The 61,342-nt window shown below is 45.4% G+C and overlaps 3 protein-coding genes and 1 long non-coding RNA gene across 6 annotated transcripts in view; 2 read left to right on the forward strand and 2 right to left on the reverse strand.

Moving 5' to 3' along the window:
* Positions 1–1,023: 1,023 nt before the first annotated feature.
* Positions 1,024–21,237, forward strand: SERINC3 (serine incorporator 3). 2 transcript variants are annotated; one of them, XM_023756253.1, is made up of 11 exons: positions 1,024–1,206; positions 3,426–3,587; positions 4,151–4,344; positions 5,982–6,061; positions 6,689–6,826; positions 10,242–10,411; positions 11,607–11,697; positions 13,184–13,364; positions 16,676–16,903; positions 17,548–17,716; positions 21,008–21,237. In XM_023756253.1, exons 1-10 carry the CDS (start codon positions 1,168–1,170, stop codon positions 17,684–17,686), a joined length of 1,422 nt encoding a protein of 473 aa, XP_023612021.1. In that variant the 5' UTR covers positions 1,024–1,167; the 3' UTR covers positions 17,687–17,716; positions 21,008–21,237. The 2 variants fall into 2 exon arrangements, with proteins under 2 accessions (XP_023612021.1, XP_006091481.1); XM_006091419.3 differs by having other exon boundaries at positions 17,548–21,209.
* Positions 21,238–25,968: 4,731 nt separating this feature from the next.
* Positions 25,969–36,979, reverse strand: TTPAL (alpha tocopherol transfer protein like). 2 transcript variants are annotated; one of them, XM_006091420.3, is made up of 5 exons: positions 36,888–36,979; positions 32,256–32,715; positions 31,129–31,322; positions 29,650–29,760; positions 25,969–27,168 (listed from the first exon to the last, which is right to left on the reverse strand). In XM_006091420.3, exons 2-5 carry the CDS (start codon positions 32,698–32,700, stop codon positions 26,890–26,892), a joined length of 1,029 nt encoding a protein of 342 aa, XP_006091482.1. In that variant the 5' UTR covers positions 32,701–32,715; positions 36,888–36,979; the 3' UTR covers positions 25,969–26,889. The 2 variants fall into 2 exon arrangements, with proteins under 2 accessions (XP_006091482.1, XP_023612022.1); XM_023756254.1 differs by lacking the exon at positions 36,888–36,979 and adding an exon at positions 33,459–33,478.
* LOC106697661 lies at positions 27,004–31,171 on the forward strand. Its single transcript, XR_001348802.2, has 3 exons — positions 27,004–27,126; positions 28,044–28,113; positions 30,255–31,171. It is a non-coding gene; the product is annotated as an uncharacterized LOC106697661 (long non-coding RNA).
* Positions 36,980–60,293: 23,314 nt separating the features above from the next.
* Positions 60,294–61,342, reverse strand: part of HNF4A (hepatocyte nuclear factor 4 alpha) — a 24,432-nt gene continuing 23,383 nt past the window's right edge. The window contains exon 8 of the mRNA XM_023756268.1: positions 60,294–60,680. Within this exon, the coding sequence (XP_023612036.1) occupies positions 60,538–60,680 (143 nt within the window). The 3' untranslated portion in view covers positions 60,294–60,537. The remainder of the gene's footprint in view (positions 60,681–61,342) is intronic.

The raw sequence follows: 61,342 nt of genomic DNA on the forward strand, positions 1-61,342 counted from the left end.
AGCAGAGACAGGGTTGAATCATATATTGTTGTGGACCAACATTCTCGAGAATAAGACCACCAACTCCAATTAGGTCTTAAACAGCAAGCAAGGATTTATTGAACTGGCCAGTGACTGCCACAGGCTTTCCCCTGTAACAGCCTGGAGCTTTGGGTTCCTCGAGCTTTTATCCCCAGAAAACACAAACGTCCTTGATTTACAGTTACAAGGGTCTAATCAGGACCTCGATGCCGATGTCTGGGAGTGGGAGACTTGGAGTTATGCCTGGTTACCTATCCTTGACCCCATCCTTGTTAAAATTTTTTACTGACATTCAATTCATCACAGTATGAGCGTTTATTCCAATAATGCCAGCAGTATGGGAGAGCAGTAGGTCAGCCACAAAAATCTGCTCTGCACCCCACCATAAGGCAACTGCTTATATTGGGTAGAAGGACAAGATTACGTGGAGAATTAGGAATTACAGATATGGGAAAATGAGCATGGGACAATCATTACAGGTTACAAGTCATGTAGGGGTGGGGGGGTGGGGGGGGGCGTGCAGAGTTACGGAAAGCGGCGCCAGCCAGATTACAGGCAGTAGGGGCGGGGGGGTTGTAAAGAGCAGGTGCCTCCAGGACTAGGTGCCACGAGGTTGTAAATCTTTCCATAATGATAGGCAGTTCTCCGAAGGAGGACAGACTGCATTCCGATGTTAGCTCCCATGTCCCAGGGCGTACAATTCTCAGCGAGGTTAGACTGTGCTTTGTCTAATCAGAAAAGAACAATCACGGTTAACAGAGCATGATTAATATTTCTTATAATTATAGTCAATTTCTAATATTCTATTTCTGCCCCTAACAACTTCAGTATCCCAGATGTTGACACATAATGGGCTCCCAGTGAATACAAATGAGGTGAAGAAATCAAGCCTCCACAATCCTAAAGCGCTGGCAGGCTTAGCCCCGCCTCCTCCCTCAGTTGGTGAGGATTTAGCCCCGCCTTCTTTCTCTACCAATGACAGGTGCCTTCTGAGCCGCGGCCGAGGGCGGTGGGCGGGGCCACGCAATGACGCTGGCCGCGCGTTTCCGGCTTGAGAAACCTTGGTGTTTCTGAGGAGACACCTCAACTGGCAGTAACCCCGCGCGAGAAGCCTCCGGATCCGCCGCTTCCATCGCCGGCGTCACCATGGGAGCTGTGCTGGGCGTCTGCTCCCTGGCCAGCTGGGTGAGTTCCTGGGCTAGTGTCTCGGTCTGACCTGTGGTTTGGACGAGGGGGGGCGTTAGTGAGCCCCGAGAGCAGACCCGAACGGGCCTCGGCTGCAGACGCCTGGGAATTGGAGGGACCGGCCCTGAGCTGCGGAGAGTATCCAAGAGTCCAGGCCAAAATCCGCGATCGGGAGCAGACGGCTCACTTTCCGCGTTTGATGAGCGTAGGAGACCAGGCCGCCATTGTTTACAATTTCCGTTGCCCCGCCCCCAGGAGCCTTCCGGCCTCCGGGTTCACCAGCCGCTGGAATAGGACCGAGGAATGAGCTCCCAATGCGGGAGCTCTCGGGTTCATTTCGAAGCACCTTCTTAAGGTGGCGCCATTTAATTTGCGTGGTTTGAAGACTCTTTTTATCCTGTAGCGCGGGATTTGCCAAAGCTACAGAGTATGTGGCAGAGCTGTGGGTTTAACCGAGGCCTGTGCAGTTCTGGTGCAAGGGGAAGAAGGCCTTGTAATTATTATTCAAAATTGGAAGCCACCGTCTGAACTTTGGTACCTTGTATCGTAAGACGAGGATAATAACGCCAGCATCCCTCGCCTGGAAAGCTGTTGTGGGATAATACAGTTGAATTGTAGATTGTAAACTCCATATTTTAAAAAGGGGATTTTAGGACCTGTAGAATAGAATATGCGGAGTTCCCTCGTATACTCACTTCAGAGGACTGTCTGGGCTCATTCCACTACCATTTCTTAGGGCCACCTCCGTGCCCTCTCCCTCCCGTCCCCATGTTGAGTGTGGACCTATGAACCAGGAGATCACGGTTTGATACCGGATTGCGGGTTCGATCCCCAGGAGGCAGTGATGATTCTCTCTCATCATTGATGTTTCTATCTCTCACTCCCTCCCCCTTCCTCTCTGAAATAAATAAAAATATATTTTTAAAAAGATTGTGGATCTTAAAAAGGGTAGGTTCCTTGTGAGAGCAGTGGCTTTCCAATTTTTTTTTTATTTTGACCCAAAGTAAATAAATTTTACATAGTTGAGTTAATACATCCATGTAGACACAAGTTTCATGAAATCTTACCTTTACCATCTGCTGTACAATTTTTCTATCACATTAAAAAAATTCTGGTCAGTTGATTTTTATAATCCACACGTGGGTTAAACTCACTATTTATAAAATAGGGGAGTAAAAACTTTTCTTCCACCCTTGGTTGGTAGGTAGGGACCTGTGACAAAAAAACAGATTAGCAAGAGAAAGAAAGAGTTTATCTATGCCTGCAAAACAAACATTCACACACAGTTGCTCAGTGATGAACTCAAATTATTGCGTCTTATGGTAATTCTATGTTTAACTTTTTGAGGAATCTCCAGGTTACTATTTATTTATGTATTTAATTATTTTTATTGATTTTAGAGAGAGGAAGGGAGGGAGAGAGAGAAAAAAAACATCGATATGAGAGAGAAACATCTATCAGTTGCCTCCCATATGCAAACTGACTGGGAATTGAACCCACTAACTCTTGGTGTTCTGGAGGACACTCCAACCAACTGAGCCACACTGACCAGGGCTCCAGGTTACTCTTGAATAGAGCATAATGACTCTTGCTATCATCTATAATAATAAAAGCGTAATATGCTAATTTGACTGGATGTCCTTCCCTACGAAGTCAGGCTGTCAGGCTGCGAGGGAAGCCCGGGTCCCGGGTGCCAGAGGGAAGCCGATGCGGACAGGCGGGGGAAGGAAGGCCTACTCTTGCATGAATTTCGTGCATTGGGCCTCTAGTTATTCATAAGGGTTTCCATATAATGTTGCTTGTAATATCAAATTTGGTAACGAGGGTTCTTGGTAAATAGCAAGTGCAGTTAGGTTTATATTTTTCTCATTAAGATATGTTGTTTTTAAAGATAATATGATACCTGTGTGAATATAAATAAAATTTATTGGGCTCTTACTATGTTTTAGGTACTGTGTTGAGTGCTTATTTAATACAGTAATGTCTGAGGGAGGAAGATTCTGTTAGAGTCTATGTTACAGATGGAGAAAAAGGTTTGCTGAGATAAAGTGGCAGAAATAACATTGACTTCAGAGCCCACGCTTTTAACCACTTCCTCCCAGTTGTAATTCTCTGTTAGAACTGTCAAAGTCTGGCTTGCTTCGTTTTCTATTCTGCGATACCTATGTCAGGAAGGAGTCCACTGAAAACTCTCAGACGGCCATATGTGCTTATTACAGGTTCCATGCCTTTGTGGTGGTGCATCGTGTTTGCTATGCGGTTGCTGTCCCAACAGTAAGAATTCCACTGTGACTCGCCTCATTTATGCTTCTATTCTCATCCTGGGCACGATTGTATCCTGCATCATGCAAACGGAAGGGGTAAAAAATCAGCTGAAGAAGGTTAGTAGAAGTAACAGAACCCTTAATGTACTGATTATTTTTATATTCTGCAAAATTTTAGTTGACATTAATATTCTTATTTCTTCACTTACGAAAGTCAATCAAATTCATTGTAATTTGGGATATAGTAAAGATACAGAATATGAAGGGATTAGTCCTTTCCCAGAAATAAAGGAAGTTTAAGTGAACATCTTCAGGTTCTAGTCTAACAACCGAGAGAGGCAACAGATATTAAAAGGGTGGCCCTAAAACTTAAACATTTAAACTGATCCAGGCCTTTGAAAGGAGTGAGTTGTAGCATGAAAATTCCTGGGATAATGGGAAATAACCTCATCAGCAGAGAAGCGCAAAGAAGAGAGCACTGCACTTTTATTTCCAAAATGCAAGTTGTTTATACTCTGGTGACAAGATGATAAATGATTGGAAGACATAGAGAATAATCCCACAGGATGGTCTTGCAGTTGTTGAAGTAGTCAGTTTCGTAAATTCAGGCTTTCCTATGGTGGGGTGGAATCTCTGTTTAAATGTGGGTGTTCCCATAACATTGACATTATTTTTTCCAGATTCCTGGATTCTGTGAAGGGGGATTTAAAATCAAGGTGGCCGATATAAAGGCTGATACAGATTGTAATGTGCAGGTCGGTTTCAAAGCTGTATATCGGATCAGCTTTGCCTTGGCCATCTTTTTCTTTGCCTTTTATCTACTCATGTTAAAAGTAAAAACAAGTAAAGATCCCAGAGCAGCAATACACAATGGGTATGTAAGATTTATTTATTATTACTTTGTTATATTATGGTGTGGACCTTCGCATTCAGCAGTTAATGTTGCCATTCTGATGGGAGCAGTAGAGTATGTAAATCAGTGGCCCAGATGTATGTCTGACCTATTGTACATGTGAAATTGTTTCAGTGTCATTTTCAGTTGGAGACCTGTAGCATTGGAGGAGGTAGAGGGGATGAGGAGAGTCTTATCTTTTTTTTTAAAATATGTTTTTATTGATTTCAGATATGGGAAGGGAGAGAGGGAGAGAGAAACAACAACGATGAGAGAGAATCATTGATGAGAGAGAATCATTGATCGGCTGCCTTTCTGCAGGCCCCTGAGAATTGAACCTGCAAGCCCAGCATGTGCCCTGACCAGGAATCAAACTGTGACCTCCTGGTTCATGGGTTGGTACTCAACCATTGAGCCACACCAGCTGGCTTATCTTTTTTTTTTTTTTAATTAAATCTTTATTGTTGAAGTATTTATATGTGTCCCCCTTCCCCCCCCATTGATTGACTCCTTCTGTCCCACCTCTGTCCCCCGCCCCAGGCCTATTGTTTCAAGTTTCTAGATTTTATTGAACACTTGTGAAATAGTTCAAGCACTGTGCTAGGTACCACATAAACAAAGGTATTTATTTATTTTCCTTTCTATTGTTAAAAGATAAGATGTGCATGTTATATTTAAACTAGAGGCCCAGTGCACAGAATTCGTGCACTAGTAGGGTCCCTAGTGGCTGCTGGCCAGGTACTCCCTCCCTTCCCCCCGGCCGCCTGCCGCCACCGGCTGAGGCCTCCCTCCCTTCCCCTGGCTGGCCAGGCGCCCCCTGGTCAAACTCCCGGAAGAACTCTGGTCAGGGGACAATTTGCATACTATGCTTTTATTATATAGGATAGTATTCAGAAAGATAAACAGTGGATATATTTGAGCTACTGATTTACTTACTCTGTTTCTTTCTGTTCCTGGCCCCTAGTTCCCCTAATTCTCGTTTGAAGAGTAAAGGGAGTTTTGTAAACTTTATAAGTAAATTATCTCCTTTTTATAGATGCAATAACTAAATTTGAGAGAGGTTATATAAATTGCTTGAGATCTCAGCCAATGAGGGTTGGAGCTGAGATTGAAACTCAGGTCTGTCCAGCTCCAAAGTCTGATTTGTTTCACTCTGCCATACAAAGAGTCTTTAAAGATCATGGACTAAAAGCCAGGTTTGGTCTTGGCTTTGCCAGTGACGAGCTGTGTAATTGTGAGCAAGGCCCTTATATCCTATGTTGTAAAAGAAGGGTTGGGAAATAACTTTTCCCCACACCGAATAGTTAATTGCCCTATATTTAGCTAACATTGTTTATCTAGAACACTTCAGAATTCTAGAAAAAGTCCTATCTTTAAGTGCTCAAAGTAGGGAAACTAAGGATACATGTTCCTCTTAATGTGAATGATCTGTTCCCTGTGCTGTTTATTCTTAAATTGTGTGAAGTACTGAATGAAGTAGCCTCAGATCAAATGAAGATCTAAGTCAAGTCATGTTGGAAATGCTACTAAGGCTTTATTTTTGCATTTTAGAAATTCATTTTCTCACTATTAGGGTGAAAATTAGCATTTCATAAATGCGTTTTTAAATATTTTAATAGGTTTTGGTTCTTCAAAATTGCTGCCATTGTTGGTATCATGGTTGGATCTTTCTACATTCCTGGGGGTTATTTCACCACAGGTATGGCTCACTATTTAATTATAAGATATACAGACTCTATATGATTAAGTTAAAACTATGTTTTCAGTATTGATTTTGCAGAACTGACAAAGGAGGTAGTGTCCAATAATTTGACTTGGTACTAATATTAAGATATTAAGGCATTCAGGTCACTTCTCAGCTGTTCTGGAACCATATGTTAATTGTTTGTCAATATTTTAACGTCTATCTTCTTACTTGACAATACTCAGTTTATCAGAGAGCTTGTCACCATAAGGACTTATAACTCATGTGCTCTGCCACCCGTCTTAGCCTCCTTCCTTACTATGGCATTGAGTAACATGTGGATTTCCACTATGATTTTTTCCTCCCTGTAAAGGGAAAAGGCTTATAGTAGCATTTGGAATGTTAGATCCTAGGCTCCCTTTGGCACAAGATAAAACAAGTTTTAAAAGATCTGAAGCCCACAGAACACTTCTCAGACAATGCCTTTGATTTTGGAATTGGAGTAATCTTGCTGAACTGCTGGAGACAGAATATGTTTTTACCACTTATCTCTTACTTGAATTGAAATCTTTTTAGAATGTTAGCAACATTGTGAAATGTTACTTGTATGGTAAAGAATAACTTTGTTCTTTTGATTCGTAGTCTGGTTTGTTATTGGCATGCTTGGGGCCTCTATCTTCATTCTTATCCAGCTGGTGCTGTTGGTAGACATGGCTCACTCTGTGAATGAATCATGTGTAAATCGAATGGAAGAAGGAAACCCAAGGTGCTGGTATGCTGGTAAGTATCTAACTCAACTATGAGAGCCACACTGCATTATGCTACATGAAACAGGGCAAACAAGAAAAACATCCATTGATTTAAATGTACAAACTTTCAGGGTCGAGCTGACTTTTAAAAACTATACTTTCCCATTGAGTTAATTCTGAATTATATGCATTACTGGAAGGGAGTAGCACAGATAATATAAATCATTGGATTCCCCCAATTCATTTATTTTGAGATTTGTAATGTAACTACATGCATTTATATAAGGGGGGAAATTGTATTTACTGACATAGTTCTGGTTTGTATTTTCTTGTTTCCCTGGACAAGGGGACTCAGATTCATTCTGCATATGGGACATCTGCCAACATAGGCAGAAGAAAGTGAACAATACTTACTGCTTTATTCAGAGTATGACCCCATACCTCTTGTAAAATCCTTTTGGTGGAAAAAGGGTACTTAAAATTTTTAAGTTGGGAACATAATTTATAGCCTGTAATAATGGGGAGGGACTTTATAGCCCTTCACTTATTAGGAACAATGACCCAGCTGTATTTTAGTTTTAAAAATAATGGTTGAGATTGCTTGCCCTACTCCACCTCACCCCCCCCCCATTATAAAATAATAGATGCTGTGTGTCAAGAGCTTGAAAATCAAAAATCACAAAAAAGAAAATTACCCCAAATCTAAGTCCCCAGTAATTATTATTCACTGTTAACACATTAGTCTACATGTATATCTTCTATGTATAGGAAAAAGTCATTGAAAAATATGTGTCTTATTTATTTTTTAAATGTAATATATATTCAAATAGTTTATAGTTTGACCATTTTAAAAACTTAGAAATAAGCTTGTTGTGAATGACCCATGTCCCACGTGGTTCAGGGTTCGGGATCTGGAGAAGGGGCCGCACACAAATGAAAAAGACGAGATAAGAAATAATAATTTGGAAATTGGAGGGCCAGGTGAGAGCCCAATGCAAGAAGATGGACTCTGCCTCTGCTCAGGCCTCGCCATCCTTTTATTCAGTTTGGGACACACCTATAGCCCGTAGGCTGGCAAGTTCCAGTAACAGGCAGACAATCTTATCAGTAAGGATTTACAGACTATCTGGTGGGGAAGTTGCTTCAGCTACCATTGTCTCCACTAAACAGTGGGTGCATAGCTCTGACTTTTGCCAGGGCTCAAGGGTCATCAGCCTTCTGGGCTCCTTGTCCACACCTCTCAGCTAGAGAGGATAATAGGTGGTTTCCCACAGCTTGTGAATAAGTTTGGCTACAGTACAGCAGTAAATACCTAATAACATATTTCTGAGTACATTTCTGATTATTTCCTTAGAATAAATTCCCAGAAGTAGAAGAGTGAAAGGGTATGGATATTTTTAATATTTTTAGCACATGTTATCAAATTGTCTAGTTTTCTTTTCATCTTATATAGTTAGGATGCTTCTTTTTAAACTGAAAAATAAAAAAATAGTACCATTTTTACTATAAACACAAATGGTAGAGTTTTATAAAGAATAAAACATGCAACTCTACCAACTTGCAACAACCCACTTTCCTCTCCAGATGTAACCACCGGAAGGGAGTAGCACAGATAATATAAACAGCACCAACTGGATAAGAATGAATTCAGTTATGTTTAAATGTAAATAGGTTTATACTATATATTGTTCTATGACTTACTCTTTTCTTTTTTTTTAAATTTTGGTAACCTTTAATACAGAAAGTTTTTCTTTTTCTTTTTTATTTTTTTAAAATATATTTTATTGATTTTTCACAGAGAGGAAGGGAGAGAGACAGAGAGTCAGAAACATCGATGAGAGAGAAACATTGATCAGCTGCCTCCCGCACATCCCCCACTGGGGATGCGCCCACAACCCAGGCACATGCCCTTGACCGGAATCGAACCTGGGACCCTTCAGTCCACAGGCCGACGCTCTATCCACTGAGCCAAACCGGCCCCAGCTCTTTTTATTTTTTAAATATATTTATTGATTTCAGAGAGGAAGGGAGAGGGAGAGAGAGATAGAAACATCAATAATGAGAGAGAATCATTGATCGGCTGCCTCCTGCACATCCCCTACTGGGGACTGAGCCTGCAACCCAGGCATGTGCCCTTGGGCGGAATCGAACCGGGGACCTTTCAGTCCGCAGGCCGACGCTCTATCCACTGAACAAAACTGACTAGGGCTGCTCTTTTCACTTACTGTATGATGAATATTCTTTCCTATCAGTGAACATAGAGGTATGTCTTACTCATTTAACAGTTGCATGGTATTTCAATCCATACAATTCCTGATGTTCCATGGCATGGTATACCATAATTCATTTAACCATTGCCCTGTTATTGGTCACTTAAACTGTAATGTCTATTTAGTGCAGAAAAATATTTTTTTAAATTGTCTATCATTATGGATTGGGAATCCTGAAACTTTTCCTTCTTCCTAACTAATAAAATTTCTTTCTTTCTTTCTTTTTTTTTTTTTTACCTATTTACTTCTGTTTTGTATAATTCATTTTGGATCACTCCAACTATAGGAGAGTTTAATAATGAATTGTAGATTTGCCCTACTTTGGAGAAACTAAAAGTAGAGAAATCTTGTATGTTCAGATAGAAAAGCATTAAGAACTCTGCTAGTAACCTAATGTACATCATTATTTTATAGTAACACTAGAGGCCCAGTGTACGAAATTCATGCACTTGGGGATGGGGGGTGTCCCTCAGCCCGGCCTGTGCCCTCTCATAGTCCAGGAGCCCTGTAATCAATTGCCCCAAAGAGGTAGGCCCCACCCACCCAGCCAGGGCTCCGAGATGGATTGCCCCACAGAGGGAGGCCCCGCGCACCTGCCGCAGCCCACTGGTCGGTGGCCTGGGCCTCCCTCTGTGGGGCGATCATGGAGCCCCCCCGATTGATCGATCATCCCGCTGATGTGGTCATGTTGTGATAAACAGGTTTATGTAGCCAGCGGCTACAGAGGAAAAACTACCACAAAAGATGCCTGTCTGTTCTGTTTAGTGTTAACACCATCCCTGGCACTGAGCTTGCTGTGAACTGGGACATTTTGAAGGCTAAGAGATCTTTTTAGGTTCCTAAGAAAAGCTTATAATGAACAATATTTTGTATTTAGTTAGAATTTACTCTGGTTAGAATGATCAGATGTCTGGTTTTTCAACCTATGAACTCAAGTTAGGTAATCCAGGAAGTGAATTCAGTTGTTTGGTGGATTTTGTAATTTAACATTGAGCCAACTCGAACACAATCTAAAACTTCAACCTTAGGGCTTCTGTCAATTCACTGTAAATTAGTAACCATCATAAAAGTGAAATAATGTCTCTTTATTTTTATACGGAGAAGAAAATTGGTCTTCATTTATAAAAGTTTGTTAAGATTGGGGGTATTCATATGTTGTTGTTTTTTTCTTTTCAGTTTTACTATCTGCCACAAGCATCCTGTATATCTCTTCAATCCTCTTTGTCAGTTTGCTCTACATATACTACACCAAACCAGATGGCTGCACAGAGAACAAGTTCTTTATCAGTATTAATCTGATCCTTTGTGTTGTGGTTTCTATTATATCCATTCATCCAAAAATTCAGGTATGGTGGTTTTCTGCTTCTTCCTCCTGTGGGATTTTTAATTAATGCTAAACTTGAAACCTAGGTAACCTCCTATATGAATTTATGTCCAAGTTAAACATTTCTCCATATTATGATAAAGTCTTCATAATTATAACTTAGTAATTATAAAATGTGCCATTGAGTTGCCTGTAGTATAATTAAATGAATAATTTTCTTATCATTTAAGAAAACCTAAGCAACTTGAGAATTTATAATTTCATAAGATTGTTTACAACTTGAGAATGATTCTTATGAATCATTAGCCAAGATATTTTAGGGGGATTAAACTAGAAAAAAGAATTGATTTTTAATACTTAAAAACAAAACTCATGCGCCTAAGTTTTATCACTTAAATAACATACTTTTAAAAATTAATGGAGTTTTATATATGAAACTAGAGGCCTGGTGCACGACAGTCGTGCAGTGGCAGCAGGGGGGTGTCCCTAAGCCCAGCCTGCACCCTCTTATAGTCCGGGACCCTTCGGGGGATGTCCAACTGCTGGCTTAGGCCCACTCCCCACGCAGGAGCAGGCCTAAGCTGGCAGTAGGACATCCCCCAAGGTGTCCCTAGAGCTGCCATGGAGGTGGGAGAGGCTCCCGCCTCCGTCACTGCACTCGCACTCGCCAGCCGTGAACCCGGCTTCTGGCTGAGCAGCGCTCCCCCTATGGGAGCGTACTGACCACCAGGGGGCAGCTCCTACGTTGAGCGTCTGCACCCTGGTGGTCAGTGCTTGTCATAGCGACCGGTCGTTCCGCTGTTCGGTTGATTTGCATATTAGCTTTTTATTATATAGGATGTGAAAAGAACATCTAGACATCACCCCTCTTTTTAAAAATGAGGAAAGTGAAGTTCCAGAGAGATGATGGGTTACCCCGCTAGTTAGTGGCAAAGCTGAGTTTAGATTCCTCTACACTAAGAGACTAATAAATCGAAGCCTTTGTGTGATAAACAGGAATTTCCAGGATTATGAAATGCCTTGAGAACCAAGAATATATGCTTCCTCTTCCTGGGTTCTTTTTCAAGCTAGCTCAAACTGAAAGGTTACTTGTCATCTTTTCAACATCAGAAGGTTCTTAGTGAATAACAGTTCAGTGGATCCCAGAGAAGTACACCAAGTTTTAGAATGTCAGCCCTTGCAATCCCTGTGGCATTGTTTTCTTTTTGATTCTATAGGAACACCATCCTCGTTCTGGCCTCCTGCAGTCCTCCATCATCACACTCTACACCATATACCTTACATGGTCAGCCCTGACTAATGAGCCTGGTAAGAGAATGGCAATAACACATTCATTTGATGAAAGTAGGAAATTATTCCTTTGGTAGAGTAAAAAGTAAAGCTAGAGCAGATTCAAACAAATGAACAAACAGAAAACTGAAACTTCACTGGAAAGTATAATGTCACTGCAGATACTTGCCTTTCAAGTTTTATTCTCCATGTGTATTCATAGCTACTCCTAGCTGACAGTCTAAGGAACTGCAGTCCTTTATGTTAGTCTTGGTCGTCGATTTCCAACCTTTATTTTTTGCCGACCTGACAAAAAAAAAAATAGGTATAATTTTGATCGATTCTCACTGATGACTATAATGTTGGCTGTAGTCATTTTTTTTATTTGACAATCTAAGGGGGAAAAGATTAGTGCCCCTTACTAAATAGTCAGATTTTGTATGTTTTAAAAATTCTTGTGGTACACCAGTTGAAAATTGCTGTTCTAGGCTTTTCCCTGGACTAAGTCAAATTGGTTGAGAGCTAGAAAAGACAAGATTGTCTTGGCTCTTTGTAGAATTGTTTTAATTGTATTTTACTTTGGTGTTACGGGGGCTCTAGAGGAAACAGCTGTAGGAAATCTCTTGTAGTTATTATAGAGTTGTCTCTCTTTTTTAAAAAATATTTTTAAGTTGATTTCAGAGAGAAAGGGAGAGGGAAAGAGAGATAGAAACATCAATGATGAGAGAGAATCATTGATTGGCTGCCTCCTGCATGCCCCCAACTGGAGATCGAGCCTGCAACCCGGGCATGTGCCCTGACCCGGAAATCGAACCGTGACCTCCTGGTTCATAGGTCGGTGCTCAACCACTGAGCCACACCAGTTGGGCAGTTATAGGGTTGTTTCTCGATAGAGTATTCTGTGGGTAGCTTTGAAAGGAAAACAATTATTGCAGAATCTCTAATGTTGACTCAACTTTTTAAAAAAAATATTTTTATTGATTTTAGAGAGGAAGGGGGAGGGAGAGAGAGAGAGAAACATCAATGATGAGAGATAATCATTGATCGGCTGCCTCCTACACACCCCACACTGGGGATCAAGCCCACAACCCAGGCATGTGCCCTGACCAGGAATGGAACCATGACCTCCTGGTTCATAGGTTGACGCTCAACCACTGAGCCACACCAGCCAGGCTCAACTTACTTTTATTATATTCTTATGTCAGTATGTGACAACAAAATTAGGGATAAACTTATGCTCAAAGCCTTTGCATAATTGTAGAACCAAGAAGATTTATTAAATGTCAAAACCAGTAAAATCAAGATTGATGTTTGTGAAATTTGACAAATTGTTGTTTCTTTTTTTTCCAAAACAAAGTCACTAATTGCAACACAGATATGTTACTGACTGCTGAATTTCAAGTTCTTTTAAATATAGCATTCCCATGTTTTATGTCATGACTGCATGTGTAGCCATATCCTTCAAATCCTTTATAGGAACAGGATGGGTTGTAACTAAAGATAATAAAATATTTCCCATTTTCAGATCATTCCTGCAACCCAAGCCTATGGAGCATCATTACACACCTGACTGCACCAACCTTGGCTCCTGCAAATTCAACTGCTCTGGTCCCTACCTCTGCTCCACCAACGCAGAGTGGGCATCTTCTGGAGACTGGGAATTTTATTGGGCTGTTAACCTTAGTTTTATGCCTTGTGTATTCTAGGTAAGTTTAAAAATACTTAGAACAGGATTCTCATGAAGGTTAATATGGGTGAAGTAGCTTTTTTGCTTTCAAAAAGTAGTATGAGGAATTTTTTAGTAACAGCCTAACTCTTCTTTATTAAAAGTCCTCGACTTGCCTCAGTTACCCATTTCTTAAAACTCATTAAATCCTCTCATCAAATAATTCTTCCCAACGTTACAAAGAGATACCTTCTCATTTGTTTAGGAGGAGGAACAAATCAGCTAGAGCAGTGGCTCTGAAAATAGGTTGGCTTATCTTTAAAAACTTCACGTGCCCCAACCCAAGATCAAATCCATAACCTAGCTATGTGCCTTGACTGGGAATTGAACCTGCAACCTTTATGGTGTACAGCAGTGGTTCTCAACCTTCTGGCCCTTTAAATACAGTTTCTCATTTTGTGACCCAACCATAAAATTATTTTTGTTGCTACTTCATAACTGTAATGTTGCTACTGTTATGAATCGTAATGTAAATATCTGATATACAGGATAGTCTTAGGCGACCCCCGTGAAAGGGTTGTTCAACTGCCAAAGGGGTCTCGACCCACAGGTTGAGAACCGCTGGTGTACAGGATGATGCTCCAACCAACTGAGTCGCCTGGCTGGGGTATATTCACAATTGTATTTATATCACTTGAAATATAATTTTAAAAAATAAATTAGGGCCCTGACCAGTGTGGCTCCGTTGGTTGGGCGTCATCCATTGTACTGAAAGGTTGCTGGTTCAATTCCTGGTCAGGGCACATGGCCCAATTGCAGGCTTGATCTCCAGTGTGGGGGTATGAGGCAGCTGATTGATGTATTGCCCTCACATCAATGTTTTTCTCCCTCTCCTTTCTCTCTCTAAAAATCAATAAAAATCTTTAAAAATACATAAATAAGGTAAATAAATTAGGAACATGCCATATAAATACACTTACTATTCTAAAATACGAATTTGTCATTATAATCTGGACAGCTTTCTATAACATATGTAGATTTACCTGTTTTGTTTTGTTTTAATGATTGCTTAAAGTGGGGATTGGCAAACTGCAGCCCTAGGCTGCCTGCCTATTTTTGTTAGTAGTTTCTGTGAAACACAGCTATACTCATTTGTTTTCATATTTTTGTTTGTTTTTCTTTTGGCCTTTTCTTTTTTAAAGATAAAATTCACATACCACAAAATTCACCCTTTAAAGACGTACAGTTCGGTAGTTTTTCGTATATTCACAGAGTTGTGCAACCATCACCACAGTCAATTTTAACATTTTCCTTGCCTAGAGAGAAAACCCATGCTCCTTAGCAGTCACTCCCCATCCCCCCTACCCTCCTGGCCCGGCAGACAGGCATCTCTTTTCTATTTCTAGATTTGCTTTTCAGACGTTTCATATGCGTGGAATCATACACTATATGGTCTTGTTACTGGCTTCTTTCACTTAGTATGTGTTCAGGGTTCATCCATGTTGTAGTATATGTCAGTCTTTAATTCCTTTCTGTTGCTGCAAATAATATTCATTGTGTGATAACACTACATTTCATTTATCTATCCATTCATCAGTTGATGGATAGTTGGATGTTTTAAACCGGCTTATGTGTCTTTTTATTGTTTTTGTATATGGTTTGAGGTATGGGGTCCAACTTCACTCTGTTGTATGTGGATATCCAGTTGTCCCAGACCATTTGTTGAAAAGACTATTCTTTCCCCATTGACTTGTCCTGGCATCCTTGTCAAAAATCAGTTGACCATAAATGTAATGGTTTATTTCTTGACTCATAATTCTACTTCGTTGATATGTATGTCCATCCTTATGCCAATACCACTTTAATTACTGTTGCTTTGTAGTAAATTTTAAAATTGGGAAGTGTGAGTCATCCAAATTTTTTTTTCTTCAAGATTGTTTTGGCTATCCTGAGTCCCTTGCATTTCCATGTAAATTTTAGGTTCAGCCTGTCCATTTCTGCCAAAAAATAAAAAAGGTAATTGGGATTTTGAAAGGGATTGAGTTGAATCTGTACATGGACTTGGAGAGTATTATCATCTCAACAATATTAAGGCTTCTGGTCCATGAACATAGAATGTCTCATTTAGGTCTTTAATTTCTTTCAGTGGTTTATAGTTATTGGTGTACAAATCTTAAATTTATTATCATCTCAACAATATTAAGGCTTCTAGTCCATGAACATAGAATGTCTCATTTAGGTCTTTAATTTCTTTCAGTGGTTGTTCATCGCTAATATATAAGTATAATTTTTTTTTTAATTTTTATTTTTTGCTAAAAGTATTACAAAGGGTATTACATATTTTTTTCTTAATTTATCTTTGAGGTTGTTCATCGCTAATATATAGAAGTAGAATTAATTTTTGTATATTAATCTTGTATCCTGCAAGATTGTTTATTGATTCTAAGAGTGTGTATTCCTTACTACTTTCCATATACAAGGTCATATCATCTGCTAATAGAGATCATTTTATATCTTTTTTTCCAATCTGAATGCCTATTATCTTTTTCTTGCCTAATTGCTCTAGCTTGAATGAGAATATAGTATTTGTCTTGTTCCTGATCTTAGAAAAGCTTTTAGTCTTTCACTATTACAATTTTAGCACTGGGTTTTTCATAAACGCCCTTTATTATTTTGAGAAAATTTCCTCTATTCCTAGTTGGAGTGCTTTTGTCATATTAAAAAGGATTTTGTCAAATGCATTATTTTATGTCTCTTGAGGTGATCATGTAGTTTTTGTCCTTTATTTATATGTATTTTGTTATTGAGTCATTTAACAAACTTTAGTGAGCATCTGTTATGTGCCAGAAAGCATAGATGACTAAGGTCATTGTTGTTAAGGAGTTTTGTGAATAGCAAGAAAGACAGGAATGGTAAGTGCTATGGCAGAGGGAAGCGTAAAGAGCTGTGGGAATTTAACCCAGCCTAGTGATGGGGTGATGTCAGAGAAGGATTTCCAGGGGACATGGCACAGAGCCAGAGAATTGAAGGATAAGTAAGTTATCTGGGAGAAGGTTGGAGGGTGGTACCTTCTAAGATAGGAGAGGTATGTGTGAAGTCATGGAAGTAGACATTGAGAGCATAGTATGTTTGGGGAAACTCCTAAGCAGTTAAACCATCAAGTACTAACTGGTAAGAGTACTGTCTGTCTTGTGATGGCAGGCACCAGTTCAGAACTTCAAGCAGGGCCTTTCAGCCCGTCAGGCCCCAAAGTAGGAGCAGTTCAGAAATAACCTTCATGCATATAAGCCAATGGCAGCAGTTCATCTTCATGCCCATTTCTGATTTGTTTTCCTTGGGATCACTTTCTAGCTTCCGCACGTCTACCAATAGCCAGGTAAGTAAGCTGACCCTGTCAGGAAGTGAAAGTGTGATCCTCCGTGAGACATCTACCAATGGTGCCAGCGACGAAGAAGAGGGACAGCCTCGGCGGGCTATGGACAACGAGAAAGAGGGAGTTCAGTACAGCTACGCTATGTTCCACTTGATGCTCTGCCTGGCTTCCTTGTACATCATGATGACCGTGACGGGCTGGTACAGGTAGGAGGCTCAGACAGCACAGATGGAGGATCACTTAGCCTCCTTGGGCCGACCTTAAAATCTCCACCCATTTTCCTGACTTTTGAATCCCCTTCTCTTACCTATATAACAAGTTGTGTTTGGTGCTGACTCTTTTCTGAAATAATTTTGACTTTTTCTCCTCTTGGATTTAAAATCCAGTTGGGATTCTTACAGTGCAGATTATGGGGAGCTCTTCCAAACCTGAGTGCTGGAGAGAGAAAATCATGACATAAAGCCAGTCTTTGCTCTAATTTTTCTCTGTGTCTAGAGAGGGTCATATAGAGTATTCTGATCAAAGTAATGATTGGTAAGGAAGGAGAGTTTCATGGAGACCATTTCAATCTAGACTTTTACCAATATCTAGAACAGCCAGATGTTCCCGAAGAACTTTGCCCAAAGATTAGAGTAGTCAGGGCTCTTCATGCTGGCAAGAAGCTAAAAGCCATTTGAGAAGTAGGGTTCCCTGCTCATAAAAACTAAAAGCAGTTTCCTCAGGTCCCTTCTGGAACCTTAGTAAGGATTAGTGTCAGCCAAGTTTCCCTGGAGAATTTCTTGGCTTTGTTTGGGGGGCTGCCCGATGCTGGTCTCAGGCTCCTTTTCCTGACTTCCTTCTGTTTTCTTAGCCCTGATGCAGAGTTCCAGAATGTTACCAGCAAGTGGTCAGCTGTGTGGGTCAAGATCAGCTCCAGCTGGGTCTGCCTCTTCCTCTACGCCTGGACCCTGGTGGCTCCAGTTGTCCTCACCAATCGAGACTTCAGCTGAGCCTCTGAGTGCCAGGGACACCGCATAAAGGTTCCCTTTGCTGAAAGTCCTTGTACTTTTGCTTCAACTAAAATATTAAGTGAATGCTTTGTGAAGTTGACTATATCCAAGTGTATATCCCAAGGCAAGAGTGAATTATGATGGATACAGGATCTGAATTTTTTATTTACATGTACATTGTTTATTTTTAAGGATATAGTGCAAAGGGAGCATTTTTGCCTTGTAAAGTGAACTACAGCTGTGCTGTGAAGAGAGTTCTTTATTAAGACCTGTAGGTTCCTATAACTTTGATTTAAAATAGAAAATAGAAAAATATTGGATATTTGAGGCCATCGTTAATATATTTCTATTGCAATATCCTTAAGGAGCAGGGGGAAAAAGTAATAATGTATTTCTATGACAGTTTTCCTCTGTGAAAGTCTTTACTTGTTGATACAAGCATTCTGTTCAGTCCGTAAACTCTTAAGAGGTATAGCATCATAGTCATTGGGCGAAGGAGTATGTGTGTGGGTCCTTCCCCAGAAGAGGGGTTGCTGATAGGGCTACTGCTTCTGCATCTTGAGACTTCATTTTTTTTTTTTTATACTACAGCATTGACACTGCTCGATTCAAGTATGTGGCTTTGCCAGAACATTAATTTCAATAAATGCTTTGTAGGTTTGGTTAAAATGAGGACTCACTTAGGAAAAAACTGCAACTTTAGTCTATGTAATTATTTTGTTATGAGTATGTAAAAGTAAAATGCATGTGAATTTACTATATTTGCACTATAAGGTATTTGATTAAAATAGACTTACGCTTTTAAGGCCCTTTCTTTAACAGCTTTTATGAATTAGCAGCCATTCTATATTTTTTAGACTTATATAGGCAGTCAGATTTATCAGCAGAATGCATCTATTCCTTCTAAAACTTAAGGGCTGGTGAGTAAAGTCTTGAACTCATTCAAAAAGTGTACCAATAGGTACCTTCTCCGGGCAAGATGCTTGGGTAGGTGAGAGGCAGGGGCAGGGACTGGCGGGAACCCTCGGGAGAGGGAGCAGGCAAGGAGACAGAGGTCTTCAGGTTCTGGGATACAGCTTTAAGAATGACAGACACTCGCTCTACCATCTTGACTCACAGTTTCCAGGACGGTGAAAATGAGCTGACAACTGGTACAATGTGGTGTGACTAGTCCTGTGACTTAGGAATTCAAAGGTGCCCAGGTGGGGGTGTCATGGTAGGCTTCCTGGAAAAAGTGACGTCTAAGCCAAGAATTGTTAGGACTTAGCTAAGAGATGAGAAGCGGGATGGCATTGCTGGAGAGTAGACGAGTCTGCATGTTACAGGCAGGGAGATTTTTACAGAGAGGAAGGGAGAGGGACAGAGAGCCAGAAACATCAATGAGAGAGAAACATCGATCAGCTGCCTCCCGCACACCCCTCAATGGGGATGTGCCCGAAACCAAGGTACATGCCCTCGACCGGAATCGAACCTGGGACCCCTCAGTCCGTAGGCCGACGCTCCATCCACTGAGCCAAACCGGTCAGGGCAGGGAGATTTTTTAAGACTTGTTTAGTAAAGCTGGACTGGGGAGAAATGGGCAGGGACTAGGTTAGGAAGGGCTTTATAAACCACACTAAAGAGTTTGGACCTTACGCTGAGGGCAATGGGGGGCGTATTCATAGTGGCATGAATAAATTGTGTCTTCATTCACTGTATACATAGAGAATGGGTTTAGAGAGAGAAGACCAGGGTATTCCATGTAAGATTTGAAACAGAAGTAAACATGAGGATGGAGAGAAATTGACAGCTCAAAGCTGCTTAGTAATTAAAATTTAAAAATTGGCAGGTGATTAGATACGGGGGAGAAGTAGATTCCTGAGTGATTCTGGTTTAAACACCTGGGTTCGATATGTACATGAGGGGCAGGAAGAGGGTGTTAGAAGGATGGAGGTGTGGTCCCTCAAGAATGGCTAAGAGCATCTGCTTGGAAGTCTGATTGGGTTTGCATCAGTTTTGCCATTTTCTATTGTCAAACAGCTAATATTTATTGAGGATATACTAAGCTTTATGACCCTGGGTGATAACTATCTGCCTGAGCCTCATTGTTTTCTTTGTTTGAACAAAAGATAGTACCTAGTACATAAGATTGTTTAGAGAGTAAAGCTACTTTGTCAAGTGCTTAACCCATCTTAAGCACTCTGGTAGTAGCTGGTAATCTGAATATGGGCTATAAAGCTACTGGACAATATTCAAAGTCATAGATTTTCAGCCAAAATCTAGTGCAGGCTAGATTTGAGGTGTTCTTACAGAATTGAACACAGGGAACATAGAGGGCACACACTCGGTTGGGGTGCAGGTGTGGGGGGTAGGGAAGCAGGGCTTGATAATAGGAATTGTTGGAACCACCATCTTTTAAACCAGTGGTTAATGTTGGGGTACAGAGATAAGGTTGTAAAGGATTTGGGGGGCAGACAGGGCAGGTTTAGCCCTTTTCCAGTGTAAAGCAGATACCCCACTTTCCTTAACAGCAGGGCCACCCAGATTAAACCCATTAAAGGTCCTAAACTTCAGAAACATGGTACACTTCCTTCCCCACCTTATATAATTCAAAATAAAAGCAATAAACTGTAACATAGGTTTAATAAAGTCCAATAAAGTTTTAAAATTTTTTATCACGATAGAAACTTTGATATTTAATTTAAAATAACAAATTATCTTTAAAAATTAGGGGGCAGTGTCCCTGCTGTGCATGGTTTTAAGTAGTTTAGCCAAGATTGAAGTGATTACACACGTGAGTGCTGAATCACAAACAAGCATAGACATCGGCATCTTGCCTAAGCCCAGGGTCAGACTGTAAAGCAGGGGGGTATTCTGAATCGTCAGACCTCATGGTGTCATCTCACCCCGATGAGTCGCCCAGTGTTTCATCACCACTCACAGCCCCATCTCTGTCTGTCTCCCAGGACTACCGATCAGGCCCTGGCTTTGAGGTCCGCAGTATGCTGTAGGGATTCATCAAAGGCAACATCTGGGAGACCTAGTTACATCTGGGAGAAAGCTTGTAGGCCCATCCTGGCTATTTACTTTCTAGGTGGTTGTTACAAGGTCCTCATTTCGCTGGGAAATAAAACTTTCTCTTGACAGCCAAAGGTACTGCCAAAGAATGACCATGGACCTGGTTGTCAGTGCTTTTGATGTTCTGGACCCAATCCTAACTCAGGCTGAATTTAAACCAGGACAGCTTTTTGGTCCAAGTCCTTGCTTGGCTGTATTTTTCTTTTTACACATTAAGCTAAAATGAGTATTCAGTAATATGAGTCATGCATTTGATCTTTGCAGATGGATGGCAGATACCAGGCTTGTGCTTACTAACGGGAGCAGCATTTCATCTCTTTACTCCTTTGTGTTGGTCTATTGTATCCATCGTGTTACCTACTCAGTGATGTTCTAAGTCCTGCTGGGTGACTCACCATGCGATGCCTGTAACCTCGGGTGAAGAACAGTCATGACTACCACATAAATACCTACATGTACCAAGCAATGAACAGGCATTGTCCACACCCCTGCAAGGTGGTGGTGATTCTCTCTTTTCCGGGTCAAACCAACGCTTAGAGAACTTAGTGATCTGCCCTCAGTTACACAGAAACAAACCCCAGGCTGACTTAGTTTTCTTCGGTTAGGCCCCATTGTCCCTTGGCCTACTAGGATGTAGGAGACAAGATAAACTAGAGACTGCTTGAACCTACAGGGGAGTCAGCTGGCTCTCTAGGCTTACCCATCATTAATAAAGGAAAGTTAGTAATCCGCTAAGGCAGTAGCTAGTATCTTACTAGGTCACTGTATCCCTAGTGGCTGGCACCTTATCAGGTAAGAGGGTGAACATTTAGTTAAAAACATTTTTTCCCAGCAAAGTGGCACCTTAAATGATTTTATTACTCAGCTATAAATGCAATAATGTGAAACATCTGCTGCCATTTATTATAGGAATGCCAAACCAGTACTATGTAAAGAGTGGGCAGTAGGGAAACTAAGGTATTTTAGAAAAGAAACAAGAAAATGCTGACTCATAACATAGACAGTAACTCCAGTGGCTTATAAAGTGCGTCCTAACTACCTTGTAACACTGCTATAAGGTGAGAAGGGTTGGAGCCATTAGCTCCATTTTTCCAGATGTGAGAAACAGAGCTTAAGCTCCACAGGTTCCTCCGGGAAGGATGACCTGAAGAGCGATGTTGCAATGCGAGTACTTACCTGTCGAGTCATCAGAAGCCAACAGAGAACGTACGGACATCCTGCAGGAGTGTTTCTCAGCTGAGTCATCACCAACACACAAGACCCACCGTAGGGCCTGGGCTTTGTCTGGGGCAGAGTGCGCGCTCCTCTATAGAAACAAATGGGACAGGTAGAGGAACGGCTCAGCATGCAGAGGCCATTGACCAGGCCGTACCCGTGACCTCCCAAGGAGTCTGGGTTTACTTGTAGGAGCTTCTAGAATAATGTGTCCATTACAACGTGGGTGTCAGAAGTTAAGACACTCTGCTTTGTATTTTCTAAGAAGCCAAAAAAAAAATAAAGCCGATTTTTAGACTGATGCTTCCTCACGCTAAAAGTTCCTCCCTTTTGTGTTCCGTGCGTGGGCTGACAGTAAGAATAAAAGAGAAGTGCACAGCCTAGCACCATCAGCAGAAAATAGTGGGCTGACTGCCTTGGCTTTGAATCCCAGTTGTACTGGAATAGCTGTGTGTCCTCGGACAAAATGCTCAACTTGTGTCTCATTTATCCCACAGGGGCAATAATCCCACTTCACTAAGGGTGCCTGACAATTAAATGAGATTATCTATGTGAAGGACACCATCATGCTCAGCCCACTTGAGCTCTCAGGAACTGTTCGCTATCACTTAGGATTCAGGGCTGGTCCAGAAAGTATATCTGGGCCTTGAGAACCAAAAAATGTGCACACTGCACCACTGGGCATCAGCCCCACCCTCCTCTGCACACCGGTATCTTCTAGTTGCACGTGATCTCCAGCGCAGCAGCCCTGCGTCTGCAGGACGCACTGTGCTGTCAGTAACCTGCCTCCGCTGCAGGGAGGCTCTGCCGGGCCTGCACACCAGGAATAACAAAGCTTCAGAACTGTAATCCAAGCTGCCATTGTCACAAAGGGACTCCACACACGTTCGTCCTTACAGGGATTTTTATTGTTGGAGACTCAGTCATGCATACTAAAATTACATGTTTTCACCACTTTGACTTAGAAAATGCATTAGAAAAATAAACTTTTGGTCAAAACAAACACCGAAGTAGATGAGTCCACCACCATGTGTCCCTATACTCAAAGCCAAACTGAATTTCAGTTTGAAGTGCGGAATGTGACCAGTGGCTGAATGGTGCCCCAATCTGGTCAGAAAGAGCCCGCCTCCCACCCAGCAGAGTGGTGTCAGAGGCTGTTGGCCCCAGAAAAGTTTCAAGTATTTCACTTGTAACAGGTCCCACCTGATGTGCCAGGAGGCGAGGCACATCTGCAAGAACCCCCGAGGGGAGCTGGCTGGCTGTCCAGCTGAACACGTGGCCCAGTGAGATGGAAGGAAAAGCAGCGAATTGGCAAACAGTAAATTCATCACTAGCATCTTCATCCACAAATCACACTGGGCTTCCCCATGGAGCAAATGCTAAGGAGGAATATCAGACTGATGATGTCTGCTCCTTGCATTTCAAGCAAGCCATTTTTCTGAGTCCAGAAAGCAGAAAGAAAATGACTTGAAATTCACAAAATTAACAGACCCCAGTACCCAGGAGAGGAGTGGAGTGTGAGAACGGCCGTCGTTCCCAAACGGTCACAATGTTTGGCATCTCCACACCTTTCATGCCACAGGACAGCCACACTTACACATTAGCTATCATTTTGCTTCCTAAATGAAAGAGCTTTCAAAGGAAAACCTTAAGAGCTGAAAACTTTAAAGTGAGATATTATAATAATGCCACAGAGTACAACTTTTGCCTACCCAAATGGGATTCCAGGAAGAGACACACTTTTGTGGAGCAGTATGGGGGAAGGAGGAAGAAAACCCCCATATTACCTAAACCTACATTTGTAAGTTTTAGGTACTTCCTGAATGACCCAGCTGGGGGCGGGGGTGAGGGGCAGGGGCAGGATGATGGATGCTGGGAACGGAGGTTTCAGAGTCAGAGTTTTAGTACAGAATGATTCAGGGGTATGCAGTGGCTCACCCAAACCACACACCACGGTACAGCTGGAACTCGGGTCTCCTGATTTACTCTTTTGCCTTCCCTACACTGCACACGACCCTGAATTGTGGGGAACGTTCATTTTCGGGAGCCTGTGGAAGGGGCTGGAGTTTTTCCTAAAGGAAAGCACTCCCTGTTCTCCGTTCTCCGCTGTTCACTGCTGTGCGGTCTGTGTACCTCCACTAATGAGTGTGGCTCCCTGTGCGCTCCCTTGATCATTCCCATCCCCCTGCTGGGGAAACTGGAAATGCTTGGTGAAGCCGAACACAGACTGCCTTGATTTTCACCCAGGGAGGTCCTGGTTTCGCAGCTTGATTCAAACTCCTCAGGTACCAAAACTATTGGATCCCTCTTTTGAGCCAAAACAAAGCAGCAGCTCTAGAAGGCAGGCAGACAAACCCTCCTTTCAGAAGCTGAAACAGCTCCTGGGCTCAATTACAAAGGCCTGAACAGCATCCTTCCTGGTCTCTGAGATGCTTCTCTAGGTGAGCGTGGCCACTCCTATTGGAGTCACCTAGACAAAGACAATGGAATGGAATGCAGTTTCAACCTTGGAAACTTGGGGCTGAGCAACTCATTTCTCTCTGTCTAGCTGTTTTTCTCACCCCCTCCTTTTTTAAAAAATCTCTTTGGGAACTAGGAAAGCCTCTAACCAATTTTCCCATCCAGGCAGATGGGTCCTACATTAGCCACCCCACTTGTCCTGTTTAGATCTTTTCAGCAATGCTGGTCACACCGTCACTGTCAGACGGAACTGGAGGCAGCCAGGGGTGTGCATTTTGACATTTTCAGCTCAGCCAGGTCCTAGAGGATCCAGGGTTAGTATCTATGGTGAAAAGAACTTTCCCTAGAATTGGCACTAATGAGGTACATAACTTCTACCAACAACTTCTCCAGACTTTTAAAGTGCTATAAAGATGAACAGCTTATTTGCAAGAGACTGGCCTTTGAATTTCGGTGCACTGTTCACTTCCACCTTGCCTGGTGGCCTAATAAGTGCACAGAGAAGTCAGACACACAACGCATAGTACTTGTTACTTTAACATTATCATTTACATGGAATGAATAGGAAAGGAAATAGGTCAAAAGCCACGAGATGAACCACTAATATGACGCCTGGGCAAAGGCTAAATTCTTGACAGGATGAGTCTAAAGTATTGAAATGCAGAACAAACATCCAGTCTGGCTGGACAGACTAAAGTGTGCCCATCCACAACAAAGAGAGAAATTCCGTGGGTTTGGGAGGGCAGGGGCCATCAGAAGTGACCCAGCAATAACCTGCCCTTTATTCATTTCCAGAGACCAAAATTTCAGAATCCCAAGTAACTTAACCATTCCCTGCTGCCAGCTTTACAATATACCACCAGAATCTCAGGGATGGAATTCATACAAGATCCTGGTCATCTCACCTGCCTGCCCTCACAAAAGCCATTCAAGTTTAACCCTCACTACGAAAAGGAGGTTGGTATCACTGAGTTCCAGGATATACATACTTGTTTCTTTAAAGGCAGGGCCAAATGGTGACTGACACATGCCTCTTGGAAAGGCCCAGGTGTACCACGGAAAACAGGATCCAGCCACGTGCATCTAGGCAGCGGTTCTCAACCTGTGGGTCGCGACCCCTGAAAATACATCCTGCATATCAGATATTTACATTACGATTCATAACAGTAGCAAAATTACAGTTATGAAGTAGCAACGAAAATAATTTTATGGTTGGGGGTCACCACAACATGAGGAACTGTATTAAAGGGTCGCGGCATTAGGAAGGTTGAGAACCACTGATTCTAGAGCGTCATCTTTCTAGGCCAGTGGTTCTCAACCTTCCTAATGCCGTGACCTTTTAATACAGTTCCTCATGTTGTGGTGACCCCCAATTTCATTGTTACAAATTGAACATAATTAAAGCATAGTGATTAATCACAAAAACAATATGTAATTATATATGTGTTTTCCGATGGTCTTAGGCGACCCCTGTGAAAGGGTCGTTCGACCCCCAAAGGGGTCTCGACCCCCAGGTTGAGAACCAATGTTCTAGGCGGAAAAGCAATGTCTAACATCCAATAACTAAATCAAACCCCAGAACCTCAGCAGCCCAAAGGGCCCTAAGTGTCATTTCATTGAGCATCATTTTACAGATGAGGAAACTGAGGCTCACAGAGGCCCAGGTCTTATCCATGGCCACACATCTGAGGCTGGAGCTCAGGTCTCTTAATTCTTAGGCCAGCATTCTTTTAGCTACACAGGCCTGGCCTCCAGTATTTTAGGTTGAATAAAATTATATACTTCTAGGACCTTGCATGATTCTATTGAGAACCAGGACTAAGGCTTTATGGATTTGGGAAAACTAGTTTCTACTGCAAGATTCAACCAATGAATCCCACAGGTGCTTGAAGTCTTGGCTCCCGAACTTGATCAGGAAGTCCCCGGTCAAGCTGCTGATGTCCCGCTGTGTGCCCGATGCAGACAAGGTGCTTTCCAAACCCATGATGGCAACAGGTACCTGGGCCAAAAACTTGTAGATTCCTGATGAGCAACAGAAGTCTGGAGTTAGGGTTCATGTGAGAGACACAAACTCCTAAAGTCTCACATGTGGCCACCATGCAGGCTGGATCCAAGTGTTTCACAGGAGTGTGCTGACTGGCCAATCGGGTTGTTTTCTCCTGAAGATGGGATCAAAGTGACTTTGGTCCTCATTCTTCCTGCTTTGAGATGTTTAAGAACCAGAAACAACTTCCAGATTAATGGTTGCAAACTGGGATTCCACAAATTTGGGAATCACTGGGAACGTTTTCCATGTCTTCGTGGAATAATTCAAGTGATCCAGGGCATGCCCTTCCGCTCACGCTCAGCTTTTCCTCCCTGCTGCAGCTTAATTACAAGGAGCAAGAATCCATGGCACCTGAAATCCTCCTGTGCCTCCCCAAAGAACAAAAGGGAAGGACGTAAAGCTGGTGGTGCTCACAAGGGACTGGCTAATAGCAGGAGTACAGCTGTGACTTCACAGCCCGCATGGAGTCATCACCCTGCGCATCTGAGGTCAGCCCCTCGGGAAGCAGGGCCCGCCCCAGGATGCTGTCGCAGGCGGGGACAGGCTGGCAGAACTCTCTCACAAAGTCCTCCTCCGAGGCCAGCAGCACCGCGTTCCAGGCAGCAATGTCCAGCTCGCCAGCCGTGCCCCCGTACTCCTTGGGGAGAATACTTTTTGGAAGGTTTGTGTGGAGAGAGTTCAGGTCAGACCCGTGGAGGAAAAACTAGAGGGGAAGGAAATGAAAACACACCTGGCCTTAGGTTAATCAGTAATCCACTCACCTCCTTCATGCTATGTGCTCAAATATCTTGAATGAATAAAGGAATGGATGATGGCAACTCTACCCCTCCAGTTCCTTGAAAAGCTTGAGGATTCTTAATTTTCTTTTCTTTATACCAAGTGCCCTGTTGGCTGCTCCTACAAACTATACCCAGAATCCAACCACTTTACTGCTACCCTAATGGCACCATGCCACCATCGTTTCTACCCAGACTCCCACAACACCTCCTTCCTGGTCTCCCTGCTTGCACCCTTGTCCCACCACAATCTAAGCTCATTTCAGTGATGTCAGATCACGTCACTCCTCTGCACAACTCTCCAGTGCTCCCCTCACAGACCAAACGCCAAAGGCCATATGATCCAGCGCCCGTTACTGCCCTGCCTCCCCCTTCTGCTTCCCCGCTGCTGATCCTCCAGTATGCCAGGCGTGCTCCCACCCCAGGATCGGGCTGTTGCTGGTCCCAGGGATCTGTAAGGCTCATTCCCTTGCCTCTTTCAATTCTTTACTCAAATGCCAACTTCTCAATGACGCTACCTCTAACCACCCTATTGAATACTACAACCCTTTCCCCCTTCCCACACTCACTAACTTCTTTCACTGCTTCATTTTTCTCCATTGCACTCATCACATTCTAATACCAGGTAACATGTAATTTGTTGTCTATGTCTCCCTAGAACAGGGGTGGGGAACCTTTTTACTGCCAAGGGCCACTTGGATATTCATAACATCATTCTCGGGCCACACAAAATTATTAACTTAAAAATTAGCCTGCTCTATTTGGTCAAACATTCATTTGACTCACCCTATTGCCGTGGCAGGGCCAGACCACATGATTCTGTGGACCTTACACGGCCTGTGACCAGACGTTTTCCACCCCTGCCCTAGCATGTAAGCTTCCTGGGGACCGAGAATTTGGTCTATTTTGTTTATCTAGAACAGGGGTGGGCAAACTTTTTGACTCGAGGGCCACAATGGGTTCTTAAACTGGACTGGAGGGCCGGAACAAAAGCATGGATGGAGTGTTTGTGTGAACTAATATAAATTCAAAGTAAACATCATTACATAAAAGGGTACGGTCTTTTTTTTTTTAGTTTTATTCATTTCAAATGGGCCGAATCCGGCCCGCGGGCCGTAGTTTGCCCACGGCTGATCTAGAACATACTCACATGTAGTATTTGATCAATATTTTTGAATGAATGAATGAACATGTGAAGGACCAAAGGAACAAGATTGTGGGCCACAAATAAGGTCATTTCACAGATGTGAAAAGAAGACTTGGCCCAAAGGCTGCTTTGGAAAAAGCAAGTTCCAAACAGGAGCTCCAGAAACCAACACAGGCTCAAACCCAGGCGTGGAGGCCACTAAGTTAGTGGTTCTCAGACCTAACTGTGCATCAGAATCTCCTAGATTTTAAAAGCACAGATTCCTGGGCTGTACCCCTGAGCTGATGAATTAAAACCTTCAGGGAGCCCAGCTGGTATGGCTCAGGGTTTGAGCATCGACCTATGAACCAGGAGGTCATGGTTCAATTCCTGGTCAGGGCACATGCCAGGGTCGTGGGTTTGATCCCCAGTGGAGAGCATGAGTGTGCAGGAGGCAGCCGATCAATGATTCTCTCTCATCATTGATGTTTCTGTCTCTCTCTCCCTGACTCTCTGAAATCAGTAAAAAAAAATTTTTAAAAGTCTTCAGAAAAAGGTCTGGGGATCTGGATTTTAAGTTCTCTCCCTTGCAATCTTGAGATTCTGTCTTTCTGTGCTTCCTCTTTGAAAATAAAAATAAAAAATATATATAAAATTCAAGTCCCAGTCTTTGGAGTGATCACAATGTTCCTAGGCCTAGGGAGGGGAAAACTACCACCCACCATATTTCAATCTTGGTGCTGGAAAAGGCTCTCCCATCTTTTCAAGTGTCATTTACCCGTTCTTAAATAAGAGTTAAGCTAAAAGCTCACCTACCTCATAAACCTTGAATTATTCCACACACTTTATACAGCAGGACAACAGATTAGGTAGATGGGAAGGCTTAAATAGTATTTTGAAACCCAAGGAGCTGTCGTGAGAAATCTCCATAACTCTTCTTCACCACTTGCCCAATGACGACCCTTTTCCATGTCCCCTTACATGTAAAATATAATGTTGGTTGACAATGCTCAGCCCAGGATATGAAAAAGTCTGATTGATTACAGAGCAGGGAAGCTCTTAGATAACAATCCTGGCTCTGCTCTCTCTATTGTCAAATGTTATATTCTTATTCATCTCCCCGTCACAGAAAGGACTGTTCACTGAACTTTCCAAATTAATAGTCCCAGGGCAAGAATAATAAACTAAGATAAGATTACTGATGTCACAATTAAATTTATAGATGTCACCAATAAGGAAGCAGAAACAAAATTAAAGTATCTTTAGTAGGATCATCACTTACTCTGTTTGCTATTTTCTCCTTCAGAAATGGTTTTATAATGGCAAAAATGCCTTTAAATATTCGAGGTTCATTCACGATATGGACCGCTTTTATCCGAATGGGGAAGCCATCCTGTGGGGGAAGGGAAGGGGATGTTAGAACACATGGAACCGCGCCCGGCTAGCTCAGTCGGTAGAGCATGAGACTCTTAGAACACATGGAATATTTGCAAACTGTCAGTTACCACAGCCTGCCTCCCCCAGTGAAATCTTCTTCAGTCTGGTCTGATTCTCAAGGTCTTCTCAAAGAAACACAAGTAGGGGCTAAACAGGAAGGTAAAAAGTGGTCTGAGCCTATGTGGATGGATCTAGTAAGTATCAGACCTGAATCAGAGCTGCCCAAAGTGTATTTCTCGGGAGGCTACCAGGTGTGATGTAAAAAAGTGTCCAGGTAGGTAAATGAGTTTGAGAAGTAGCAAACTAAATATAGTCAAACAGATTTTCTTTAACTGCAGGACTGTTCAGAGCCTTAAATGTAAATGTTTACTGTACAGTTACATTCACAAGGAAGGGACTTGCTTTACCATATTTCCCACATTTATTTAACCCTGGAATTTTGTCTCTCAGATCATCTTACAGGAAACAATAATCTAACTCATTATGCTGACCCTTACATCTACATGGGATTTAGCAGGAGGCATCAGAAGAGTGGAAGCCAAGGAAAGCCAGAGCGCTGCCTCAAAGCCAGAATGCAAACTTCTGATAATGACCAACTGTGACGTGGATGTTTACATACCAGCCTGGGGCACAGTAGGGCCTCAGACACATGGAGAACTGTTCTGTCTCTGGTCCCCGCAGCTCAAAAGAGCCAGCACCCACGGGCTGGGTCAGAATGAGCTAGGAGTCAAGCCGGAGAGACTTGGGCCACACTGTATCTGCTAGGTCTGTTTCCCCGCCGACCGAAAAAGAAAAGTAATTCTTGACTTGTCTATCTAAAAGGATTCCTTGAAGCACTGAGTGGGTTATGATGACCGTAAAAGGGCTTTGCAAACCATTACACCCTGTGAAGATATATAAGGAACCCGACGGTTCTCAGTGACTTGTGTTCTGAGACACAACTTGAGGGGTGAAAGCATCGGGCCAAACAGTCCAACAGTGCTCCCCATCCCCGGGTCCCACAGGCGGCCGGGCAGAAACACAATTTCTCAGTTTCATTTGTTAGGAGAATTTCTCCTCTGTCTTCTTGACCCCCCAAAAAAGAGCAGAAAACATTTCTCTGGTTTTTGGAGTCTTGTCCGAAAGCTGATCTTGCCTAGATTAAAGGTACCTCAGAAACTACTGGAGACCCTCAGGGGAATGAGTGGTAAATAGAACTTTCAATGCTTTCGTATTTTTCTGATTGTAGGAGCCGGAAGTGGGGTGTGCATATCACATGGGTAACTGGACAGGGCCCTGGGAAAGCCAAAACAACAGAAAGGCACACGACAAATGGGGGCCATACCTGAAGGATGCCAATCACCTTTTTGGCTATAAAAGGGCCAAAGTGAGATGCTTTTGATAAGCTCACTCCTTTGTAGTCTGCAAGAATTACAATTCCATTCACTTGGGTTTCTTCAGACTGAATGAGCTTTTCTAATGTCAAGTATATGACTCGGATGTTTTCGGTAATTGGATAGTTGCTCGGTATCCATCTGTCTAAGGTCATAAGAGATGGTCAGTATGTTATATAAATACATACAAACAATCAGGCAGGCTAAGATTGATCTCTGTGCTAAAACTGTCCTTTAAAAACAGAAAGGCAAGATGATATTCTACTGGCATGGCTCTATTGAGGTTAGGAAATCGGACACCTTCAGCAGCAGCTGACATTTCTTAACTCTTGAAATGGAAATTGCAATTGTGTTGAAGTCAAAAGTGTGAACTCTGAAGTTACACCTTGGGCAAGTTACTTCCTTACTCTGAGTCCTCATCGCCTCATAAATAGAATGGGATAATAGGACTTATTTTATTTTTATTTTTTGCTAATCCTCACCTGAGGATATTTTTTCTATTGATTTTTAGAGCAAGTGAAAGGGAGGGGATGGGAAAGGGGAAGAGAGAGAGAGAAACATCGATGTGAAAGGGACACATCAATTAGTTGCCTCCCACATGCACCCAGACCAGGGCCAGGGATCGACCTGCAACCCAGGTACGTGCCCTTGATGGCGCATCCCTTGGGTGCGTGGGATGATGCTCTAACCACTGAGTCACACCAGCCAGGGCAATAGTACTTATCTTAATGGACATCTATGCCTCTGCCATCAGATGTGTCCCTTTATCTTCAGGACATCACCCTGATTTTCCTTGGGGAACCACCTCTTCCCGTGCTAACCATGCAGTTTGGGTAAAACTGAATTTGACTCCTGGCTCCAGGTGTGGGCTTGGTTCTGTGAGATGCTCCTGTCTCCTCAGACTAAATCCTCCCTTTTATCGTAAGCCGGGTTGAGTAGGGTTTGTTATCTGCCATCAAAAGGCCTTGACTAACACATGGAGGGGATAAAAGGGAAAAGGAAAGGGGGAGAGGGGCTGGACAGACACATCCCAAACTGAGGCTGTGCACAAGCACCCCGCAACAGCCTAGGGCAATACCTGGGCGGATGCAGAGGATATGGCAGCCCCGCGGGTCGGTGTGGGGCAGCACGGTGAGGAATCCGGAAGCGAGGACATCTTTTAAGGCCGACGGCTTCAGGTTATGGAAGACTTCAGGCCAACTTCTCCTACAGCTGTGGTAGTTGATCAGGAGCTGCAGGGCCCGGTCATAATCAAACTTGCGGGCTCGGAGGAAGCGCAGCAGGAAGGCATCGTCCAGAGAGGTGCGCAGGTTCGGGAACTCCTTCCGCACCATGTCACGCAGGGCCTGCACGTCTCGAAGTCTCCATTCCGGCTTCTCCTGCAGCTCTTCCCTGGCCTTGGTGACCAGTTCTTCCGTCAGCGAGCACACGTAGCCAGGAGGCTTGGGTGCTGGTGGCAGCTCATTTTCGGAAAGTGAGGCCACAGAAGGGCTAGTTCTCAGAGAGTCACTTTCTTCTGACATTAGCTACCAGGGTGCCTGTCAAAACAGATGCCCCAAGCGGAGTTAATAAAGTGCAGCATTATTAACTGGTCATCTCAAACCCCAGGGCAGCTGATGCGGGGGGACAGGAACGTTTTTGTTAAGCCAAGTAACCTCAGAGCACTGGGTCTCAACTGGGGTGGAGGGGTGACCTGGATCTGAAAGGCTGAATTAAGTTAGAATCTCCACGGAGGCACCCAGACCTACAGCAGGAAACACACACTCCTCATCCAACACCGTGGCTTTGCTCACAGATGTATGCATGGATGCTCGATGTAACTCGTAATTAAAGAAATGTGAATTAAAACAACTCTGAAATTCAGACGGGCAAAATGCAAAATGGGTTCTCTGATATGCTTGCTGTTGGGAGAATAAGCTAGGCAGCCTCTTTGGATGGCAGTCTGTCATTATCTATCAAAATTTAGCCCTGGCCGGGTGGCTCAGTTGGTTAGAGTGTCATCCTATACACCAAAAGGTGGTGGGATTATAATGGCAAAAACCTGGAAACACTTTAACTGCCTACTAGTTGGAGGCTGGTTAAGTAATATCACTATATGAATGGAATACTATTCAGTCATGGAAATCAGGCAGAACTTATAAGCTGATATGCTGAGGGGGGAAAGCAGTCGCAGAACAATGTATATAAAATAGTCGTGTTTGACCAGCAGGTGTGGCTCAGTGGTTGAGCATCGACCTATGAACCAGGAGGTCAGGGTTCGATTCCTGGTCAGAGTACACACCTGGGTTGCAGGCTCCATCTCCAGTAGGGGGCATGCAGGAGGCAGCCAATCAATGATTCTCATCATTGATGTTTCCAACCCTCTCTCCCTCTTCCTTCCTCTCTGAAATCAATAAAAATAATTGCATTTATGTTTCTAAAATATATACATATATACACTTGTCAATACACCTAAAATTTCTGAGAAGAGATACAGGAAACTGTTGCCAATGGTTCCCAGAGAACAACTGGAGAACTGGATGTTTGAGGCGGGAGAGGCTTTTTACTGCACTGTTTGAATTTTTTTTACCATATGCAATGTGACTTATCATGGTGGTCATGAAACAGAACTCATCAGATCTCCTGCTGGGTGAAGCATAACTGACGGATGTCCCAGCTGCTTTCCCCCTGGATCCGCCATCCAGGGGATCCACACTTTGCACAGACTGGCCCCCAGCCAATGACTGAGACATGGGACTCCTCTATCAGGTAACTCTCTGCCTCGGGGATTCCCCATCCTCCTGGCCAGCCGACCCTTTCATGGACCTGCGTGCAGTCGGAGTCTTACTGCCCAAACCTCCTCCACAGGGCCAGCTCCCCTCCCTCTATGCTTCATGGGCGTTGCTGCCAATGGCTTTCTTGAGTGTCTAATCTCATCTTAGTTTCTGCTTCTTAGAAGACCAGAACCAACACACTTATCAAGTGAAAAGCAGAAACAAAAAACGGCTGCCTTAGATTTTCCAAGAATAAGATAGCAGTAGGGCTGTCCAGTTCCAAAGCCCAAGCTCTTGTCCATGGGCTGCCACTGAACCCCTGGAGCTTGAGGAAGGCAGGGACCACCTCAGGGGTCTCTGCATGTAGCCAGCCACGGGCAAGTGCACGGCAGCTGTTGTGGCTAGGTTACTTCCCTTGTATCTCAGGTCTGCCCATTCCATTCCTTGCATTCTAACCACCAGCCCTACCCAGCTTTTTTCACTTCCTCCCAGAGGTGTTTTCTTGTCTTGTCACATCCTGTTTCCTCCAACTAATATGCTCTTCCTCTAGTTCATCACCTGACTGATTCATCCTTAAGTTCCAATTAGATGCCACTTCATTCATTCAACAAATATTGAGCACTTACTATGTGCCAGGCCCACTTCCAGGCACTGAGGATGCAGCAGTGAATATAAAATCCTGCCTTCATTGAGCTTAGATACTAGTGTGTGTGTGTTGGGGGGGGGGGGGGGCACTATAAGCAAAATAAACTATATATTCTCCATAAGCACTATGGAGAGGGATAAAGCAGGAAGGGGGTTGAATGTATCTGGGGACAGGAGTTGCAATTGTAAATAGGGTGGTCGTGGAAGGCCTCACCCAAGTGACAATGGAGCAAAGACAAAGGAGACGAGGGAGCAAGTTGTGTAGGTAGGTATCTGGGGGAACAAGGGTGAAGTCTGAGGCAGGAATCTGCCTGGCTTTTTCGAGGAACAGAGAGGCCGGTGTGGCTAGAGCCAAGTGAGCAAGGCAGAGAGTACTAGCAGGTGAATTTAGAGAGGTACCCACTGGTCCAGAGCTTTGTAGGCCAATAAGGCTGCCCTTAAGTTTGGTGGGAGCCCAGAGGGTTTTGAGTCGAGTGACATGACCAGATTTATATTTTAAAAGGATTATTCAGTTGTCTTGCAAATGGACCGGAAGGGGATGAGGATGGAAGTGAAGAGACCATTTAGAGGCCGCTGCACTAACCCAGGTGAGAGATGACGGTGCTTGAAGCAGAAGGCCTTCTCGGACTCCAGGTCGGATTAGGAGCCTTCCCACAGCTCTCTGACACAGCACTTCTCCCACGCCACTGTTGTCTGTAGGCAATTTGTGAGCAACATTCACAACTGTCTTGCTCATCACCTTAAACCCAGCACCTAACAGGGTGCCAGGCACACAGTCCGAGCTCCATAAATATTTGTTGAATGAGTTTAATCTGCTTGGCAGAGGTATGCTGAGCAAGGAATGGAACAAGCAGATTCATAGGATCCACCCTGGACTCTGTTTCCATGGGAGTTACCAACAGATGCCTGTAATCGCAATCCAGCGCTTACCCAGGAGGAAGACTGTCATGTCCACGTCCATGCCCCAGCCTCAGTGTCTTTCTCCCGCCCGTCTCCTAGTTTCCCACCTCTCAACGCATAGTAAATGCCAGTCAAAACCAACCAATGTCCCACCATTCTCAGAACACCTCATGCATTTATGATATTTCTGCCCGGAATTCCCTCTCCTTGTCTGTCCCCACCCAGACAACTCATCACGTTCCAGACCCAGCTTCAATGTCACCTCCTCTGTGAAGCCTTCCCTGGTTCCCTAGGGCGACTCCCTCCAGTGTTCCGCAGCACCTATTTCTTTCAGAAATGGCAGTCCAGTGTTATGACATACACTCCGCAGGGTCTGCTTCACCAGCCTTTCATTATCAAGTAATCACTGATCACCTACCCCATGAGTCAGGCACTGTGCTCACACGCACTGGGCATGCAACAGCGAACAATATAATTCTTTGTCTTAGGAAGTTTAACTTACAGTGAAATAATGAAGCGATAATATGTATGAGCATTTTACCATGCATCGGGCTTACCGTGGTGAATAAGAACTTTCCTTTTAATCTTCACTATATTTGGTGCCGGCTCTATTACTCCTCCCATTTACAATGGGAGGAAACTGCCCACTAGGATGTAAATTCCACGGGGGCAGACCATTTGCCTGGCATGTTCACAGATCTCCCCAGTGCAGTGGTTCTCAACCTTCCTAATGCCGCGACCCTTTAATACAGTTCCTCATGTTGTGGTGACCCCCCAATTTCATTGGTACAAATTGAACATAATTAAAGCATAGTGATTAATCACAAAAACAATATGTAATTCTATATGTGTTTTCCAATGGTCTCAGGCGACCCCTGTGAAAGGGTCGTTCGACCCCCAAAGGGGTCGCGACCCACAGGTTGAGAACCGCTGCCCCAGTGCCTGGCCCGTGAGGGAGCTCAGCACCACCAGCGGCTGATGTGAAGGTAAGTGATGTGCCCGGGGGCACACACCCGGCGGGCTCTGCACTCCCCGGAGCCTCGGGCTAGTCTCCAGGGTCTGGGCAGTTGTCAGGCACAGAGCTGATGGGGGAACAGGGAGGAGTGCAAACCCCACTCGTTAGGGTGGAGCCATGAAGCTTCCTCACCTGAGTCCATCACCCTGTGAGCACCACCTTCATCCCCACGCCCCCCAAGCAAGGAGAGGTCAGGATGCCATCGCTCCTGGGGCCCCACAGACCCTACGTCCCGCAGCAGCCTTTCGAGACCCCCCCTTCCGGTTGTCACCCCTTCCCCAGGTGTCCCCATTGCCTGGGGTCTCGCTCCTCGAGTCCCCCACTTCCGGTTATCCCTCCCTCTCAAGGGTCCCTTCCCCCGGCCCCCAGGGCCACGGACGGGCTCGCGGGCACTCACCGGCCCGGTTACGGGGCGGAGCGCGGGTCAGTCGGCGGCGGGAGCCTCGTCCGGCAGCACGCGCAGAACGACCCGCACTCCCGGCCGGCCCGGCCCCGCCCCTCGCGCCGGAAGTGACGCGTCAGGGCGTGCGAAGACCGGCAGCGCCGTCAGTGCGCATGTGCATGTCTGGCCGCGGTGTGGTCTTTGGCTCCACCTGGCGGCCGGAATCCGCGCGGTGGGACAGGAGCCAGGGCGAGGCTGGCTGGGAGGAGGGGGAATGCCAGCAAGTTTAGGTGGGAGAGCTGGGGAAACTGAGGCCCAGAGAAGGAAGGAAGAAGCTGCCGTTTCCTAGAACATAGCTACCGTGCGCCTGGTGTGTGACGTTTATTGTCTCATTAAATCCTCATATTTATGGAAACTTTCATGAAAGGGAAACTGGCAATCAATGGAGTAAATGGCTTTAAACCTAGATTTCGGGATTAGCATTCCAGGATTCTTTTCTGCTTTGGGGTTCATGAAGTCCCCTTTGTGAGAGTGGTAAGTTGAATAAGGTTCTACTAGGCCTCAACCCCTGTCCATTAAAATCCCCAGGCCCACCAACATAGCTACGGCTTTGAGAGAAATCTAGGTCCCTCTATCAGGCAGAGTAAAGGCGCCAAACCATTTCTGGAGAGAGACCTGCTGTAGTCTGGGAGGACTCAAAACCCAAAGGAGTACCCAAGAGATGACCTCATTCCTTCCTTTCCCCACCCCAGGGGCAAGAGGGCCAGGGAGATGCTAGATTGTGTGAAAATCAGCAATTACAGAATCTTTCAATATTATCTCCTGTGTGAAAGAAAGAAGCTGCAGATGTAATACAGAAGAAGTTAATTAAAAGCCCCAAAATGCTGTATTTGCATTGGAAATATCAGTATGAATTCAAGAGATGTTTTATTTTTGGAAAGAAATGTATACTAGTATGTATGAATACATCATACACATATACACATGTATACATTAATATATATTCTGTATATATAACATACCTAGAAAGGCCTAGAAAGAATGACTAATCTAGTAGCAAAGAGCATATCTAACACTCAGATTTTAGTCTTGAAATGCTATTTTCTATTTAAAAACATAAAGGGACCTCTCAGAGAAATTGCTGATTACAGATACTGTGTACAAGAGGAGCCTGGAATGTCTTGTCATACTTGATAACAGAGAAGCTATCAAAGGCACTAGGGTCACATCAAAAGGACTTGGAAACCAGCCTGAAGATGAGATAATTTCAGCTGCAACAAAGATCATTGCAATTGGTTGAAACTCATCAAATATGTTTCAATCCCTGAGTTCATAAAACCAGCAAAAAAAAGAGTTAATATTCAGCAAAAATACTAATTGATCACCTTCTGAGGATGGCATAGAAACAAATTATATTCTTAAAAACTAGGTAAATAAAAGGAAAGAATCAATTACTCCACTTTTTTAAAAAATGCCTTCATTGATTTCAGAGAGAGGAAGGGAGAGGGAGAGACAGAAACATCAATGATGAGAGAGAATCATTGATCGGCTGCCGCCTGCACGCCCTCCACAGGGGATCAGGCCTGCAACCTGGGCATGTACCCTGACCAGAATTGAACCGTGACCTTCTGATTCATAGGTCAATGTTCAACCACTGAGCCACACCGGCTGGGCAAGTATTCTACTTTTTATATATTAATTATACCACTGGGTAACCAAATAATAGGTTAAGAAAACCAACTTCTTGCCAAAGCTGGTTTGGCTCAGTGGATAGAGCGTTGGCCTGCGGATTGAAGGGTCCCAGGCTCGATTCCGACCAAGTGATTCCTGGTCGGGGCACATTCCTAGGTTGCAGGTTCCATTCCCAGTCAGGGCGCATACAGAAGGCAACCAATCGATGTTTTTCTTTTACATCAATGTTTCTCTCTCTCTTCCTCCCTCTCTTCCCCTCTCTCTAAAAACACACACACAAAAACAACAACAACAACAACAATAAAAACATGTCATCAGTTAAGGATTACAAAAATTATTACAGTTAATAAGTGAAAACAAAATGATTGCCATTTTGCAGCCTGCTATAAAATCATGTACCTAGCTAGAGAGAGAGAGAGAGAGAGAGAGAGAGAGAGACTCCAGCCATGTACATGATTCTTGATGAAAGAACCCAGAACCACCTGCTATCCTGCCAAAGGAATGAAACCTGGGTCTGATCCAGCTGCTAATTTACAGGAAATGCAGAAGTCAAAGGGCCAAGCTGAACTGTACAATGAGGATGCAATTGACAAAATCCAGACTTTGAGAAACTGTAGAGACCAAGCAGCCTGAGTTCTTCAACAGATAAACTGCAAGGAAAAGAAAGAGATAGCGGGAGGAACCTGTGCATTGAAAGAGGCATAAAAGGCATATTAAGTTTTTTTAAATGGACAAAACTAAGCTTGAATGGCTAGGGGTGCGCACTCAGATGATTCAACCACAGAGAATGCAAGGAAATAATTACCATAAAAGTCAGGGTGGTCGTTACTTTCAGGGGAAGGGCTGTGACTGGGACATGGAGGGACTCATGGGGGGCTGGCAAAATTCTATTTCTTGACGTGGGTGGTGATGACAAAGGTGTATGTCTTGAAATGACTCCCTGAGCTACAAATTTTAATTTGTATGATTTTCTGCATCTGTGGTTTGTTTTACAATATAAAGGTTTTTAAAAATGAAAACAGAAATATTCCACTCTCTGTGTGTTTGTGTGTGTATACATATACATATTAGTATATGTATGTATAGCTTCTGGGAGTACTAGGTACATAACAGGCACTCACTAAATATGACTCCCCTTCCCTGTTAATAATGTGAAAAACCCTTACCTGTGTGATTTCACTCCCTTGTGTGACAAATTAAAAATAGTTGATGCTTATTGAGTGATTGTTATGTGCCAGGACTATTCCCAGCGCATGTCATCTAACTGAATTTTCACAACCTTGTTATTTTTATTCCCATTTTACAGAGAAGAAAATTGAGGCTCAAAGAGGTTATCTGTGGCCACACAGAAAGTGGTAGAGCAGTCAGATTTTAAACCCAGGCAGTCTGGCCCCCTGGCCTATACTCTCATCCCGTGTGTGTGTGTACCTACCGTACTTGTTTTTCAAATTTGGTGTCCAGTGCCCCTTTTTGTACAAATAATAACTCCCCCTTATGGAGTGTCTGCCAATGTGTGTGCCACCTCTTAACACGCCACAGCCTGGATCATGGAGGTACTTGTTCGTCTGCATTTGATAGATGAGAAAACTGGAACTCAGAGATGAAGAACTTGCCCGGTTACAAGGTTAACAAATAGAAGCGTTGGGGGTTTGAGTTGTGGTGGGGACGGTTCATACTCTTTGGCCCATCAGATTCTAAAGAACAAAGTGTTCCTACCCTTAAACAGATGGCCCGCTGATGGATCTGACCCAGTCTGAGGTCATGGGTTGCCCAATCAGTGGTCCGGAGCCTGACTTGGCTTGAGAAGTGTCCAGACGAGGGCTGGGAGAAGTCGAGAGCTTGGCAAGTGCCAGACGTGCCTGACCCCAGTCGGAGGGTCGTGTGAAGCTTGTGATCCAGGGGCTCGGTGTGCCTCGAGGAGCCAGGAACTCCTGTGTGCCAGGCTTTTGTTCAGAAGCCTTAAAGTCAGGGCCTAGAATAGAGCTGTCCACTCTCCATGTGCCCGGGGCCAGCTGCATGGATTTCCCAGAAGAGGTGGGAGCCAAGCCGTGCTTCTCTGGTCACACATTGATTTTCTAACATGACTCAGCATCACTGCTTGGAGATACCGTCCATCCTCTCTGTCCCTGGGGGCTCTACACCCCAGCCCGGCTGATGCATTTCAAAACAAGACTGGGAACGGTAGGGGACGGGGAGAGGTGGAGACTCCAACCCTCTACCTCACAGGTACCAGCTTAAGAGCCCACTCAGCCCACACTCCGTTGTACATTAACATCCAACAGGATCAACTTCTTGCCAAATGCCAGGCACCTTGCTAAGCACTTTGTGTGTATCCACCCAGCTAGCCCCACAGACAGGCTATCACAGAGGGGCTCCTGTGAGGACCGTTGGAGAGGTGAGAAAACTGAGACCCAGCGAGGCAAAGCACTCGTAAACAGACACACAGAGATGGCGCTCCAGGTCTGTCACTGTGGAGTCACAGGCTGTCCATCGGCAGTGCTCTGTCGAGTCACTGTGTCACTCCGCCTTCACGACAACCTGGCTGGGTAGTACGGTCACCTCCATGAAGATATGAGGAAACGGAGGCCCAGGAGGTGGGTGTGCCTTGCACAGTGCGACTCGAAACTTCTGCTGTGACAGCCAGTGACTACTTTTCAAGAGCACAGTGACAGCCCACAACTGCTAAAATGTGGCCCACGTCCCTGGATGTATTATCACTCCTTACATTTGCCCACAGCTGTTCTGTGATGGGAAGAAAGGGCAAGGAATCCTTTGGTGATCATCTTCTCGGGAGGGTGGAATGGGCATGACGGGGTCTCCTCTGGGTGGTGGTGACTATTGGAGAGTTTACCATGTGACCCCTCCATGAGGGCCCAGTGGTGTGATGGGGGCAGGAGCAGCTAGAGGCGGGGAGAAACAGGGTGCCTGGCTGCGTGGGTGTAGGAGCCAGAGAGTGGGTCTGCTGAGGTCAGCCCACCCTCCAGGTGCCCCCGGGAAAGGCTGCTTGAGTGCTTCCCATAGACCAGCGTGGGCAGAAAGCAGCTACAGGAGCCAACTTGGGCCTCGTCCTGTGGGGCCTCCTAGGGGGGCAGAAGGGCGGCAGAGGAAGCTGGAGTTGGATGTCAGATTCCCAAGATTGAAGAAGAATTGCAAGGGACCCCCAGGAAAGAAAGGGTGCATCCATTGAGGTCAAAGGTGAGAAGGACTTGAAGCCATGGCCATCTCCATAGTCCACAACAGCGTCCCAAGACAGAAAGGGGCAGCTTTCAGTATCTGCTGCATCCAGAGCCCTTGAGGCCAGCTAGAAGGGTGCTGGCCAAGTGATACCCTTCCTCTCCTCTCACCATCTCTGTGAGCCCCCCTCGAGCCCAGAGAGGCTAGGAAACCATCAATGGGCTCCACAGGTTCAAAACAACAACTAGTGCTTCTAGAATGGCTGAAATTTAAAGAGACACCCTAGCAACTGGAACTCTCAGACATTGTTGGTGGGAATGCAAGGTGGTGCCACTACTTTGGAAAATAATTGGCAGCAGTTTCTTAAAAAGTCAGACATATGCTTATATGATCCAGCAATCGCACTCCTAGATATTTGCCCAAAGTAATGAAAGAACTTGTTCACTCAAAGACATGTGCATGAACGTTCTTAGCAGCTTTACTTACAATAGCCAAAACTGGGGGCAAAGTGTCTATCCATGGAGAAATGGGGTAAACAAACTGTGATATATATGTATCTTAGTAATAAACAGGAACAAGCTACTAATACACGGACACATCTCAAAATAGTTCTGCTCAATGAAAAAAAAAAAAGAGTACGAATTGTATGTTTCCACTTCTGTGAAATTCCAGAAAATTTAAAGTAACCTGCAGTGAAAGAAACGAATCTGCAGTGATTGCCTGAAGGATCAAATAAGAGACAGTTCACGTTAAACAATTAGCACAGGGCTCGGGTGTGATAAAGCACTCAATAAATGTTAACTATTATTGATCTTCACCTGGGCAGTGGCTGCTGGCTGTTTAAGTTTCTCAGCCTTTGAATCAAGTGCTTACCGCCTCAGTTATATTTATTGACATGGAAAGATGCCCAAAGCGTACTGTTGATGGGGAAAAAAGCAGGCTACAAAACAATGTATTTCAAAGGCATTTTAAAGACTACAGGGGGGAAAGTGGACATACTTCCCTCAGCCTGGTGTCTGCACACTGGAAGCGCTCAGTGAAAGCCAGCTGTGCTTATGATTCACGTGAAGGCATTTTGTTGCCCACCCAAGGCTACTTTCAAATATTACCCCGTGAGCTCCTGTGAAATAAGATAATGCTCGCGATTGTGCTTCGACAGTGAGTCAGAGCGAGATAGACCGGGGCCGCCCACCTGCCTTCCTTCTGACGCACTGCAGGGGGCTATCGTGGGTGGGGCTGGAGTTGGACTTGGGACCCATCGGTCTCAGGTGGATGTTGGTACTTTCTTTTGCGTCCCTGGAGCAAAAGCAAAGCAAAGCCATGCCCTTTGGAATATAGACTCCAAGCTTGGACAGAGAATATTCTTTGCAGTAACTGAGGTGCTATGATGAAATGTAGACACGTGAGGGCACTCCAATCAATTGGCAACTGAGAAAATCACAGAAGGGTGATGATGATGATGATGATGATGATGATGATGCTGTTACATTTAACTTGGCTTCCATTTATTAATTTTTTGCTATGAGCTCCTAAAATATGCTCAGAGACTCACAATCTTTATATCTTTTTATCCTTCCAAGTACCCCATCAGTTAGATTCTGTTACTAAAGATTTTATAGATAGCGTGTATTGCTCTTTAGAATTTTAAAAATATATATATTTAAGGAGTCAGCCTTCACAATTTTTTAAAAATTTATTTTTGTTGATTTCAGAGAGAGGAAGGGAGGAGAGAGAGAAACATCAATGACGAAAGAGAATTATCAATCAATTGCCTCCTGCATGGCCCCTACTGGGGATTGAGCCCACAATCCTTGCATGTGCTCTGACCAGGAAGCAAATCTTGACCTCCTGGGTTGATGCTCAACCACTGAGCAACACTGGCCGGGCAAAATTCACAGATCTTATAAAATGTACAGCTATTAAGTGTAAAACTTGGTGAATTGTTACAGATAACCCTGCTCAGATCAAGATGCATAACTTTTTAAAAATATATATATATTTTTATTGATTTCAGAGAGGAAGGGAGAGAGAGAGAGAGATAGAAACATCAATGACAAGAGAGAATCATTGATTGGCTGCCTCCTGCACGTCCCCCACTGGGGTCGAGCCCGCAACCCAGGCATGTACCCTTGACTGGAATCGAACCCGGGACCCTTTAGTCCACAGGGCAATGCTCTATCCGCTGAGCCAAACTGGCTAGGGCAAGATGCATAATTTTTAAACTTAAAAACAAGTTAAATTGATTGAGGTAACATCGGTTAATAGCATTAGATAAGTTTCAGGTATGCAACTCTATAATACAATCTCTGTATCTATTGCATGCTCACTACCTGAAATTTAGTTTCCTTCTGTCACCTTGTATATATTTTTTAATTTGTCAACTCGTGTTTGATCCCCTTTCTCTTTTTCATTCACCATCCTGTTGTCTGTAGCTATGCATTTGTGGTTTTGAAGATATATAACATTTAAAAATATTTTTAATATATTTTTATTGATTTCAGAGATAGAAACATCTGTGAGAGACAATTATTGATTGGCTGCCTTCTGCACGCCCCCTACTGGGGATTGAGCCCACAACCCAGGCATGTGCCCTGACTGGGAATCGAACTGTGACCTCCTGGTTCATACATAGTTCAACGCTCAACCATTGGGCAACACCAGCTGGGCCTAAGATAGGTTTTTGATGTATTTAAGAATTAGTTGTGACTACTTGTAGGGACAAGCCACTCCCAGCCTTTTATTTTTTTATCCTCACTGCAGGGGTCGTTCTCAGCATCTACTAGGGTTCAGGAATCTGGAGAAGGGGCTGCGAGTAAATTAAATAAACTAGACATGAAATATAAATTTGGAAGGCATTTTGGGGACCAGATGGAGACTTAGTTCTGGTGACTAAGTTCCTCGAATCTCTGCACCCAGGGCTCTTTATTCCTACATTTTGCCCTATAGCAGAGAGAGAGAGAGAGAGAGAGAGAGAGAGAGAGAGAGAGAGAGAGAGAGGAAGAGAGAAACATTGATTGGTTGCTTCCCGTACACACCCTAACCAGGAATCAAACCTGCAGCCTAGGTATGTGCCTTGACCAGGAATCAAAACCACATTCTTTTGGTGTACAGGATGATGGAGTGATGGAGACTACGCTGTGCCAGGGGCCTTTTCCACTGGCCACAGGAGGAATGAATCACGGTGCCCTCTGCTCCCTGCCTACTCCCTGGGGCCTGAGGACTCAGGAATGAACCAGGTCACTATAAAGTGCTAGTAATGTACAGGTTTCTAGAAAGACATGCAGGCATAGTGACAAGACTAAGGCAACCAGATGGACGCCTCACAGTGGCCCACCGGCCTGGAGGGCCATGACCATCTGAGAGCCCTGGAATCGGAAATCCAGGCCCAGGCTGGTGGGAGACAGGCTCAGGCCTCCCTCCAGGAATGGGCTGCTGGGAGTTTTCTACCTGTGACCCCACTTGTGACCGCAGCTCCTATCACCTCAGCCTCCAAAAGGCAGGGCCCACAGGGCCATAAATTCCTGCTATCATTAGTCAGTATCTCTATAGCTCCGGCTGTTTGCCAGGAGCGCTACAGTTATTTTTATCACTTACGAGTTCCATAATTATTTTTTATCACTTTTTTCTCACAGTAGCCTTGCAAACATGGCTGGTTTTGCTCTTTCGATTTGGAGTTGGGGGAATCCAGGCCCCAGAGGATTTCAGGGAATTTTTTTTAATTTGCCCGAAACTCCAGAGAGGGTCAGGGTTTGATTCACAGCCTTTCTGAGATCCAGGCTGGGGCTCTGTGCGAGGCCAAAAGCTGTGGAAGAATCAGGGGGTGAAAACCGGGAACCATCAGTAACTAGGAAAAGATCTTGGCTCAGCTACTTCTGAGCTGTGTGACCTAGGGCAAGTCATGCAACCTCTCTGTGCCTCAGTTTCTTTGTCAGTCAAATGAGGTAGTACCTACCTCATAAGTTAGTACATATAGATGCTCAGTCACTGTGAGGTTCTATATAACTTAAATCGGGATCCGGATTCTAAACTCTGACCCTGGCTTACTGGATGACTTGGGCAAGTCTCTCGCCCTCTCTGAACCTGAGATTTCTCATATGTAAAATAGGCATAATCTTGCCTGCCTCACACCTTGGCTCTTGTATCTCCAGTCTCATCAGCCTGGTCTTCACGTCCTCACACCTCCAACTCTGCTTGGTACTAAGCCCAACCGTCCCACCCCAGCTTTGCCTGGTTAACTCTGCATTATCATCTCAGATGTCCTGCCTTCTCTCCCTCCCTTCTTTTCTTCACTTATTCAACAAATATTTATTGAACACCTACTATGTGCCAGAACCGTGCTAGGTGGTAGATAGGATAGGCAAAGCCCCTGTCCTCATGAAGGGGAGGTAGACCATAAACTAAAAAGAGATGAAAACAAAAAACAAACCTCAAGGCAATTACAAACTGTATTAAGAACTTCATAAGGGAAAGTTAAAACATTATAAGAGGAGGTAAATGAAGAAGGTTGCTTTCCAGAAAGTCCTCTCCAAGGGACTCTTGTGTTTACATTAATAATGTATTTGACGATGTACATGGTACAAAATTCGGGCGATGCACCACGCCACGCAGTCGAAAGTGCTCCTCCCTGCCTGCTCCCACCCCTGCCCCAGATTTGCAGCCTTCCCCCAGAGAGGCCCTGTGTGACCAGCTTCTTGAGAGTGGGTGCCACTGGGGTGGCATCTGAATCACAAGAAGCTGCAGCCGTTTGCAGGTGTGGGAGGAGTCCAAGCAGAGGGCCTGGCAGTGCAAAGGCCTGAGGCGTTGCTGGAGGAAGAGAAGGGCCCGCAGAGGCGATGGGTGGGCGATGTGGGGCCAGTGAGCCCAAGGAAGGAATTTGGATGTGTCTCTATGTGGCCTGGGCAAAGCTTTCAAGTTGGGGGCTGGGTCGTGGTCAGGATGAGTGTCTTTCGGTTTGTGTTCTATAAAAACACCATGGAGAATGGATTTATGGATCTGAGTGGAGCAGGGAGACCACTGAGATAAAAACTGTGCAGCTGATGATGGTGGAGACAGGGGCCGGGATGGAAGAATGGGGGTGTTGAGCAGGGGGTGACCTGGGCTATTCGGGAGGTGGGGTGGAGACCAGCGAGGGTTCCCAGGCCATATACTCTCCTGACGCCATGCCATTGTTAGTAGGCCGTCTTTGTGATGATTAGATTAGCGTTGCACCCAGTAACCTGGCACAGAGCGGGCACTTGGGACATGTTTGCTGAAGAGATGCCTAAAGGATGAAAAGGCCCTTTGTGAATGGAGACACGCCCTTTGAGAAAAGGCTGCAGCGGGCCCCTATGTGCTCCCTCCTCCCCCATGGACACGCCCCTCCCACCCAACCTTGCCAGGAGAATCACCCCCAAATCCACCCTGCCATTTGGAGCCTGCTTCTGATATGAGAATTTTTGAACCTCAACCTTAGGATTCTCGTATATTCTTGGCTGTGAAACCCTTTCCCCATGAAAGCCTGACTCAGTCTGGGAAACTGAGTCCAGGGGTGCAAGGCAGCCCCAGGTTAGTGGCAGAGTTTTCCCCCAGCCCTGACCTGGCCTCTCCTCCATCACTTCCTCCGGATAGCTGAGGGCTACTGTTTATTTTGTACGAGGCAAATCCAAGGCAACACACGAAATACTGTCCATTAATTTTATTCTCATAATAGTCTTAGGAGGTGGGTTCTACTATGATACCCATTTGAGAGATGAGACACCTTCTTGCCTTCTATCCTGCCTGCCCACCATGTCCTGGAGGCTCTCATTCATCTATAATAATAAAAGGTTAATATGCTAATTAGACCGGACACCCTTCTGGATGACTTTCTGGACGAAGCCAGGGCTGCAAGGGAAGCCTGGGTCCCAGGTGCCAGAGGGAAGCCGGTGCCAACAGCTGGGGAAAGGAAGGCCTACTCTTGCACGAATGTCATGCATCAGGCCTCTAGTTCTGTATATATTTGCCTGATGGTGGTTTCCTTGGAACTTCTGCCACAGGAAAAATCGCCCAGGTTCCCTGAGTCCTGTTTAGCCACTGAGTCTAGTCTTTCGTCTTCTGCAACCTGTTTTTGTTTTTTAGTTTTTTTAACATTTTTATTGATTTTAGAGAGGAAGGGAGAGATAGATGGAAACATCAATAATGAGAATCATTGATCGGCTACCTCCTGCACGCACCCTACTGGAGATTGAGTCCACAACCCAGGCATGTTCCCTGACCAGGAATCAAACCCTGACCTCCTGGTTCATCGGTCAATGCTCAACCACCGAGCCACACCAGCTGGGCTGCAGCCTGTTTTAAGACATTGTTGAAGGATTTTTTTTTTTTAGCTCAATCAGCAGATGCCTGTTGACCTCCTACTACTGGGACTATGTGGTAAATGACACAGGACTCAAGTCTGGTGGGGGACCCAGTTCACCAGGATCTTCCCCCTGCACAGTGGGTGACTTGACGGCAAAGATTTGGTCTTTTCATCTCTGTTCCCGGACTTAGCTGATTCTGTGGAAGTGAGTCCAAGACAGGAGGAGAGGCCATGGAGAAATGCAGGCCCTGCCAAGATTAAGGAAAAACTGGGTGCCTGGCATAAACGTCCCTGCCTCTCTCTCATCCTGTCCTCTAAGCTCCCATCGGCTCCTTCTTTTGATGAAATCCAACAGGATTCAGGAGGCCTGGGTGCTCCTGGAGCACAGAGCAGGGCAGACAAGGGCACGAGAGAAGCACCACCAAGGGACATTCGAGTTCAGTCTTGTAACTTGCGTAGGAGTTTTCCAGAGGGAAAAACCGGGAAAGGGTGTTTCCACTAGAGGGAACAGCAGGTACCAAGGAGTTACAAAACGCCTGGCCCGCTTAATTGTTTATTTAATTAGGATTGTTTGTTTGATTGATTGATTCTGTTCTATGTGCACTTGGTGAAAATAAAACATTCAAAAGGTACAAAAGGCCATAAAATGAAAAGTAGGTCTTCCTCCCTCCCCTGACCCAGCTACTCAGCTCACCTCCCCGGGGGCCATCTTTCTCTCCAGTCTCTTATCACCTTCTAGAACAGTGGTTCTCAACCTTCCTAATGCTGCGGCCCTTTAATACAGTTCCTCATGTTGTGGTGACCCCCAATTTCATCGTTACAAATTGAACATAATTAAAGCATAGTGATTAATCACAAAAACAATATGTAATTATATATGTGTTTTCCGATGATCTTAGGTGACCCCTGTGAAAGGGTCGTTCAACTCCCAAAGGGGTTGCGACCCACAGGTTGAGAACCGCTGCTCTAGAAACAATCAATGCAAATGACAGTAAATGCTAGTGAAGTGTGTGACATTTGTCACTTGAACTCCTAACTTAATGCGAGTGATATTTGTAGAGCTCCTACTGTGTGCAAAGACATCGGCTGAGAATTCTGGCCTTGGACTCTAAGCCCAACCCTTCGGTAAACACTGTGTAGTGTCAGACACCCCACACTCTGCTTCTCATTTCCTCCCCCAGTCAAGGGGTGAGTGTCCCAGGGTCCAGCCAGCTCTGTGAGGTGTGCTCACCATTGTGTTGTCCAATTGACGTTTTGTGGATTAAACTGAATTAAAGCCGAATCACTGGCAAGAAGCAAATCGTAACACGGGAGCACACATAAGCCTTGGGTGTGGTTCTGGGGATCACATGTTGTTGTTTTGGGAAGATGAGTGGGGTTTTTGTCTCCCAAGACCTGCTCTTCTCTGAGCCACCAGATCAGTTGTCTATGGTTTGGCCTTAGTGGGGGGAAGGGGGGCGGGGGGGGGGGAGCAGTTGGGTCCAACCAACTAACTGGAAGGGCAGATCTTTCCTGACTACCCCTAGCTGGTGTCTGCAACCCTCGTGGAGTTTAAGACCAGAATGGGGAGCTGGGAGGGCCAGCAGGCTACAGAGATGGGAATCCCCACAGCCAACCCCCACAGCAGACTTGCCAGTGCCTGGAAGCAAACAACCAAATCTGGGCCCCGGATGCCAGCCCAAAGCCCAGAGGCCAGAGCAACCCAGGTCACCAGGAACAGATGAGAACAGGGCCCTTGTGTCCTGTTCTTACATTCCAACCTCTCATTCTCTCAAGACCCAGTTCCTTCCTGACCATGCCTGTGTGCCCAGCACTCAGAGCAAATGTGCCTACCATGGTCAGACTACCTGCTTTGTGCAGGTGCTGACTACACACCAGCTCTTACCGCCCCCCCCCAGCTGCTCTGCAAGGAAGGTATTGATGATCCCCACTTTTGCAAACAAGGAAACCTGAAGCTCAGAAAGGAAGGATGTGCTGGCCAGTGTGGCTCAGTGGTTGAGTGTTGACCTATGAACCAGGAGGTCATGGCTGGATTCCCAGTCAGGGCACATGCCTAGGTTGGGAGCTTGATCCCCAGTAAGGGGTGTTCAGGAGGCAGCCAATCAATGATTCTTTCTCATCATTGATGTTTCTATCTCTCCCTCTTCCTTTCTCTCTGAAATCAATAAAATATTTTAAAAAACAAAACAGAAAAAGAAAGGAGGAATCAGGGCAGTGTGAGGTCGGAGATTATAAGGTATAGTGATATCAATGGGCATTTTGTATAAAAAAAATTATGGAGTGCTGAGCACAGAATCAGAGAACCCTTAGAAACATGAAGTCCAGGAGTCCAGGGCTCACAACCTGTGTATTAGCAGTACTAGAGGCCCAGTGAACGAAATTCTTGAACTGGGGGTGGGGGGTGGGTGGGAGGGTCCTCAGCTTGGCCTGCGCTCTCTCGCAGTCTGGGAGTCAGTCAGACATCCTTAGCGCTGCTGCGGAAGCGGGAGAGGCTCCCGCCACTGCTGCACTTGCCAGCTGTGAGCCCAGCTTCTGGCTGAGCGGCGCTCCCCCTGTGGGAGCACACTGACCACCAGGGGCAGCTCCTGTGTTGAGCGTCTGCCCCGTGGTGGTCAGTGCGCATCATAGCGGCCGATAGTTCCACCATTTGGTCAATTTGCATATTAGCCTTTTATTATATAGGATAATCCACCCCCACCCGTTCCCCACACCACGGATGAAATGTCTCCCTTGAGCCCATCTCCCATCCATTCACGCCTCTTCTCCCACCTGGGGTCTTGTTCCAGCCTCCTCTCTGGTGTCTCTTTCAAACCTGCACACAGCAGCCAGAGGCATCTTTTAAAACTTCAAGCAGACTGTGTTACTCTTCCCCTTAAAACACTTCACTGGCTCCCCTTTGCCCTCAGGATAAAGTTCAAACCTCTTGACCTGGTTCATAAGGTCCTCTGTCATCTAGTCATAGTATCTTGTCACTCTGCCTCTCTCTGGCATCCCCTCCCAACTTTACACCAATTCACATCGACCTCATTTCCGTTCACCAGGTATGCCATGCACCCCGCCCTCTCCCTAACCCCTGGACCTTTGCACTTGCTGTTCCTTCCATTTGGAACACAGTGTACACCAGCGCCCCCTTCTCTGGTTGGAATACTCTCTCTTCCTGTCTCCACTGGGTAGCCATTTCTGCTGACACCCCTCCCAAGGAGGTGGGGTTGGTGCCTCTCCCCCTGCATCCTCTCCCAGATCCTGTGTCCAGGCGCATGACAGAGCTCACTGTGTATGGTATATGCCCATGTGCTTGCCCGTGTCCCCATCAGCCACAGCGGGCAGAAACTTGGGTCATTTCTTCTCTACTGAAGCCCTAGCTCCTGGCATTGTGCAGGGCAGAAAAGAGTTGCTGAATCAATATGTATTGATAAATGAATCATAATACGTTAGAATCACAGAATCACAAAATTTTAGAATCATGGACTCTGTGAAACAGAAACCTAAAATCTCAGCATCACATCATCATAAACTTAGAAAGTACTAGACACAGAGAAACTGAGCCTCCCAGAAGCATAGGATCTCTCTCAATGTTGGAAGAATTCTTGTAGAGGCATCTTGTCCTATTAGTGGGTTAGGTAAGCCTCAACTGTGCCCTTCTATACTATTTGACTTACATTTTATTACATTGTCTTTTAAATATCTATTTTTATGATGTGTCCTTTCATAATATGCATTGAGCACCTAACTTATTAACCACTACTTATTGAACACATAGTATGTACCAGACAATATGTTGGTCAACTGTATTTTGTCTACGGCTGCATAAATTATCCTGATTTAAAACAATAAACATTTATTATCTCACAGTTTTTGTGTGGTGGGACTTCAGGAGTAGCAGTCAGCCAGGGCCATGGTCACCTGAGGGCCTGGAGGTTCCACTTCCAAGACGGCTCGTTCCCACGGCTGGCAGTGGACAGCAGGCCTCAGTCCCTCTCCACATGGACCTCGCCACAAGGCTTCTTGAGTGTTCTTACAACATGGCTGCTGCCTTCCTCAAAGCAAGTAATGCAAGATGGAACCTGCAATGCTTTTTGTAACCTAGCCTTGAAAGTCACACTCCTTCATTTCCTCAATCGCCTAGTGATTGTACAGGAAAAGCCCTATTTTGTTGGGGAGAGGCCTACACAGTGGTGTCAGTATCAGGAGCGGGGCTCACTGGGGACCATCTTGGAGGCTGGTTACCACCACAGTGTTGAACAAGACTGACAAAGTATCTGCTCTTAGATTTAACAGTCTTGGGATAGGTTTGTGTGTGTAGTGGTGGTGCTGGGCAGGGGTTGGGGGGGGGTGGTATGTAGAGGAAAACAATAAATCAATATTCAAATAAATAGAGATAATTTCAGATAGCTATAAGCATAATGAAGAAAATCAAACAAGACAGTAAGTTATATCAGGGATCAGTAAACTACAGTCACTGGCCAAGTCTGGCCTGCTGCCTGCTTTTATAAATAAAGTTTTATTGGAACTCAGTCATGCCCAATCACTTACATATTGCCTATGGCTGCTTTCACACTATAAGGGTACATTTAAGTAGTTGCAACAAAGATCATATAGCTACACAGCCTCCGGTATTTAGCTACCTTGTTCACAGTCAGCATCCAGATGCTCTAGATCCCTTTTCCACTCAGAACCTTCCTTGTCCATGTTTTTTATGCAACATTGTCCTCTGTACCACCAAAAGCTTTGCTCCACGATTTTCTCCCAACCCTCTTACTCCTACCCTGTAGGTTTGACCCTGACACTTTCTTCCTCTTGTCAGAAGGTATCAACAGGAGGTTTTCAGGAAGCAACCAGGACTCAGGTCCCTCCCTCAAATGATCCTTAAGTCCTTTGAGATGATCCTTAAGTCCCAGAGGGTACAGTTGTCCAGTGAGGCCACCAGAAATAATGACCAGAGCCAAGCAGGTCAAGACTGCCACCTGGGCCCAGCCAGCGTGGCTCAGTGGTTGAGCGCCGACCTATGAACCAGGAGGTCACAGTTCAATTCCCTGCCAGGGCACTTGCCAGGGTTGCGGGCTTGATCCCCAGTGGGTGGCATGCAGGAGGCAGCCAATTGATGATTCTCTCTCATCATTAATGTTTCTACTTCTCTCTCCCTCTCCCTTCCTCTCTGAAATCAATCAAAATATATATATTTTTAAAAAGACTGCCACCCTCCTCTAACTGACAATAATGATGGGATGCCATTGATTTAAAGACACACCCTAACTTCAGAGATATCTTAATGTGAAAAGAAGTGCAGCGTAGAATTTTTAGAATATCATGATCATTGCTGCCTCTGGGGATTTGTGTGAGAATAAAATAAATCTGTGACCGGCCCTGGCCACAAGCCCCAGAGTGCCCGGCTCAGCAGTGGCGGCCCCTGGGCATTGCTCAACTGTCCCCTGGCTCTCATGGCCCAGGGCATCGCCCTTGCAGGGCCCACTCCGGTTTATGGCGACAATCACTGCCCTTGCCAGACATGATCTCAAAGCCATAAAGACTTTTACAGTCTCTCTCTCCCCTGAGATAAGCTGGGGAGCCCTTCCCAAGGCCGGGGAGCAATTTCAGAGCCGCAGGGGGAGCGGCGGGGCATTGCACAAGGCGGGAAATGGAACAAGTTTTATGGCCCAACTTCTCTAGAACTGCCAGGTTCTCATATCCTCAGCTTGAACCTGCTGGTGAAACCTCGGTACCATGCAGGGCATTCAGCATGGAGCTCCCCACTTGGCCAGTTATGGTCTGTGTGACCCAGGGCGACTCACTTTCTCTCACCTGCAAAGCAAGGACAATTCATTTAACCCGCCTCACAGTCTCACTGAGGTGGCCACACGGATGAGGCCCTGGCACACTTCGCACACCTGCAACCAACACCGTTCGAATCCCTTTCCTCCCCATCAACACTCAGCGTACTTGTGCTTTGCTCCTCTTTCTCTTTCCACCCGGATGCTGGAGTGGCCCGGATGCAGTCCTCACCTACATCTCTCTGCTGGCTACACTCCCTCTTTAAATGAGCTCACCAAACTATCTGGCTTTTTTCTTTCATGTTTTTATTAAGGTATAATTTCCATACACGAATACTCACCTTTTATAGTGTATGGCTCTCCAAGTTTTGGCAAATGTATCGGTTGGGTAACCACCACACAGTCAAGATGCAGAGGATCACCATTCCCCCCAAACCCTCAACCCACCCCATCTCAGCCCCCGGCAACCGCAGCATCTAGAGTTGTACTTTTCCAGAACATCATACAGATGGAATCGTATGGTAGGTAGCCTTTGGGGCCTGGTTTCTTGCACTCGGAATGATGCACCTGAGGTCCAGGTGCTTGTATCAGTAGTTTGTTTATCTTACTGAGCATCTGGCTTTTCAGTCACACTTGTGCTTATGGCTTGGCCTTTATCTTCCCAGCCCAACTCCTCTATGAGTTCTAGGCTTGTAGAGCCAGTGGTTCCTTGGATATTTAATTAGCATCTCAAACAAAACATCCCAATGGAACTTCCTAACTCAAATCTACAGCTCTTCTAATCTTCCTCATTGCAAGGATCAGTACCACCAGCCCCACAGTTACTTTTCTTCATACATCTGACCCAGTAGCAAATTTTGGGCAGTGCTACTTCTAAAACATCCCAATCTGACCACCCCTCCCCACCACCACCTGTATTCATGTTCAATGTTGCATAACAAATTACCCCAAATTTAGTGGCTTAAAACAACACCCATTTGTTATCTCACCATGTCTGGTCAGATGGGCATGGCGGGAGGGGGTTCTCTGCCCAGGCTTACACAACTGAAACCAAGGAATCGGCTGAGCTGTGTTCCTACCGGATGGCTCTGGGGAAGGATTGCCTTCCAGCCTCATTCAAGTTGTTGCCTGAATTCGGTTTCTTGTGCTTGCAGGACTGAGGTCACCACTTCCTAGCGGTCTGTCAGCAGGGTTGCTCTCAGCTTTGAGAGACTGCCTGCATTCCTTGCCATGTGTCCATCTCCATCTTCAAAGCTAGCCAGAGACTCTCCCTCATATCACATCTCTCTCACACTCCGAATTTCATTTGCCAGAAAGAGCCCAACCCCTTTTAAGGGCTCACCTGATGAGGGCAGGCCCACCAGGGATACTCTCCTTCTCACAAAGTCAGCTGGTTTGGGACCTTCATAACTCCTGCACAATCCCTTCACAGTAGCACCTAGATTAGTGTCTGCATGAATAATTGGGAGGTGTGGATAGACCAGAGGGTCCCCTGGGGCACCTTTGAATTCTGTCCACCTACCACACCACTCTAGCCCAAGCTGCCATAATCTCTCCCCTGAACCACCTCATAGACACCTCGTCCCCCACAAAGCTGCCAGAATGATCTTTTAAAAACACAGATCTGGCCAAAGCCTTCCCCCGCCTTCAAATGTCCAGTGCTTGAAGCCCTCACCACCTGGCCCAGGTGTGGGATGAGGACTTCAGTGGCATGCGGAGTGATTCTCGGGATACACAGGGACGGTGGTACGAAATGCCATTATCCTCAAAGCCTGTCCTTTATAGGGCTTACTTCCTTCTGAAAACGTGGAGAGAGTCTCCATTGGATAGCATAGGCCCTTAACATCTCTCTAAATACCTGTCAATTTCTCGTTTGAAGAAGAAAGAGCAGAGCTTTCCTGGGCAATCCTCTCTGGTTGCACCTTAAAAATATTGTTTTCATTTTCATTTTTCAATCACCTATTTATTGTACGTGACACTGGTTTCCCATTTATGTCAGTGATGAGGGTAAAGACAGTAATTATGAATTGATTTCAAGAAAAATGTTAAGTAGCGGAAGGTACAGCGGTCCTCGGAGTGGCTCGGATCAAGGTGGAGTGCAAGTGTGCGATGACAGAAGGTTGGAAAGCGCTGGCCTCCGTCCTCCCTGCAGCCCACAGATTGTGCTTCCTGCTGCCTGCCCAGCCCACTGCCCGCTCTCTCCCCTCAACCTCTCATTCTGTCTTTTCTCTCCCTTACTGCTGCCTCTCAATCCTTCTCCTGCATGTGCACACCACTCTCTCTCCCAGACCGCAGTAATCTCTCCCTTCCTCGATCCATCGTCTTAACAGCTGTCACCCTCACTCCTTAGCCTCTCAATATTCAGCTGCTTGTTATTTTCTCCCACAAGTGAAAACTCTAAGTGCCAAGAGGGAGGCTCCTGGTGGTGCTGGCTCTTCATAATCCCCAGGACGCTTTGGTGCAGGTATCTGCTCGTCACCGTTTGTCAAATGATGAACTTCTCACAGCCCACACCACTTCTGTGCCACCACGCAGACTAACTCATCAGGGCCCTCCTCCATTCTACCACGGTGGCCCCTGGAGCCAGACAACGGGTGTCTGAAGTTCAGCTGTTGATGTATGAAGAAACAGTTCCTTCTTCGGAGCCTCAGTTTCCTCGTTCATAAAAGAGAACAAGAATAGCTGGCTCACGGGGTTGTTGTGGGGATTCAATTATGTCCAGTAATGCTTAACAAAGAGGTCAACAAACATTGCCCTTGGCATCAGGATTTGGTTTTTCGCTCCCCCATCATCAAACAGCTGCACGGGATCCTGTGATTCAGGTCTTAGATCACGTCTTGGCATTTACATATGACACACTGATTCCAGAAATGGAGATCAAAGGTGACCTGGGTTCCACAAAAGAGGAAGTACGACAATGCCACGGGTTTGGGATGACAGGCCATTCACGCTGCATGGAACTTCCTTTGGCTCCTCACCCAGCCTGTCTATCACCCAGAGTCCCTTTCACTTCTCATTCCTGCTCTTTGAGTAGTGGGGTTCCATTTGGAATACGGGATGAAAAGCTTCTAGTATTGTGGTTGGGGAAGCAGCCTTCCCCATTCTCAACAAGGCCACATGGGTTGGGAGAAGCACAGGCTCCAGTCCTGGCTCAATTGCTCTCTAGCTATGTGCCTTATACAAGTGCCTTCACCTCTCTGAACCTTGGTTTCATCACCTCTAAAATGAGGATAATAGGATTTGCTGTTTGCCTCCCAAGCTGATGTTTTGCAACTGAAATGGAAACCAAGCTCTGGCCACCAGCACTGAGATTTGAGATTAACTGGGGCAAAGGGTTGATGAGGTGGAGGAACCAAGGCCAGAGGAATTTATGGCAGTGCAGGGTTTATGGTTTTGATAGGGACTTATTAAGCACACTCTAGGGCTGCAATCGTCTCCTCTGGCCCCCGCCCCCATGTCCATGTTGGCAGCAGCACGGATGGGGCTTCTGTTGCAACATTAAGGAAAACATTTCCTGGTACTCACGAGTGGGCAGGGACAGGGGGAGGCAGGAGTGGCCCCGGGATAAGGCCGGCAGCTAATGGTGCACTTGAGGCTGAAGAACTCAATGGCCAGCCTCTCACTAGAAAGGCACTGGCTGAAGAATTCACACTCACTGAGTCCCTGGTGGTGGACACTTTGGGCACCTCACACACACACAGCTCTTATAGTTACTAAGATCTCATTCCATTTAATCCTGACAACACCCCTGCACGGAGGGATCATTCCCATGTCACAGATGCAGCTCAGAGGGATGGAGTGACCAGACCAAGGTTACAATGAATCACCCAGGTGTGACTCCCGGACTGGAACTGCCAATCCCTCTGTTGGGAAAGAACGAAAAGGGTCACTATGCTCCACCCTCATCCTTGAGTGACAGCACACCTAGGCACCCCACAGTCCAGCCGTCAGCAATCTCCCATTCACCCATCACTGAATGCCATGGTGTGCTGGTTAACAACCAGCTCTCCAGGGGGAAGCCTTGATTCATAGTGTTTGCCAGTTCCTGTGGTGTAAATGCTTCCACCGCTGCTATCATTGCGACATTGCCCAACAGAGAGTTGGGAAGAGTAGTTAACAATTGGCTCTCACAAGCCAGCTCCAGCACACCTCTGAGTGAATGTGAGGCTGTGGTCCTTGGTGGCTAGTTTATCAGAGGACAAGACCAAGGTGGCTGTGAACCTGGCTGGAATACTCAAGTGCATCCCTTGCCTTTAAATATATATATATACATATATATATATTTCAAAGAGGATGGGAGAGGGAGAGAGAGATAAAAACATCAATGATGAGAGAGAATCATTGATCGGCTACCTCCTGCACACACCCTACCAGGGATTGAGCCTGCAACCCAGGCATGTGCCCTTGACCGGAATCGAACCCAGCACCCTCCAGTCCACAGGCCAACACTCTATCCATTAAGCCAAACTGGCTAGGGCTCCCTTGCTTTTATTCTTTTTCAAAACAACACTTGCTTTGATGAAATTTCCCCATGCCTACTTGTCCCTTAATGCTGGCAGGTTGACCCAGGACCCAGATCAGGGCTCCATCTTGGACCCCGATGGTAGATGACAGACCCTTGGACCCTCCTGCCATCCTTTCAGATCTTTCCAGCATCCCCTCCCTTTTCGACTTTCATGTCTCCACATACTGAGTTCTCAAAATCCAGGGACCAGAGTCAGATTCCCACTTCTGGCTCTTAAGGAAAATCACTTCCCCTGAGCCTCTGCTCCCCGTCTATAAAGTGGGTGGTGGTGGTGGTGGTGGTAACAATGTCTAACCTGCTTACCTCTTGATGTGAAGATTAAACAATAATGGCTTTGAGAGCCCTTTGAACAGTAGGAGACTATTTTCTTTCTTATTTCTAACACCTGAAAGGAAGAAAAGACACCCACCCAAGGACTTAGAAAACATACATGCCATTTATTTAGCTTTATACACTTTTGTTAAAACACACAATAAATGTTTTTTGTTTGTTTGTTTGCCCCATTGGGTGGCAGTGACAGGGCTCAGGTGTCAGCACAGGACCTAATGATATTCACACCCCGGGAAGATGCTGATGGATCTGCCAGAACCCAACCCACTTTCAGAACTGCTGGATGTGAATTTCACACTTCATCCCAATCAGGGCAAATCACAGAGCAATCTGGCAAAAGTAATTGGCTTGATCATCACAAGAAATCTAGGAGCATCCATGTACAACCCTTTCCTCCCTTCCCTGTCCCCTCTAGGAAAGTCACGGGGACTCTGGAAGCTTCTGAGAGCTGCCTAGAGAAGGAGTTGTCTCAGTGGAGGAATTATAGGGTCCATGGTTGCCCTCCCAACCATTTTTTTAGTCCATCAGATTTTGTTTTAGGACTACAACTCAGGTAGACAAAAATTCCAATGTGGTGTCCTCAGTTTAGAATCAGGAAAGTAAACTTGTCTTTATTTTGTTTCCTATAATTGCAATAAAATTCTAAAAGTGGAATGGATTTCTCCTCCAGGAAGAGTTGACTTGGGCAGAGGACTGCCCCCTGCCCCAGATAATTGCTACCATTAAAAGCCACTGTTGCCCGACTCCACCCCATGGGAAATTCTTACCTCAGCTTGCCTCCCATGACATTGGGGGGTGGAAGAGCAAACAGTAGGAATGACCATGATGAGCAGAATGACTCCAGCTTCCCTACCTCACCCCACACCAGCCTGAGCCCCCTGGCTGGGATTTCTGGGGAATTGAAATGAGATGTGGCTAAGGAAGGCTGGAGAGCTCAGAGCAGGGAACACTCCTGGGATTGGGGATTTGGCTTGCTGGAGTGGGGAAGGCCAATCCTCATAGCACTGGAGATGCAGAGATTTCTCTTGGACATACTGTCCAAATACCCATTATGCCTCTTTTGCCAAAAGAAACAATCACTAATGATGGAATTGGGAGGCACTGGGGTACTGCCCCATCTATTCAGAAGGGTCAGTCCTGGCTGGGGGGTAGATAACCCGTCTAACTATTCATCCTCCTACAAAGCACAGCTCTGGTCCCAGGTCTGGTCCCAGCTTTAATTGCCATGGGCAAGTGGCATTTTTCAGAATTTCCCAAAGTCACCAATATTCTGTATGGATGGAGGCACGGGCTGTTTCATCCTGGGGTTTAATGGCTCCAGAATGTACCCTGAGTGATGCTCCCCAGAGCAAGTCTTAAACCCAGACCTTCCCCTGCCCCCCCCCCCCTCAACTGGCCCACTCCTGGAATGGCAGAATCTTGACATTCATCCCTCAGAGTTGGGGAGCAAAGAGAGAAAAAGGGCCTGGACACGATGACAGCACTCAGGGAGAAGTACCGGCCTGAGGGGAAGAGAGCTGGGCTTGAGCGAGGTCCCACATCATCTCTAGGCAGCAGGTGAAGCAGCTGGGGGTAGATATGGATGAAGGGAAGGCAGTGGCTTCGGCAAGAGAAACGTTGTCCAAGGCAGCAGAGGATTCTCCAGCTGGGAGCTCCCCAAGTCAAGGCCCCATCGTCCAGAGCAGAGGAGGGGGGCAATGTGTTGTGGCCCACAGCCCAAGTTCTTGGGCCCTTTGCCCTTTTCACTACTGCTTTGGGACTGGCCCTACTGTCACAGCTTCCAGCCCTGTGACCAAGTGACTACCAGGGGCTCTCAGAGGGGACTGGAGGGCCAGCAGAGCCCCTGACCCCGGGGACTTGCTAGATGACTTCTTGCTTCGTGATAGTCAGCTGGGGGATGGCAGAGGGGGGCTTGACAATTGTGGTGATGGCTCCTGGCAGGAGTTTGTAGGGCTCAGACCCTGAGCCACCTGGTGGTGAGGGCTGTGGAGTCTCAGGGGTGGCTGGAGGGACAGACAGACAGACAGGCTGTTCAGAATCCTAGCCCTTTGGGGAGTAAAAGCAGAGCCCTAGAAAAGTTCTCCCCCCTCTCTGGGGCTCAGTTTCCTCTTCTATAAAGCGAGAGAAAGAAACCAGATAATCTCTAAAGTCTCTTATGGATCAAATCTTCTGATCCCAGATCACAGTCTCATGTTCTATGAGGTCTGGAAGGCTATGGCTGGACCAGGTCACACCCAGTTCCTACTAACCTCCATCTCCTCCACTGTTTGGTATGAAGACATGAGCTGCTTCTCCCAAAACAGGGCCCAAGTCTGACTTTCCCCAAGGACACTGGGACATGTGACAGGAATACCCATTCTTGGAGAAAAGGAGCAATAATTGATGAAACCCTAACTGGCTTTAAAAAAAAATCTCTGATATATAGGTAGATGAGTAACAGAAAGTAATTGTCCTCACCCCCATAACAGGTTCAGAAAGTAACTCTGAGTCCAGCCGGTGTGGCTCAATGGTTGAGCACCAACCTATGAACCTGGAGGTCATGGTTCGATTCTCTGTCAGGACACATACCCGGGTTGCGGGCTCGATCCCCAGTAAGGGGCATGCATAATTCTCTCTCATCATTGATGTTTCTATCTCTCCCTCTCCCTTCCTCTCTCTGAAATCA

Source organism: Myotis lucifugus, unplaced genomic scaffold (assembly GCF_000147115.1).
Source record: "Myotis lucifugus unplaced genomic scaffold, Myoluc2.0 scaffold_90, whole genome shotgun sequence".
NCBI lineage: Eukaryota > Metazoa > Chordata > Mammalia > Chiroptera > Vespertilionidae > Myotis > Myotis lucifugus.

Coding starts and splice junctions, on each gene's coding strand:
- SERINC3 (XM_023756253.1), top strand. CDS start 1,168: ATGGGAGCTGTGCTGGGCGTCTGCTCCCTGGCCAGCTGG. Junction 4,345..5,981: donor AGAGCAGCAATACACAATGG/GTATGTAAGATT, acceptor ATATTTTAATAG/GTTTTGGTTCTTCAAAATTG. Junction 6,827..10,241: donor CCCAAGGTGCTGGTATGCTG/GTAAGTATCTAA, acceptor TTTTCTTTTCAG/TTTTACTATCTGCCACAAGC.
- TTPAL (XM_006091420.3), bottom strand. CDS start 32,700: ATGTCAGAAGAAAGTGACTCTCTGAGAACTAGCCCTTCTGTGGCCTCA. Junction 29,761..31,128: donor AGGTGATTGGCATCCTTCAG/GTATGGCCCCCA, acceptor CTTCCCCCACAG/GATGGCTTCCCCATTCGGAT. Junction 27,169..29,649: donor AGGAGAAAATAGCAAACAGA/GTAAGTGATGAT, acceptor CTTCCCCTCTAG/TTTTTCCTCCACGGGTCTGA.